Source organism: Sylvia atricapilla, chromosome 13 (assembly GCF_009819655.1).
Source record: "Sylvia atricapilla isolate bSylAtr1 chromosome 13, bSylAtr1.pri, whole genome shotgun sequence".
NCBI classification, from domain to species: Eukaryota; Metazoa; Chordata; class Aves; order Passeriformes; family Sylviidae; genus Sylvia; species Sylvia atricapilla.
The window spans coordinates 15,359,304-15,420,251 of record NC_089152.1 but is presented as its reverse complement, the minus strand read 5'-3'; the positions used below and the strand labels follow the sequence as shown (position 1 = coordinate 15,420,251).

General features: G+C 41.0%; 1 protein-coding gene across 1 annotated transcript; it reads right to left on the bottom strand.

Moving 5' to 3' along the window:
* Positions 1–278: 278 nt before the first annotated feature.
* KLF13 (KLF transcription factor 13) lies at positions 279–33,964 on the bottom strand. Its single transcript, XM_066328567.1, has 2 exons — positions 33,018–33,964; positions 279–5,867 (listed from the first exon to the last, which is right to left on the bottom strand). Exons 1-2 carry the CDS (start codon positions 33,556–33,558, stop codon positions 5,575–5,577), a joined length of 834 nt encoding a protein of 277 aa, XP_066184664.1. The 5' UTR covers positions 33,559–33,964; the 3' UTR covers positions 279–5,574.
* Positions 33,965–60,948: the final 26,984 nt, after the last annotated feature.

The following is a 60,948-nucleotide window of genomic DNA, read 5'->3' as shown; positions in this document are numbered from 1 at the left end:
TTAATCCCATAACCGTCTTTTTTTTAAATGCAACATATACCACCCTTGAGAAAGGAATTTCACTGTGCAACTACAAAACACCAGTTAAAGCACAGAATAGAAAACAAACATCACAAAAACTTTCTCTCAAACATTAAAAGAAATCCCATTTTAAACTATAGCACTGGAGGAAATTTAAAGACACCAAACAAGATATCAAGTCTCAAATCAACAGCAGAAATATTAACAATCAATGCTTTTTAGGTGATAAATAGAGAATGAAATTAAGAGAAAAAAAGTATTTCATAGTTATAAGTTTTATTTTGGAAAATGTAAACCTCACTAACCATGCATACAAGTTAAGACAATATTTTACAGCTCTTAATTTTCTCCTTTTTTCATTTTTTCCTTTTATACTTGCATAGGACATTATCACAATATATAATCTATGCAATACAAAATACATAAAAAGTTACAGCAGAGCAAGAATAGATGAACATATAACTGTACAACTGTAATACTTCAATGTAGTGATTTAAAGAGTTGAAAAGTGAGCCATGGAAGCTTTCATGTGCTGCTGATAGACCTGTACACGTGAGGATGACACTGGCAGCTTTACAGTTCACCACAGCTGGAAGTTTAGCTGTGAACACATGCACACTCCCCGGCACACGTGTCCCCTGTCCCCCACTCAGGCATGTGCTGCTGGAAAAGCACATGTGCACACACACGCATGTCCTCCAAATGTACAATACACAACTAAATGCACCTGCAACCAGAGATGAAACTCAACCACAAATCTCCAATAGGTTCAAAAATTCCAAATGCAATGGCATTTGGATCTAGGAATTTGGTTCAGGCCCATCACTAGTTATAATGAAATGGATACCTATTTTTGCTCTGTAGACATCCCTTCATTAGTCAGTGTGTAGTACAGACACACTGCTGTGTATTTATGTATACACACATACACTATACAATATACACATATATATCTATTTATATATATATGTGTGCATATGCTTATATAAACCCATATATATAAATATATATATTTATAAAAACCTATACCAGTGGATGGGCTTTTGCATTCTCTATTTTGGCTTATGGGATAAACAAGTATAATTTGGATATTTTCTTCTGCCTAAGGCTATAACTCTTATCCCCAAGAGTTACAAATACAGATGTTCATCATACCATTCACTGACATAGACTAGATGTTAGCACCCAATGCACAAACAGATGGTGTAATGGAGTAAAAGAGCACCTGAAAGTTAGTTTGTAGGCATGACCTGATGAGATTAGTAAATTTTACAGCAATGAAAAGGCAAAAACAACACTGCACTTCACAAAGCACAAATTCTGTAACTCATGACAAAGCACTGGAGATGAGCAGTTGTGAAACAGGTTTGCTCCTCACACAGCCTTTAATGCCTGGCTGCGTGAGACAAGGAGAGTGCTGAACATCTGGGTAGAAGGTAATGAGGGTTAAAGGTGTACAGAGGCTCTCATAGCTGCAATTTCTTGCAAGGGTTAATGCAGTAAAGAGGGTGGGATACAGACAGGAATTAGGCGTTACCATCGAACAGAGGCTTCTGATGACTTGCCCTAAAGATACACCTTTGCAGTTATGTAAACAGATACTAAGCATGTATTATAAAAGCAAGGAACAATTAATTTGCAGATACAAAAAATTCTCATAAAATCTAGCTGCCAGGAATTTACCAGGACTGCTTTCTAAGAAGCAGGATGAAAACTGAATTCACATTGCCATTAGGCCTTTGCACAGGGAGAGGTTAATGGAAGGGGTGAATGAGTTTCTAAGAGCATCTTTAATTTCACCTGGCAAGGTGATGATTTTCACTTGCATCTATTTCCCATAGCAAGGTAATTCAACTCAACACTTAGAGAAGTTAGAATCATGGCTGGAGAAAAACAAACTTTCAGGGCCTTCTTAATAATCATAAAGCTGTTGCTATCATCTGGGGGAAAAAAATCATGGCAATGTTGTCTTTTGTGAGAACACCTCAACAGATTGCATGGGGAAAGGAGGAGGCAGGAGAGATGCACACCCCTCCAGATGGAGAAACCTGCACCTTGCCAGAGCAGTATTTCCTGAGAGTGACATGTTTGTTGCTGGGCCAGGAGACTGTTTTAGATTACACTGCTGGGTGAAACAACAGAAGGGTAAAAATCTAAGGTTAGTTTGGATAAGCACACAGATTTCAATACATCATTTGAGCTGTTCTGACTTCTCATATCTGCAAAACTCAAGACGAACCATCATAAGAATGAGTCTAATAACCTTGCTGATCACCAGACGTTTCTAGCACTTCTAGCATTTTCATGCTAGAAAACCCCAAACACTCTTTTTTCATATGAAAATATTAGGAGAATATTTTGTTCACATTCAATTTTGGAAAATACTAGTGGTTTGGAATTTATAATTTTATCCTAAAATTATAATGTATTAAACTTTTAATGGAGATATTTGAAACTCTGTCTGGGATTTTGAAACACAGAAAATGACTGGCAGCCTGATACATGCTGAGGTATTTACAGCTAAGATGTAAAAACAACAACAACAAAAAAGTTTTAATGACAAATTTCAGAGTATTTCCTGAAAGTGTCATTATGTTGGCTTTATACAGTCCCATGGTGTTCTCATTAAATGAACTGACTGAACTGAAAATTTGACGTTGAACCAGTTTATTTTTTCTTGTTTAAACTTGAAGAATTGTTAGTAATATCTATGAAGAATACAGGTAAAATGTTAGTTCTGTTTGAGTTTAAGATTACATGGTTCTGTGTCCTTCAGAATAGGTTGTCCCATAACCTTTGTATCCTATAATCTCAGTACTAATAAAACCTGGTGCAAATATTCTTTCTCCAGGCTAGTAAAAGAACTTGTTTATAATGCAAAAACTGATTCATGCTGAATTATTAAATCCTAAACAAATGAAGTGGAGTGGTTCCTCCTTTCCTGAAGATTAAATTATGCTCTTGTTGGAAAAGGTGATTTTACAACAAAATTAATTTGGAACATGAAGCCTATAATGTTTGCCAATACTTAGTGCTCCTTTTGATTTTGGTGGTTACCTCTGTCCTCCACACCTCTCTTAAGGTATAATGTTAGTGAGAAATGTGTTTGACTTGTTTTGAAGTATGTGCACAAGACACAGCTGACCTGTAGAATTCCTTGAGCTAAATATCTGAAATGCCTCTCTACTAACTACAGCACAAGAGCATTTCTAGGAGTCACAGAAATTATTGGAATGTGAATTCCTGTTACCTGAATTCTATCAAGTTGTTAAAATTGTGCATCTCAGTACATGAGATCAAAAAAAAAAAAAAAGAAAAGAGGAAATCTGTTGAGGCCAACAGATCTGGTTTTCCCCCAACTCCAGAGGTTGGGCAACTCATCACATTAACTCTATTTGTCATCTTGCAAAAAACCCTTACTATGTTCTTTCATCTTCTGTGAAATGAAACAGTAGAATCATGCCTGTCACAACTTCCAATTCAACGAGGGAAATTAACAGAGGTGAAATCTCAAGCAAATGAACGTGAAAAAAAAATACTGAAACATCTGCACTTGTTTAGATTTATAGTTGTATCAATAAATACTTAGAATATTTATCTATACAACTAATAGAACATGTCGGATTAGGAATAATGTATATTATGGAAGTACCTATGAAACTACTTGGAAATCTATATTAGCTTCTCACAGTTAACATACAGTACAATAGAACCTTGCAAAACTGGATCAATGCAAAGCAGCAAGTAAAATACAGGTTCATTGGGAATCTGGAGGCATTCACTTAATATCAAATGACAGGTTTGGCGCAGAGAGTTTCTTTTCACCGTGCTACACTTAACTGCATTTATACCCTACAGTAAAAACAGCAAACATCCCAAAATTCCAGAATCAAAAGGACCTGAATTGATAATATGCACCATCAGACCCAGACAAACACAGGAAAATGTATTTGCTGCCAGTGAGGTTTTCAGTACATCACTATGCTCCTGGTCTTTTACTATATTTTCTACCATATAAAACATTAAAATCTACCTCCTTGTGCTCTATCTAGTGTTAAATATTTGAAAGTTATTGAAAACTAGTCAATATTTCCCTTTCTGTTATTAAGCAGTTATTCAGAAATAAGAGCACCTTGCTTTATGCCGGTATGTGTGTATTTTTGAGAAACTTGGAAGTAGTGCTGAGCTATAATGTCATCTTATTTTAAACTTAAAAATGCATGTTTTATTATTCCAGTCAGACGATACCGTATGATTTTCACTTCCTTTTATCAACGACCACAATTTTGATGTAACCGAATACAGAAACTGTCTTAGCCAATTTTTCTTAGTAAGATACAGCTGTACAGTAGGTAAGTACCTTGACAACAGTTTTGGTGGGCATTGGTTCAGTAATGCTACTTCTGTAGTTCATTAAAAAAACACAAAAAAACTCCAAAAAAAAAACAAACCCAAAAAAACCCCAACACAAAACAAAGAAAGAAGAAATAAAGGAAATCGTTCAAGTCAATGTGGTTTGATTTGAGTATTCTATTGGTCCCATACTGAACAAGCAGTGCAGACAGCTTAACAACTTGGAAAGAGTGACAAGAGAACGCCTCCGAGATTCCAGGCCACCTTGCCATAAAATGTTACCCAGTGTAAATTTGTTTCTTTGTGTTTTAGGTGACTCATTTAAGGCATCTTGTTGAAAAAGTTTTCTCAGAATTTTATCTAGCATGGAACAAACCAACAAACCAATTTATCAACCTCACAGAGATTTTTGCAATTGGAAGTTGGTTTTGGAGCATCTTCAGCATGAAGTGAGAAGACAGATTGCTACGGTAAGCAGAGGGCAGCTCGAAGAAAGACAAGACTCCTGTTTGGACACTCCCAACACAGGTGTATAATGAGGAAAGCGAGCAGTGGAAGAGTCCGGTATTACATTCCAGTATTGGGTTGGTTTCTGTATTGTTTGCTTGTTTTTTTATTTTTTCCCCAGTGTGTGAAAGAGCCTAACAAAAAGCTTCTGAGTGCAATTATATTTACAGAGTTAAGGCCGTGGTTAGGGTGTGTCTTCATTGTAATTATTGTGTAACATAAATATCCATCCCTGAGAAAGGAGAAGGGGGACACAAATCCAAGACAGTTGATTTTTAAGTGTATGTATGCTTATATTGTGCAATCCGGTTTTACAAACTACTTCGACACCTGAGGTGAATTAAGCGGATTTTTTTTTCCTTTTCTTTTTTAGATTTTTTTTCATTTTCTTATAAAGAATAATGGAGAGGATCCATAAATGGTTGCAAAATATATGAAATATTGAGACAGCAGGAGTCACTAACTGTAACATGTAAGTTTGTCTGTCCATGAGGTTAAAATAGCCACTTGCGTGGTTGGGTAAAGAAAATCTGACTAAAAATTGCAGTGGGAGGCAGCTATTTACTGATTTTTTAAAAAGAGAGGGTGGGAACTGAGGGAGGGGAAGCAACAGAGTTTTTAAAATGTGTGCAACACAAACAAAACTCCACGTTAGGCATTAGAGGCAAAGTGCTGACGTCCAGTGCAGGTAGTCTATGGGGAGCTGGCGGGGCTGATGGTGGGGCTCGAGGCGTCCGAGCGGCTGTAGTCACTGACAGAGCCTGTCCTGGAGCCGCTGCCGCTCCTCCTCTTCAGCATGCTGGGGTGGAAGTTGGCGTGGCGCCGGGCGTGCTTGGTCAGGTGGTCGCTGCGCATGAAGCGTTTCTCACACAGCGGGCAGCTGAACTTCTTCTCTCCGGTGTGAGTGCGGTAGTGCCGCGCCAGCTCATCCGAGCGAGCGAACTTCTTGTTACAGCCCTGCCAGTTGCATTCAAACGGCCGCTCACCTGCGGGGAGCAAACACGGCACGGTTAGAAGGGACAGCAGTGTCTCCCAAGGGCTGGTTTTTTTTGTATGCACAATATAGAATAAAAAGGTTGGAAGCAGGGTGAATGCCACTTGGCACTAAGTGGATGGAGGTGTTACCCTCTGCCAGAGGAGGCTGCTGTGGTATTCCAACCCATTAAAAAATGCTGTCAGTCAAACTAGTCATATACCTTATTTGATAACTGGGTCTTCAGGGATGCTGGGCTCCTGATCCTTTAATGGATATCTCATATCTCCTGTGGTCTGTTGAACTGAATAATATCTGTACTGAGCTTTATAGTATATTCAGTTTTTCCTCCAAGCTGTCCCTATATGTCTGACTAATTGCTGAAGTTCAGAAGCCATGATGAGATCTTCTTCTTCAGGTATTAAAAAAGTTATGGTAAAAATGAAAAATGGCAATTTTGAGGCGCTGGGTATGAGGCTTTCACCTTGTATTCTCCACAGCTGTGCCTGCATTTTCTGCATTTGCTCCAAAGTACCCCAGTTTCCCTTGTTCACTGCCTTAGGTCTCACTCAGAAGTGAGGCAGTGAGTGCTGTATTCCAGCGAGGGACTGGCGTCACCTTAGAGGTACCAGCCTATTTTGAACAGCTAACATAAACTCCATGAGCTGTGGTACTTGAGCCCGGAGCAATGAGCAGTGAGCTCACAGAAAGCGTGATCTGGTGAGCTGGTGCAGTTCTGAACAGATCTCAGATGTGGGATGGATGCCTGCCGCTGTTTTAGGGCTGTGGCAGATGTGCAGCCTGGGAGCTCTGCACAGGCTGCAGACAGAAGTAGCATTGTTGTTGGGTATCTGGAATCTGTTCCCAGCTTTGTCACTGATGTGCTGCATAGCTTGGGCACCTCATTTTATCTGCTTCCATCCTTAGTTTCTCCACTTCGTAAAAATGAAAACGTTAAATTATGAAATTTGGTGTCTGCTACTTCTGCTTATTGGTTTGATTCTTACTGTCACTGAGTCTGAACGTCACACATTCTTTAATTGTTATTAATTAAGAACATCTTATTCTTTTGTGAATACATAAACACAAAGACTTCTCATTTTTTGTACTTGTAATTTAAATAACTTCCTACTTGCACTAATCCTAATGTTTCTAATTCTGAATGGCCCATTCAAGAGGTCCAGAGAGCTATATAAATTCTGGGCTAAAATAAGAAATAAAAGTTCTCTCCATAGTACACTAAATAGGAAATAAAGAAAGAAATTAGCCTCCTGGAGAAATTCGATACACCTTAATTAAAACTGTCTGAGATAAAAATTGACCCCAGCAAGCCTTCAATCTAAGCAGCCAATAATCTGCTTTAAATTCACAGATTTGGCAACAACATTTATCTCCAGAATCTGCTTAGGAGGCTCCTGCTCAGAAAAATCATTTTATATGTTCCTTTTCTCTCTGTTTATGAGGCCTCCAAGATCCTTCAGCCAAATCTCAAACAGCTCAATGAACAGACAAACAAGTCTTTTTAAATAGGATTTTGTTCAAGAGTCTGGAGAAAGCAAGTGTCCCTGATGCATTCTTGATTATTTAGGAGAAAGACCTAAAGGCTTGTTAAAGACCTAACAAGACCTAAAGGCTTGTTAAAACCAATTGTTCTTAAGCACATTTGGTGGATTTCATTACACCTACAACCACAATGCATAATGCAGTGGTTGCATCTGTGCAGTACACACAGATATTGTCGTATGGAGAACCGTGACCACCCTGCCCCGGGACTGGCATAAGGCAGCAAAGATGAACAGATCTGTGGCTTCCTCCAACATAAAGCCTAAAAACTCAGGGTTCCACAAATGAATTTCAGAATAAAACCACAACCAACTGGATTTAAAGGATATAGTCCTGTTGCTTAAAATAACCCATGCAAATCCATTCAATGTCCTCTTTAGCCTTATCCTGCCTGCAAACTGTCAGGGACTGAACTCTTCATCTGCTGCTAGAAACAGGAAACAAATGTATTTTGGCTGTTTGTTATATATCCAGTCGTGTTCTTAGATGTGTTCCTGCATGTGGTGGGACATGCCTGTGGTGTGACAGCCCTGATGTGTGACCACATTCACTGGCCCTGTCCCCATGTTTTGGTCATACTACATATATACATCTAAGGGGGCTTTGGAACCCTTGGGAAAAAGGGCAGTGAGGCATGGTCTGAGGGGTAGATTTGGCCTAAAGAATCAAGAGTTTCTCATCCCTGAGCTATGGCATCAGTTTTTGCTAAGACAATGGCCTTTGGAGGTTTCTACTGCCTCAGTTAACGTCTCTGTTTATTTCCATTACAAGTGGTATCAGCAAATGTTCTCCACTTGAAGAACTGTCCCATGAAATGAGTGCTTTCAGATAAGGAAGGCAAAAGTTTTCATGCAATGTTTTGCATCTGCAGTTGACACCACCATGAAGCAAATGGCAAAATGGTGCCTTCTGTTCCAAACAGTTTAATGGCACCAGCTGCTCCTGTCCATGATTCTAGCATTTGGGAGCCAGCAGTAGGCACAACATTCCAGTTCCTAAAGAGAGAGGTGGTTCTGAAGCAGGATTGTGTAAGCTCAGTGTTATCCAGCACTAGCAGGTGATGAAGGTATTGCACAGCTTAGCTCCCCTTCTCCTCACTGCACATCAGGTCTGGATGTGAACATTCAGGTTCCCACTGAATTTGATTTGATATTAATGGTGGTGAGGATTTGCGTGCTGAGCCAAAAAATGTGGTATTTCTTCCACTGTATTTCTACCATCCCTGTCCTCCTCCTTCCTAGGGACTATTTTCCACCTCAGTCCTCTCTAGTCTTTTTTTTATATCTTCTTGTTACTTGTCTTCAAGTTTCTTGGCCAAATGATTTTCCACTGGCAGCTGGCATCACTCTAGTAGAGGTTCAGTTCTCTAGAGTACTTCCCAGCTTTGTTGAGGTTTAGCAATTCCTCTTCAAAGAAAAACTGTATTGTGAGGAAATGCTGGATGCCTTGTGTGGAGATATAAGAGTCATTATTGTTCATAAAAAATTAGTACACAGTCTGGAACAAAGTTGCCGGGGGGTATTAATTAAGGCAAGACCCAGCTGCTGCTCCAAAACCACACATGGAAATTCACAGTCTGTCATCATTCTCATCTCTCAAACAGAAGGGATGTGGTTTTCTGTGCAGGTAAGTTATATAAATGTCCTTTTACCAGCAGTAAAGCAATCAACAAAATGAGAGATTATATGAATTGATTGCCTAATCTCATTAGGGAACACGCAGCCACAGTACAAAGTTCCTGCATAAGCAGTAACCCACGGACATGTTGTACTCAACAGAGAGTTTTCACCATTGAAATGGCTGTAACACGACACAATAAGGATTCTTTCAGCTCCATTTCAGGCAATGTTGAAGTCAGAATTTTACCTTTATACACTAAGTGAAGAATTTGATCTTACAGATAACTGTAGAAGTGTTTTCAAGTATATTAGATATGGCAGGAAACACATCAAGCATGTGAATATGTATACTGAGAATCTTAAGGCTGTGCCTTGGCAGCAGCAGTATCTTTGTACATTATGAGCCTTACTAGCAGGTCTCCAAGAGTACTAAGTTTCCAAAAGATCAAGATGCTTGAAAATAATTTAATCAAAATGCAACTCTGTCATCTTTTTCTTTGGAGAGGCAGGCAAGAGATGCCTTTAAAAGATAAGGAATACTTTAAATTATTTTTTCACAATTTTAAATAGGTTTGGCTATCCATGTTCCAAATCCTACTAAATCGTAACCTTTCTAGCTTCTTTGCCAGGGCACGTGACATATAACATGTGTTTAAGTTACACAAACTGAAGGAAAAACATCACATTTGAGAATTAGATTCAGCTGATCTCAACTGAAAATTACACAAGCAAGAACATTTCTGGCTTTTTCCTGGACTCCGTCCAGTCCATAAAAAAAAGCAGGTAGTGTAAAGCTGCATTAAGAAACTTGCAGCACTCACCAAGTGAAAGTACGTGAGCTCTGCAGGTGCACAGAGTTCTGAATTCCTTTCAGGGGCACAGGCCTTGCTGCTCATATTGTCTGGCAGAGCAGCCTGCCAAAGGAAACCCAGAGTTGCCTGGGCTATAGAAACAGCATTAAAAAATGCACCTCTATCCTCTCTTGCTGGAAAGGATTCAGAGGCAACTAGAGCCAGTCTGTTCTTATGATATTACATAAAGGTCCTTTGTATTATTCTGTATTTTTCAATCATTATACAGTGAGGCAACTGTATACAGTTATGGGAAACAAAATCTACAGAGATGGTGGTGCCAGATCTGATGTCTACTGAGCTTGATTTGTACAATCCTTTTAGCGCACGTACAGTTTTAAGGACTCTTTTCATATATGGTGAGCCTCCTGTACACAACCTGGAGTAATCTGCTTCCTGCTTCACCAATTCTGTCAGATATCCAGCATCTGAATAGCAATTAAAAAAAAAAAAAAAAAAAAAAAAAAAAAAAAAAGATTGCAAGTACAGTATAGGCATAAGCATACTTTTAAAATAACCTACTAATGACTGAAATGTCTGAACAGTTTGAGACAATTGTGAACTTAACCATTTTCCAACTTAAAATGCAAAGATTAGACAATTTTATCTGAAGAATTTGAAGTGTCATGTCCACTGCCCTACAGATTAGAGTATTATCAAGTCAAACCACATACTGGGGGCTATTTTTTTCAATTTAATTCATGTAATAGCTCTGCACATTATGTTAGCATCTTCATGTCAAGGCCATGAAGTAACAAAGAAATTTGTATCCTGGGAATTCCATGAGTGTCTGCAAAACCAGAAGCATTAAACCAGAAACAATTTTCTGTGATCTTTAATCTGTTCTGCTGCTTCCCAGAACAGGGTTGAATGTTGTTATAAAAACAGACTAGAAGCCTGATGCCACTATGTGCTATTCTTATGTTTCTACATTTTCATATACATAATTAAGAATATATTTGGAAACGCAGATCAGCAGGCTGGGTGGGGAGGATGAGGGTCAGACAGTTAAATAGAGATGTGACTGAAGAGGCCTTCCTCCAGGAGAGGAAATGCTATCCTGGGAAAAACATTCAGCCAAGCAGACTGTGTTCCTTGAGACTGGGCTGTTACTTAAAAAAAAAAAAAGGGAAAGGTCATCCTTCAATAGTACTGATATGTATCTATGTTAGGGAAATGGTGGTTTCTTTATCAAGTATTTAAAGAAGGATCAAAAATTTCCAAAGCCTCACAATTTCAAATTCCTATAAAATGAAACCACTCAGATTTAAATTAATGATTTTGGAGGTGATATTTCCTAACCAAATAAGCCAAATGTAATTGGGGTTTTTGCATCTGTGTCTGTCCAACAGCTTTGGAGTATCTCGGCCACCCTCACACACATCTAACAGAGGTGGCAAATCCAGCAATATTAAGCTTCTCTAGTTCCAGGGAAATGAGGATGTTTTAGTAATGTTCTCAGTGAAAAGTTATAGGGTGAATTAGACTGTTACTAGACACCGGAAACCCAGTGTGGGAGTGTGATATGAATGTCCAAATCCAAGAAAAGCTCCAGTTAGAGTTCCCATGTTGCTGGACACTGGCACTTACAGTCCCCATGCCCCTAGGACACACAGCAACAGCAGCTAGGTTGCATTAGGACCTGCAGCCTGAAGCCTGCAAAGTCCTGCTAATTCCATTATCTGTCACGTGACCTTTTTTTAGGAACTGGAGTTCTCAGAATTCCAGCAGGCACAAACCCAGGCATCTACAAAGTTCATTCACTTTAAAGTGTGCACATCTTTATTTTGACCTTAACAAATCCACTCACTACATTTATAAATTACTGGATCTTATGTTTCCTGTGTGCATAGGAAACTACTACTGAGCAGGAGAGCAACAGCTACCATAACATCCATGACTGAAATCCTTGGTTTATTTTCTGTACCTTAACATTTTCATTGAGTTATTTAGACATGTATGAATGTTTCTTGAAAGGGGAATTTCCAAGTGGCAAGTTTATATTTGAAGTCAATGTGTGTTACTGTTTGCTGTGGAAGTGTTTGTATTACTCCATCTGGAAGCACAGATTACACCCCGTGATTTATCTGTTACAACCACAGCAACTAGAACAACTCAAATAGCAAATGACGAGCACACATGGTCAGATACTATAATGATAACAGCTAGAATGCCAGAGAAATATAAGTAGTGAAAAATTCCTACCCTAGCCTTAACCACAGACAGGTCTGTCTGAGAACCAAAATAGCTCATTTGGTATGTTCCATGCAGATATCTGGTCCTCTTAAAAAAATTAATACTCACTTTCACCGAAATGGAAACCATTTTTTAAAGCAGTTTGCTTTATTCTCGGCTTTTATTTCAAACTTGTTCAATAATGTCTTAGAAACACCATTTATAATAGTTTTAACTACTTAACTGTATTTTTATCAGCCACATTTGCTTCTCTTTTGTCAAAGCAGAATAATTCAAGCCTATTCCATGTTTTTTCCCCCAGGATCCTCCATCACAAAATCTTTCTATTGTCTAAAATATGTATTCCATGGCTTTACCAAGCTTTTTTCAAACAGGGGTGTCCAAGCTGAACTGCTCCAAGTACCTGTAGCTTAGTGTTTTTTTAAATATCCATGTTTTTTATCCTGCATTTTTGCACAGTGAATTAAGAATTTGAAATTTGAACCTGCTAGCTCTACCAAGTCATTTTCTACCTGCCATTTTAACTCCTGATTGACTCCTGTTTAGTTCTTGCTTCATCTCTGTTGCACACCACTGTATGTACAATAAATTAGCCTCTGTGGTCCACTTCCAGCTGAAACCTAGTTCCAGACCATTTCACACAAACAACCAGCAAGTAGCTAGAAGTTATGTTTCAGGATCTGGAAAATAAATCTTACAGCAAATTGGCTTTAAAATGAAATGGCCACGAATCTAATAAAAAAATATATAGCTATATCCTTTGCTAACGTTTTGAATGGAAAAGGGAAATAAAAGCTAGAACTATATGGACAACTTTTTCCTCCTCCTTTGAAAAATTTAAAAAACTTATTGAATTGCAGAAGAATTTTGCAAACAAAGAAACCCATAGTAATTTCATTTTCAGTTGACCAAAATATTTTACTTCTTATGGTATGGATTTTGTAAAACTACTTAAATCCCTTTAGCTTTGGTGACAGTTTTCAAGACAATGATGATGTTAATTCATGATGATGAAATGAATTAATGAAACACACTAACAATTTATTTCTGAAATAAAAAGAGAAATCTCAACAATTTGCTGACTACTTGTCAGTGAAAAACTGTTTACCAAAAAATGTAGTTCCTGTAGTCCTTGCTAGCAAAGAAATACAAAATTTTTCATATCGTTCATTAACATTTCTTGGCAGCTTTCTATCCATGAAGATTAAATGCTTGACATTTTTATTAAGTGACTAACTGGAGATCTGATCTTCGAAGGGAACAATTTCATTTGTGCTTTCAACTTCCACTAAACTCCCTGTGTTTATAAGCACAAGGGAATTCTAAAGATAGCCAAGGGTAAGGACCGTGAAAGTCTATCCTCCACAGAGAAATCTTGGAATAGATTTTAGATCTATGCTGAAAATGTGACGGAGAATATGCCCTGTGACATTGTACTATGACCCAAAAAGTCTTTGGTGATTCCCTACAGCATGTTAAGTACAAGAAACATTTTCCAGAGTTATGCTGAGCTGCTTTCACTTCCTTGTACTTTTGTCCTCTGGAGTAATTTTGCAAATTAGTGGTAAAGTGATGGAGCCTTCAAAACTCTGTGTCTGTTTTGAGTTCTCCCATCAAAGAGAACAAAGATGCACAAACATGCCACACACTGTCGTGGCAAAGAAACAACCAACCCAAAGCTCATACTAGGAAGATCAAGCATATTTTCCAAACACGTATTTTTATGATCTTCTCTGCACTGATATAGTATAATTTCAGAGATATATAGTGAATTTTGTTTGGTTTTCTTCTCTCTGGCTATGTTCACAGTGTTGTTCCTCTCTGCTAGACAGTACTCAAAAACACAGGTAATCCTGCTGGGCAATTGAAAAATTAAATTATTTCAAATTATTTCCCATCTACTGAAGATCATAAAAAAGCCATTAAAATCTCTTTAGGTTTTCCAGTTTCAAATTCATATCTGTAGACCTGAGCACTGAGGTACTACTTGTTTTACTGCAGCCCTGTATTAAGATACATAATGCTTGTCAAAGCCAATATTCAGCTTTCTCCTGTGCAGTTTGTCACTTCCTGGTTTCAGAAGAGTTCATGCTTTATCTCTTCCTTACACAGCCCCTCCCTGTCTTGTGTGTTCCATTCTCTTTTGAAACTACAAAAAATCAGCTGCACTAGGCCAGGGCTTTGTGAGGCTCTGAAGTCAATTATACACATTACATCAAAACACAGCTGGGGTGGATGGGAGTATTAAATATGCTAAAGAGTTTTTCTTTTGAAACACAACCAGAGACAAAATCACTAAGGTGAGTTTAGCATTCAAGATTCCTTCCTTTTATTATGGAGCCTAGATACATGGACACAAATCTTTGAAATCATCCTCTCTAGAAGTAACTGGAGTATTTAAAGCTACTTCAGCAAAGAAGCTGAATTAGCTGAATAATGCATTGAACCAACAGCACTTCCTTAACTTTCTGAATAATAAATTAACCATCCACTCATCACTTAGGTGTGAATGTGTGCATCTGATTGCTTGACTTGATGCATCAGAAGAATCCAATGGAATAGAAAAAAAGAAAAGACAGCAAAAAGGCAACTCTGAAAGTGAAGGCTGAGAAAGGGGGGACTGAGGGAACAGAGACATGTAATGCCTAAGCCACTCTATGGCTTAGGGATTCCTCACCACTGTTTTAATGCAGGGGTCACAAATCATCTACAATTACTAGCAAAATAATGGGAGTTCATTTAAAGAAAGGTGATGTGGGCATCTTTGGTTTTGATCCCCTCCCCAGCTTCCTGTCACAAAACTGCTAGGAGCCACAACAAAGAAGGGAAGAACCAACGTTCTTGTTGGTACCTAAAGCACTGAAATTTAGCAAAACAGCTCCAAATCCTTAGCAGAGTGTTTCTGGGGGACTTAGGGTTGATCATATACAAACATGGTAAACTTGTTCATTGATATTCTGGGTGTTCAGGTTAGACATGTTAGGTAAGGAGGAGATACACATATGTGTCTTCTCCTCACAAAAGTGTAACGAGTATGAAGAAGTTCCCCACATCTCACAGGGAAGATAGTTTTCTTTTCAAGGCTAGAAAAAACTTTGCAGCAGCAACTGCATTGCTGCTGTATCTTCCAGGAGGCCTTGTCAAAGTCTACATAAAAAGTCATTCTCTTGACCCTTTTCTGTCATATTTGCTGTAGTTTTGCAGCATGACTGTACTGATAGCATGGGCATTTTAAATGCACTACCAGTAGAGAAGCACCTGTTAGTCTGTAAAGCTGGGAACAATCAAAACTCCAGCCATCTCCTACAAAGGCAGGAATCCATCATCCAGAAAAATGGTAATTTACACAATTGCATGAGATGGGGCTTAGAACACATACATTTCAAAAATAAGGTATTAATCTCCTTATAGTCCTATATGCCTTTATCATTGTTACCTAAATGCTCTTTTTGGATTCTGTTTTAACTCTGGAGCCTAAAGTTCACTATTTCACTCTTTCTCAAAAGTTTTGACACATGACCAAAATGGAGACCTCTCATCTAAGAAAAAGGAGACATCTGAGTCATGAGGATATCCATGAGGCTGGAAATGTACCCAACTAGCAGTGACAACTTCCATATCTAGGTGAGTACAGACTGGGATGGACACTGTCTGCCCCACAGGAATAGCTCCTATTGATTGTGCTGCCATTAAGTGCAATGCCTTTGTTTACATGGACTTTGGCCACATTCAATTTTAAAAGGAGTATTTTTTTTTCCTTCTTGCTGGAATATATGAGTAAATAAAGCTTTTACACTCAATATCAATGACAAGCCTAACTTAAAAATTGAAAGGCAACAGCCTTAGTGACATTGAGTTTATGTTCTAATATAATGCAAACTAAATGTTGGGCCTTTTATCAAAGTGAAGTACCAGCAATCACTGCATGTAATTTCTGTTCACTAAGCCTAAAACTCTTACTGGGTGTCCTTATCTCTGAGGCATTAAATCCTAAACCAATGCTCAGTAAAACAGCTGAAATCCACTAATTTAAAAGAGCAGCAACTTCCACTTGATTTTCTCTCTCCTGTCACTTGCTCCAAGAATGGAGATCAATAGCTGACCCTCTGACTATGCACTTAAATGCCAGATAATTAAATTGTGTTATGCTGAAATGATGAAGTGATGAATTCTGGGGAGAGGAAGATGTATCTTAGCTATGTGTCATTTGCAAACCACACTGAAGTATGACACTCAGCAAAGAAGGGAACTCTGAAGTTTAGTATAGTAGCCCTTTAATTACTGTATTTCTCTAGTATTTTCTACTCAGCTCTATGAATGTAATAAAGAAGGATGATTATTTGAACATCTTTTGTGATTAAAAAGTAAAAAGCCACTGTGAATGAGCCTCGGAACACATCTAGGTATTACTGAATGACAAGACTAAATGATGATGATTTTTTTTTCCTTTTGCACTGGTCAATTACACTTTAAAATAAATATACTTGAAAAGAATACTGGGGTTGAAAATCCAAAAAATCTATGTCTTAATCAGCAAATCTGACCTATTGCATCATCCCAGCGAAGGAATTTCAGCCTAGTATTCCTGCCTTGAGCCAAAAATTTGTTGTTTAAGGGACTTTCTTCATTCCTTTCATACAAAGATTGTGGCTTCAGCATAGGTCAGAAAAGCTTGGCCTCTTAAAACAGACTAACTTTGATGATGGTATGTGGGGTTTAGTTCTTTTTTCTTGTCTTTTTAGTTCTTCTTCTGTCTTGTTGATGAGCCAATTCAAACATTTTAATGTGACAAGGGACTAGAGGAGGGCTCTCCAAATGAATGTAATAATAAGCACTGTTTTTATTGAATAAGGTCAGTTAAAAGTTGAAGGTAGTAATGTAGCCCTTGATGAATCCATATGCTGGACTGAGGCCTTGTTCAGTCACCTGAGCTCTCATGTTACTCCTGTTGCAGCACGCTAGCAGTGCTGATTTGTTGTCTGCTACAAGCTGATTTCAGCTGCACCATTCACCCTCTGTTAGAGCAAACAAGGTGATTAATGACAGCGTTATGCAGACAGAAACTGAAGCCAAGAAAACCAACTCCCCACACTCAGTTCTTTCTCCTCCAGGAGGGAAAAATGTCCGTCTGATAGCAGAAACAACGGATTCAAATGTATCTACAGGGAAGGTGCAGTTGAGGTACCAACAGAAGCACAATGTTTCCATTACAGACTCCTGCCTGGATCCTCCCTGTGCTACCTCAGAATTGCTCAGTCTGTTACCCAGCCCACTCTGCAAAGCCAGAACAGCTCCAGATCAGGCATCTGACTGTTAGCAGCTCCATAGACACTCCTTGGCATCCCAGCCTCCTTCAGCCCACACTCTCCAGTGGACAAAAATATTACATTCTCACTATAAGACACTTTTGCCTCCCCTTCCAACCTGGGAATTTCTCCTTGTGAAGCCCAGGATCATGTACCAATAGAGCTCACAGGCTCTCGAGCCATTCATTCTCAGTGGTGTGGTCATTGCACAGAGAAATTGTATATGCAGCAGAATTAACCAATAGGTACTCATAGGTCAATGGCAGGAACCAAAAATGGCACACAGTGACTTTTTAATGTCACAACTTTTTTCACGAGATCCTTTTGCATACATATCTCCATGGATAAAACTTAAACCTGAAGATGCTCATATTGCAGGAATGCTTGAAATTGAACTGAAACTTCATAAACCACCCCTGTCTGTACAATGACCACAGGAAAGACCTCTGCAGTGGTTTTAGACTGCTTTCAGTGAAAGTCTTCCTCACAAATTTCTAGTAGTGGTGGCTTTCAAAACAACTTGCATGGTAATGTTCATGATCTCTGGTTAGACAATGGAAACGTTTTAAGTGGGCAAGCAATTAAATAGGTAATGACCAATTATATTAATCTGATGTGAACTGTGGGTGAATTCATGCTGAAATTGGGAAACTCTGGCTCCATGAGCTCTGCCCAGCAGTTGCAAGAATAGCTGCAAAGAAGGAATCATATGACCTCATGAATCAGTCTTTTCTCTGTTGACATATCAATGATTTTTTTTATTATTCTATTCTACTAAAAACAGGATAATGCTTGTAAAAGCAAAGCTTATCAAATTAACCAAAGGTTGTCCTGCTATGCAAAATAACAGACGAAAGGATTATTCATCTAATCTGAGACCTGCACTTTATTTATCTGAGTTCTGGAAGACGCTGAATGTCAGTTGCCTCCAACTGAAGTGCACATACTTTGGCATGAATAGACCTTGCGGGTAAGTTCTGACATTTCGTGTGCACAGCAGCTCCCAGGATTTGGGGACAGGATGAGATTTCATTTTGCTAGAAGCCAAGCAAACAGAAGTTAGTGAAGTTGTCTTTGGCTGTAATTGTGAAATGTCTCCTTGTGAACTTTTGAACTGTTCAATCAACAACATCAGAGTAACACAGCATGCCTGGAACATGGGGCTTCAGCACTTGTAAGCACAGCTAAAGCTGTAAAGCTAAGTGAAAAATCTGATACAGAGAGTTTATTGCAACTGTATGGAAGAGAGAGGGAGTGGGATTTCCTGTTATTTTATTCTCATTCTGGATAGATTGTTTGCCAGAGAGTAAGGTGGTGTTGAAGTACTTTATGAGCAGCATCTGCCAATGGCCATACTGAGCATCCAGCTTCAGGGAACAGGCAGCTCTGGAAAGTAGTTTTATGGGCTGATAATCAGACACTAAATCTGTTGCTTGACACAAGGCAGCTACCATTCAAGGTAAGCATAAAACTATTGCATACACACCAAAATCTTCTGCCCAGATTGTTAAACCATCCTCCCTGTTTAAACCAGGCTTCAGGCTTTTGGTATACAATAGAGGAATTAGATTCTATTGTAACAGTTGTAATGTTCTACAGTGCCCATTTTTAAAACAGGTCAACTTTTTAGAAAAGATAGTTTGCAATTCATCATTCAACTCTTGCAAGTCTCATTTATATATCCTATTTTGTCAATACTGTCCCTGTTTATTTTGCATCTCCCTGTAGCCTCTTTACCACAGCTATATGAAAAAAGAGCACCAGTTACCTGCTCCTTTCCAGTTTCAGCTTTTTTCAGTCTTTTCTATGTGGTAATACTTTCAACTACAAATGTTTTAAGCACATCTGAGCCTGATTCTCATATCGAATCAGAAGGTAAGAGAAGGTTTCCAACACTTCTCTCATTAACAGCCAGGGTGTGACACAGCCTGAATGCAGCTCAGCTGCTGTGACCCCCGTTTGATGTTGGTTTTGAGGGCAGCTGGTGCAGGGTCTGAGGGAGTCGGCCCCACCAGCTGTGCCTGATGTGTGGGGTCACGGCGTAGGAGAGAGGCCACGGCCAGTGCTGGAATTGAATGAATGGAGCATTTGCTGGATTGTGGAGGATCTGAGTCACGAGCCAATGATCTGACTGACTCTGGATGTGAAACATAACTGAAAAGCCGAGATCTTGCGTAGAGCACAGACATATTTCAAAGACAGCTTTGTCAAGGGCATCTTGAGATATATAACATAACCTATGTAACTCAAAAATAGAGAGGTGTTTTCTAAGGACTCACAGAGAGAAATCAAGTGGATTCCCTTTTTCGTGACAAATACTACTTCCACTACTTTTCTATCTCAAAGCAGTACTAAAAGAAACATCCATGCTATTTTAAAAGTTACTGAATTATATGTATATACATCAAGGCCCCTTTAGCAGCTCGGTCTTCCCTTGCCTGCTGCAGCCATGTCCTCACTGCTTGCCTTTATAGGTCACTCTGCAAAGTGTTAAAACTCTGTAAACCCAGTTACACCTCACTGCAGAAAATGGTTTATACATATGAATCATGCCAGAAGGGCTGCCCAGCAGCCACCATTTTCTCTGTAAGTATTTAGAAACCTTATTGACATGTAAATCATTTCACCTTGTGAGAGATCAATGATTCTTTAGCAGAGATTCTTAATTCTATGTGTCCATATGTGTCAGATAAAAATTCAGTAGCTGTAAATGTAGACAAGTTGTAGTAGAAAGATCCCAATTACTTCCCCAAACAAATTCCTTGTGCCTCCAGCACATTTATTGCTGCTCTTCTACACTTGTACAATCATGTGTGCAGGTCTATTCTCTAACAGACCTGCTCTTCTGGGTGAGGAGAGGAAACCCACTGGCCTTTCTGGATTTTTGAGGTGGAGCACCTGTTCCTTGTGTTTGCAGGAAATTAGCTGACCACACTTAATATGCCTGACGCACAGGGGCTAATGAAGTACTCTAAAATACAGGATTTTATTGTGGCCAAATGTTTTCAGAAGATTCCAGGGATAGGGAAGTTCTATGAAATATAATAGGAATTGCACTATTACTATGAAATTCTAGAAGATATCAGTGTCACGTAAGTCTACAGGCTAGCTCCAAACCCCTATGCACAGGATATAATTTGAGAAAGATCACAAAAGTTCCCTGCTGTTCTTACTTCCATTTGGACTCTTGCTCAATCCAGTCTTAAATCTGAGAACCACAAAATTATTTGAACCTGATTTCCTGTCCATATTCCTAGATCCTGAGCACAACTCTGGCAACTGTGGGTCTTGGGCTGAGATTCAGGAATTGCAATATGCAGAACTGCAAGGTTCATAAACTTGAGTAATAGGGAGGTTCTGTTACAACAGACAGACTGTGAATAAACCCAAAGAAAACAGGAATTGCAGCTTCATGAGTTGTGGTGTTGTATCTTGACTTAGCTTTGAGGCATTGAGATGATCCAATTATTGCTGCTGCAGCTTGACAGTGCCAAACGGGACAGCTTATTATTCCTCCCAAAAGATGTGATCCACAAAGTGCTTTGAGCTTGATTTTCAGCCAATTGGTTGGCACTTGTTTCTACTTTCTTTTTAAAATCAGTTTTAACAGGTCAATTTTAGAATTTGTGAATAATGGACAAATAAGAGAAAAACTTAAGTCTTAGAAAAATTATTCATCCTTATACTGCACAAAACCATGTATGTGTTTAGCATTTTTTTCAGAACAGAAATACCTCAGCACTGTAAAGTTGTGTACGCCATGCTGTCTGCATGCTCATTGAGCTGTGTTTTATAATCTGAAGAGTAACACACTGACCTAGGAACTCAAGACTGTCTTTATATTTTTTAAAAATTCTATTTTAAAATATTAAATCCAAAGATGGTCTGATTTCCAAGTGAGAAACAGCTGTGCAGTGAAAGTTACTGTTGTTCTTACTGTGTTTGTCTGTGAAACCACAACAAATGTAGTCAAATGCAAAACGTGCCAGCACAGCCACTTCTTCATGAAGGGAATGCCACAGACCTTATATTGCACAGATGAGAATGGTACAGCCTCCTTAGAACTATTCGACTGAGGAAACAGTTATGTGATAATTTGGATTTCAGTTATCCAAATTCGCAAATGGGACTGGAACTCACAGTTCCTCCACAGCATTCAAAGAAGAAAAACTATCAAGCACACCCATCATATCAGCTCCTTGTCTTTCTGGAAGAAATTTATCTAAACATCTAAAAAAGCAATTTGCATGCCAACACCAGAAAGATGTAGCTTATCCCAAGTGAGTTTGAGTCTCTTGCAAACAACAGTGGTCATATCCAATTGACAGTGCATATGCATGATTTTTCCAAGGATACTCTACACACAGAACCAGAGTTGGCTCTTGGAAAGAAGCTTCAAGCAAACATTTGCCCAGAAGTTCAGCAGAGGTATGGAATGTTTTTCCACATGAATTAGTCTGTAATTCACCTGCAAATGCTAACCTTATGCACAAAATGATGACATGACCTCAACCTTTTTCAAGAATTCATTACACAAGCAAAGCACCAACCAGATAACATTCTCTCAGAATGTTTTTGTAACTTATTATATTTTTGATGATAAAAAATAAATTTTAGTAGTTTTTTCCCTCAAAGACAAAAATAAATCTAGTCATTTGTACAATCAAGGGGAAGTAGTCTATTGCATGTAGAAATTAAATTATGTTCCTGTAAACAACCTGTAAGAACTCCTTTTTTCACTGGGAGGTTTGGTGTTAGACTGAGAGGAGGGAAGTACTCAAATCCTTATGAACACAAACATAGTGAAAGTAGAGATTTTTTCATGTTACAGAGTCCTAAAACCTCAAAGAATTAACAGCAGCCTATTAAACAATCTCATTTGAAATTACAGGGAAGAGAAAAGGAAGTATTAAGCAAAAGACATAGGTTTAAAATAGCATATTATCACAGAGGTGGTTTTGTTTTGATAAGGTCAGTGATATTGTTTTCTCCAAAGGTCAGACTGCTCAAAAAAATCACATTCAGAAATGCAGAGAAAACAGATGAGTTCTACATGACTTTTCACCAGTCAGCAGTGTTAGCAAATGTCAGTAAAACGTGCAGCCCTTCACCATGTAGGCGCTTTTGGTATGAGTCGGGTGAGAGTTTATGCTTGGAGAGGAAAGCTGTATTTGCTTACTGGAAACATCAGCCAATTCCAAATACTGCAGCAGGGTAAGAAGCAGAATCACAAAATGTTCTGTTCTTTTTGTTGTCCTTTTTTGTTTGGTTGGTTTTTTTTAAAGGAACACCCCTTTGGGGACTGACTGAAACTTTTCTTAGAAGATTCTGGTGCTGAACATCTGTACTTTGACAAGCAGTGTTTAAAAGCTGTTTCTCATTACAGTTTTGTCTCTACACTACATAGTTAGAGCTTTGTAAATTATCACCTTAGTATAAGGTATCTGACAGTCATGTTTCTAAACATATTTCATCTGCACATGCCCCAGTAATAGAAGTCTGGGACAAGGTTCATGGTAAAACATTTGTGCCAGCTGTTGTACAATATTTGCTTACATCAGTGAGCACAGCAAAGATAACACTGTAATCTGCCCGACCACTTCATCCTCTGAAAGCTACCAATGACACTTATTAATTAAAATGGTTCCCCAGAAGCTAGAATGCTAAATTTGCACTCCAAGCTCCAACAGATGCTGGCTTAAATCAAGTGTGATTTTGTCAGTGAGGTGGTGCCCTTAATGATATTATCCTGCAGACTGAAAGGAGATGCCAGCACAACAAAACTCACTCAAGCTGAAGGAAAATGTGGAAAAATGGTGTAAATCTTTCAGCATGGTAATTACCTCGATCTCGTGCGATATCTGAACTCATTGCTGATGACATGTTAAGAAAGCTGCGGAGGACCGGAATGAAGCATGAGTAACATTGTGTTCCCACAGCTTGAGCTGCTCCCCTCTGAAGGTTACTGTTTCAGACCCCCCACAAACTCGGGCAGCCATCTGAAAACTTACCGTAGCGACAGCCTAAAGGATTCTGCAGCCCCGGTAGGAGCCGGAGGTTTGGGGCAGAGGGAGAATTCTCCCTCCACGTTCCACTATTTGAGCAACGCTGAGTTAATCCACCTCAAGTTGCAACAGCCCCATTCCCCTTTCAAAGCCTCAGCAGCGCATGGAGGAGCAGCAGAATCAGAGTTAGGGTTCACTAAAAGTTAACTAAAGTTACATTTAACTGTGCAAACCCACTTTTATGTGTATTATCAACGAAATGCTATATATATGTATATTATATTTGCAGGTGGTGGATTAGGAAGAGGTTTCTTTCCAAATGAAACACAAGATTTTGTGCTTAAAAAACCCCATGCATTTTCCTTATTAGAGACACTGAGAGTTGGGGCTTTTTAAGACAAGGGGTAGGTGATTAGCTAGTCTTACCTCATGTCATACAACTTAAAGTAAAACAGATTCTATTAAATTCACACCTAGACTCTACTAAAATTAGTCATTAGTAATTAGAATTACTTTTCCCATGACCAAATTCTACATCTTCTCTGTCATTTGTTTAAAAACAAACAAACAAACAAACAAAAAAATGCCCACCACTTTTTCATACATTTCTTATAGGTCTGTTTATGCTAGTAATACTATGCAGGGATGCCCATAAATTCCAAAGCATTTGCTTTTCTTGTTGCTCATACATTTCTATTTAAGCTAGAATTTGGTTCAAAATGTTGCCAGTCTGAGGAATTCTTAAATGCTAGTGAGTAGAATTCAGTAGCTTTCAATTATGAAAGTGGGAGGAAATAGAAGGTGTAAGTATGGTACAGCTTTGCACAAAGGAGAAAAATGTATCCATAAGAATCCTGTCAGAAAGTAATCCTTTGGTGTATCTAAGAAATTCAGTTTTGTTTTGGCCATGTTAGGAGAATTTAGAAGACATATTTACAGATTCATTCTGGATTCATTACACAGTAAGACTAAACATTCTATTGGCACTGCTTGTATAGACATATATACAGCAAATGGAAGTTTCCACTGACTTTGAGAAGCTTTCAGTGCTCTATGTAGAGTTTCACATGCATAAGAAAGCTGCATACAATTCACATAGGGCTTGGAAAATACATCAATCACCAGAGCAGTCAAAAACTGCCATGGCCCTCATGTATTAATGCTCATCTGCGGTCCTTCTGCTGGCATTTAAAAGAGATTGCAAATTAAAATTCAGTAAGCCCCTACACAGAAATAACAAAAATAAGTCCATGCTTCTGTGAGGTTTTAGCAGCATCTCTGTTCCATTTGTTATAGTAGAATAAGGCCTAAACTACTGGCTTAAGAATGCAGGAAAGCACTACATTTAACTGGTTTGCAAGAACGTAAAATTGTCTTTCAAGTCCCAGTCTAGTATGTAAATTTGTACCAACAATTTCATTTATTTACCCCAAAACTGCAAAATAAATATTTTCCTGATCTATTAAGAAACAGCTCATCATTTCACAAAAAAATTTACAGGAAACATTTGAAAATGTACTAATCTTTCTCAGCTGGCTCCATTCTGAGTTCCTCTAGTGGAAATACTGACAGCTGTTTACTTTAAAAAGCTCAATACATCCACTCTGGCTGCTGTACCTCACCTGATCTTACTCTGGACGAGTTAGCATTTCTGCTGCTCCCCTTTACCAGCTTTAAAAGCTACTGTTGAAGGCAGTAAGGACACAACCAGCGTGCCCATCCTGCCTGGGGGTTTGGTGTCAAGGGATATTCTACCTGGCTGCCGGACTGAGGAAGATGGAAAGATGTGAAACATGCAGCAGCAACACCGTTCTTTCATATGAATTTTTTAAGGTATCGTATTCCAAAAACTCATATAACTTATAACCAAATAATAGAGAGTACTCTGGTGGAAATATAGTGTGCAATAAATCTAGAATAGCTTATTGATCCATTGACTGCAACATCAGCAGCTACCCAGTCACCAGTATTTTGCCTGTATTTCCTGAAAGCACTCCAGAAAGACTGTAAGTGATTACAGCAAATCTTTTCCTTGCACTAGAGGTCATTTCAGGATATGCTTACTTTAATACCATTTGACTCGTGCCAAGTTCCTGGTTAGTAAATGCTTTTTATGTTAAGGCTGCAAAAAAGCTTCTGAGGTCGTTTTTCTACAAGTAACCACAACGGTGTCACTCTGAACTTTAAAATTTTTTTCTTTTATATTAAGTGGAGGCCCTGTAAGATTGCTGAATCTGCAAGACCTGAAAAATACAGGATATGTGTGTCTGACTTCAGTGCCTGCACTTAAATAACCCACATTGTCTGGCTATTGTTAAACCGAACACAGCAAGATAACGATCTCACTGCCCATGCAAATCTACCTCATAAAAGCCAAGTGGGTAACAAAGGGAAAAAAGTATACCTATAGAAATTCTACAGAAAGGACCCTTCAAAAGTTGTCCTGCATTTGAACAGCAGAGTATTTTTTTGGCTCTGTCAGCACCGACTTCCAGACAGCTGATCCAAGATTGGAAGGGGGTGGGGGGAAGTTGGAACGTGCTTAACTTAAAAAACAGAACTAGAAACCACATGTCCAATATAAACAAGTTCCAGGTTTCTGCTCTTGGACGTGCCATAACCATGTTCAGCCAGACAATAACACAATGGAACAGTTGTGTTTTAAATGGTTAAAGGTGCCTTCTTTTCAGATGGAATCCAATTGTGAGTTTGTTTCATAAGGAGTTTAGGAATTTAGCAAAAGGTTTGTTATGCAAAACTTCCGTCACATACACTTTCCAGTGTCTTGCAGAGAAATGCTACTGCAGAAAAATCTTCTGCAGATAATTCTGAACTCTGTTGTCCATAGGGCTGTGATTAACTTCTACTACAAACCAGCAATCAATTGCAACTGTCCATTCATTAAAAACCTCACTTGCCAGTTAACTCACAACTCTTTGTAAGACCTAGGTGTTGGCACTGAGAAGAAAAGTGCTGCTACCAGTGTCTAGGATGAGGAAAACAACTGAAGGGTCATCCATCCTCGCTACTTCCCATAGTAATAGGTTTCATTACACTGGATCTAAGTCCCACTTCCATGCTAAAAGAAAAATGGCTTGTGGAAAGAGGAGACTGTGATGTTTTCTGATTTTTCATTAGACACATAGTTGTAACAATGGCAAGTTCAGTTTTACTTTAAATACTTTTTAGCTACAAAACCTAAATTCTCTTGTTATCAGAAACTTCATTTCTGGTCCTCTGCATAATTGATATTTTCACAAGGACTGGAGAGAAAGAGGGGGGAAAGGGAAATAAAGGGAAGCCTTTCACAGAGAAACCTGTATAACCATCAGGAGAGGTAGTTCTACTTAATAGCTAATATTAATCAAGTGTGTGGTAAATACAGCTGTCATCCATGGTCTCTCCATGCAACTAATTTAGCCCTAACTCTTTGCACGTGAATTAACTGAATCTTATTATTCAGTCTTGAAGCAGTCATGTAAAAGAAGTGAGTAGGAGTAGTTCTATTTTTCTTCCTGACTTCAGCTCCTTTTGAAACACACTTTATAATTTTCTTACTCTTTAAAAAGTTTATGTCCTGTGTTTATTTCAAAGACTTTAACATTAAGAAACTTACAGCATATCTATTTTTGTTATCTTCAATGAACACAGATTGTTTGATCCAGGCTTAAAATCAATACTTTTAAATAAGAACTTTAGCCTTGATAATTGCATTGTAAGGTGAGGACTCAGGCAGGGCTTTGAGGGAAGTTGTTCAATGTTTTCTACTTTTGTTAACACATCGAAATTTTCTTAGAGGAAGCAAGAAAGGAGTTGAAGAGCTGTTTCAGAGGAAACACAAACAACGCTTTGAAAATCTGTATTGTCTTTAAAAATATAGCCTTATTAAAAGAGTTAAGATTATCAGTTTTCAGAAGAAAAGTAGAAGGCTTCTGAAGTTCTTTACACTGAGAGAGAAGGCTTATGCCTTAGGCTGGAAAGACAAGTTCTTTTCTGAGGCTGGTATTTGAATCTGTCCAGAAGCCACCATTTGGGCTCATCTCAGAAAAACAAAAAAACAACAACAAAAAAATAACACCTTAAAGAGAATGTTTTGATGCACTCAGCAAAGTAAGGAAGTTGAAGGCACTTCAGGGACACAGCAGCCTAGAGGCACCTTCAGCTTGTGGATAATCTGAGTGTATGGCAATGAGACTGAAGGAAGCATCCAGAGCCTGTGAGTTTTTCCTAACTTTTAACATGAGAAATCAAACCCAAAAGGCCCAACACACAGAGAGACAAATTCTGTCCTTTCACCTTTGGGAACTCTATGTTGGAGAAAGGCCTTTTCAATTTCCTCTGGCATCCTGTTCCGAGGAAGTGCAGCTCCCCGTAAGCCCTGGTATGCAGAGCAGCCAAACTGGCAGCTCAGGAGGATGGATTGAAGCACCAGCACCAGTCAGTTCATCCTGCTGTGCACAAGAGCTGTCTGCAGCCTGCTCTTTGCACTGCTCTTGAGTGGCACAGAAGGCCCAAAACTGGGTTTCCTCCCTTGTAATCTTTTCCTGCAAAGCCAAGGGTCTTCACCAAAACTGCCCACCTGCTACACACACATATATATGCCTTCAAGAGTCACTGTGTGCCTAGAGACAGCTAGGAAGCAAAAAGGAACCTCAGCCAGATCTAGTCCACGTTTTTTTTTTCTTTAACTACCTGTGTTTCTGGTAATTGCCAGGTGCTAAAATGGAAGATAAGTTTATTTCTATGATAGAAAAGCTTGCTTCTTACATTGGTTAATTGGTTTCTACACACATGGATACTATCTTGATTCAGAACTTAAGGGAAGCTGTGCTTTACTGATGTTTTCAACCAACATAGTGTGAGCAAATCAGACTTACTAGAACTGAAAGTGAAATCCAAACCCCTACTTAAAACAGATTATTTGTACTTTATATAAAGGCCTCTTTACCAGCCTGAACACAGGCCATATACTACTCCTATTTGTCCAGCCTAATTGTTATGCTCTTGTCATACTTGTCACAGTAAGGTTTGGTTGCTTTATTATCAGATTGTTTTCAAATAGCAATTATATTATTAAATTCTCCATCTTCACATACACCAGCTACAAAGTCATCAGAGACATTTTGCTTAGGGAAACAAGATATAAAAATTGATGGGTAAAAAAAGGGTACATAAGCTTTAAAAAGAACTTTTTTTTCATCCAGGTTCATTATTGTTTCCTCAAATATGTGACTAAAGAGATTTAATGTAAAGAAATGGAAATGAGTTGGTCTTTTCTAGATAGTTCAATTCAGCTAATGAATAAAGGTTAGACTAAAAAGAACAACAAAGATGCCAAATAATATATCTTCCACAACTGCAAGGCTAAGCAGGCAGAACAGAGCTGCCCAAGCTCTCTCTGCCAGCTAGAGATCAACAAAGGTCTTGAGCACTTTCTCTTGGATGAGTCCTAACCTGACATGTATGAGCAAGGATAACATAATTAGGCCTTTGCCTCTTCCTGTGCCTCAACAGCCACCAGAGATGGTTTAGCAACAGCGCAGAGAAGCTACTGGTAAGCCACATGGCCCCTAAGTTGGTTTTGCTGGAAGACTAAGACTCCAGGCTGAGACTGGTGCCCAGTGCTCCTTAGCTTCTGCTAATTGGTGCAGACTCATTTAATTCTGATGACTGACTGAAAAGCTGTTTCTGTGTTATGATGTGCTGCTTAGTGCCTAGAACCAGTAAGTTTAGGACAGTTCAATGGAGTTAAATGAAGGTTTATTTTCTGCTTTTTCTGCATTCATGATAACGATGTGCTAATGGAGATGGCTAAAAACTTGAGAAGTCACAATGATTTGGTGGGGAGCTGCAATACATAGGATTCTTGTGATTCCTGCCCAAAATCCCATCAGTTTTTCTCTACATGTAAGCATTTAATAAAATGCAATAAGCTGGGACCCTCTACAGGCTCTCAGAACACAGTGGTCAAGGACAAGGCTCTATAAGATTGCAGCCTGTTGATTGCTGTTAGGCTCTGTACTGTCTCCCTCCTACCACTAGTGCATCAAGAGACTAACTGGTTTCCAGTAACTCCAGAAAATGTCTAAACCTTTGTGCTGAAAACCTGCTTAGATGAAGGGGAACTCTGTCATGCAAATTATTTATTTATAAATTTATTTATTATGTGTGTATTATTTATATATTTTTATATTATTTGTTTATATTAATTAATTTATTTATATTCTTTCTTAATTTTTGCAAGTCCTTTGTGTTTAGGAATTTTCTCGGTGGAGAGGATTTTTAAAATCCATGTATCAGTGAAACCTTTTGTATCAGTGGGGTCAGTATAGTTTAGGACAAATGGAGGTGCTTCCTCTGTAGACCACAACACAGCTCTTGAGACCCACGGGAGCCTTAGTGGAAAAGTATTTGGACTTGACAACTACCCACTGACTACTAAATATAACCTTCTGGTAAACATTAAAACTTCAAGGGCTTTGTGGCTGATGATCATGTTGAACTCCAGGACATTCAGTGAGAGACTGGAGTGGAAAACATAAACATGAAAGGAAACATAGGGGGATGGGAACTTTGAAAGCTGGTGGAGAGAACAGAGTAGATTTTGGTGAGAAGTTTTCTTTTGCCTAGTTCAAGGGTTTTCAGTGTAATAAAGGTGAGGTACTCATAAGGCTGAGACAGGTTAACCAGTAGTGTACCAAAAAAACACACAAGAAACTGTGGATTGCTCCAGCACATTTTGTCCTAATAGGAGTACTGAAAAACACTGTACACTGAAGTAAAGGACAAAAAGCAGATGCTCTTGGCATTTCCATCCTGGTTCTTCTGCTTTAAATAGGAGAATTAGCATTCTCTGCACTACCTGTGTTTTTTACTTCATGTATTTAAGCTCTGATATCTCTCAGAAGGATTTCACACAGAGCACCAAACAGCTGGAGAATAATACCCGCTCTCAGTCCCTATCAATGTGGGCTGGATTTGATGCAATAGTAATTGGAAGGCTCTGTATCTCTTTGACATAAGCTCAAGGATCTGGTCTATCCTTCCTCAAACCATGCAGAGCAAAGCCTTTACTTTCTCAGCACAGCAGCAGACGAGGACAATCAAGTTTCTAAAGCATATCATAAACTGTTCTTTTCAAGTATCTCTTGCACGATCATCAGTTATCTTCTAGCCTGCAGTGCTGTTCTCAGCCTTCAGGTCACCCCTAAATACCAGCTCATCTGCTCATCCAGCACATGGAAGTTTTGCTCCATAGCAGAAGTTTTGACAGTGCTTAGCAAACAGGTTTGGGATTTATTTGGATAGCTGTTTAAAGCAGCTTCCATGTGTACCTGGGATACTTCCACTACTGCTCTGTGAGGTAGATAGTCATCACCCTATCAGACAGCTGGGCAGACCGATGTGTTACTTAACTAGTTCAGGAAGACTAGAAAGCAGAGGAGACCCAAAGTTCTCTTTCTAAAGCAGTAAAACACCATTATGTGTTTAGTAAAAAACAAATATTTACCAGTCCTGGAAGTGATCATTTTTTTCTGTTAGCTTAACTCTTACTATCTTACTAACTTTTTTCAAGGCTGTCACAATTTTTTTTGAAGATAGAAAAAAAAAAATCAAACACCTTAGAAAACATTCTGCCAGGGGAGTAAGAGGCATTTAGGCCTGTTCAAAACTCAATCCAAACAGAGACAGACCTGTTGCCAGTGAGGAGGGAAACTTGGCAGCTTTGCTTAAAGCTTCCCACACAGACACTGGAGACGAAAGAAAACAAAGAAGCTGTAGTCCCCGAGGGTCCTGCCACTCCCTGGGCAAAAACAGTCCCTTCCCTGCTTTTCCTTTAGCTCAGATCCACACACGTGCTTTCTTAGTGCTATTAGCTACAGCAATAACCAATTGAGCCCTACAGTCCTGGAAAAAAAAATACAGGAAATGAAGAGTTAAAAAAAAAAAAATAAAAAAAGGGAAAAGAGAAAAAAAGAGAACTTGGAGGCGAGCCAGCGTCCCCGAATGACTCCGCTCTGCCGGCAGCCTGGAGCGACACTCCCCGCCGGCCCTGCCCTCCCTCCTCTCCCCGCAGGGCGGGCATGCCAAGCCCTCCTCTCTTTATCAGGGGCTGGAGTTCCCCTTCTTGGTCTCTGGTTGGTTTGGAAGCCTAGAAACGTTGCTAAATTTATCTTTCGTTTCAGGACAATGGCAAATGCCAGCAATAAGAATGCAAAAGAAGTGGAAATTAATGGAGACAATTCCCTGCAAGCCAAGTGGAAACACCTTTTCTGTATAACTCCCAAGGCGGCAAAAAGCAGTTACACAGTGCAAAGCAGGACAGGCTGCCTGGGGTGCCAGGAACACGCTGTTCCTTTGGCTGCGTGCCACAGGGAATTGTCCATCCATATGTTCAAATTTGATGGGGCTTTCTTCTCTCTCACAGAGAGCAAAGCATACCGTCAAATTAGAATGGCTCTTATTTATCTCAGGAAGGCAACAGGAAAAGCTGAAGGCACACTGAAAGGAGGGCCAGCATGGGTGAGGCTGGCACCTCAGAGCTCAAACTGCTCAGGAGTTATGTCATGGTTAGTTCTGAGGATTTCTTTCTTACTGCATTTTAAGAGGACTGACCATACATCTTAGTAAATTAATTTGCCATCTGAAATTACTCAGTGGAACATCCTGCTCTGGTCTGTTCTAGTCGGTGTGGTGCTTTGACACATGTGCTACGATTGGTGCCTTCGGCAGAGATTGGCCTCAAATTTTGGTGTCCCCTGTCTGACTGGAAGCCATCCTGCTCCCCAGCACCAGGCAGAGGCGTGAGGTGTGGCAAGTCATGGGGCCCATCTCAAGATGGCCCTCCTCATACTTTCAGTGCAACTTTCTCAACGCTTGCAAGACTTCCACTTTTTCTGTGGGTGTGTCTCATAAATTACGGTAGCAACAAGAAAGTGCTCAGCCTTCACCAAGAAATAAGCACTCAACACTGATGAGCACAAGTTACTGGTTGCATTCAAATATCTTTTTCTTTTGAATTTGGTTTTACCCAGCTGTCAAAACCGTTTTAGCCACTGCCCGTATCCCCCTCTCTCCTCACTCATGGTGTCTCCTTGTGACTCGTGTTCAGCCTCTCATCTACCTTCTGCTTACTCTAGCTTTCACAAAGTGTCTGCTAAAGAAAGAAACAGATACACAACCATGTAGGTGCCTCTAGAACATTTAATTTTAAATTATCGAGAATATTGATACTTGCATGGGAAGTGATAAGCTGGTATAAAGAGAGGGACTGGAGCACGGAGTAGGAAAAATGGGGAGGTAAGAAGTACTGGAAAGGGAAGTAGAAGACACACAGAACAAGAAGGCCAGCAGCTAAAAATTACAGCTTGGTACAATCCACACATACGACCCACATACCATTCCCTGTGACATTAATAAAAAAGGGCAACATTAGCTTTGAATCTATGCCCAGTAAGGGTTTATTCCCAGAGGGGTTTTTTGTTGTTGTTGTTTGGTTTTCCCGAGCTTGAGTTCCGAGAGGTGAAACCATAACAGTGGCCAAATAAAAGTTTGTTTGGTTTTGTTTTTCATTTTAATTACCAAGCTGTAACAAATAAATCTCTGGCTGGATTGTAACTAACCTGTATGGGTCCTTAGATGAGCTTTAAGATGGGAAGATTTGCCATAAACTTTTTCACACCCCACATAGTGGCATTTGTGCTTTTTCTGGGGTGATCCAGGGTCAGTCCAGCTTCTTATGCGTTTGTTCTTTTGTCTGGGGCTTGGCTCAGTTACTGCAGCCAGGCTAGTAGGTGTGGCTGCTCTTTCTCCTCCACGCTTACCAGCTGAAGACAGACTTTCTTCCCCAAACTCCTTAGGAGCAATAGAAATGTGTATTTGTTCTGTTAAATCAAGCGTCTCTGTTTTTTCCGTCCTTAGAGCAGGTGAGTTTGGGACATGCTGGTTCAGATCTGCTAAAATGCTAGCTACCACAAGTAAGGATGATCCATTGTCTTTCCCGGTTTCTCTGACTTCCCGTCTATCTTCTCCATTGGGTGAAGGAAGTATTGCTGCATCAGGTTGGGGATCAGGCTCCCCTTTGGGACTATGGATAACAGCACGACTTGACATAGAAACAAGGCACTCTGCTGCAAAATGATCCACATATGCTGCTGTTGCCATCTTTCATAAGTTTAAAAAGAAATCCAAACAGACGAAGACAAAAAAATAAAAAAACAAACCCAACACAACAGCGCTCTTTCCCTTTTTAAAACGATTACACAAGCAGACTTTTCCCTCCCTTATTTCTTAGGATCGGTTTGTAGGAGTAAAGGCTGATTTAGCAGCCATCAAACCCACACTTTGTTCGTGACGATCACACCCAGCTTGTCACTAAATCGAAAAAAGCGTTGGCGGTCCAATGGAAGAGAAAAAGAACAGCAGATAGATCCTGGCACTGGCAGCTTGTTGCTCGGAGTATGGATTAATGCCGTTTTCTCAAGAAGGCGAGGAGCTGGCGATGCGGTCTCGCAGCCCTCCCATCGCGCTGTGACAGCGGACCCGGCGCTCCCCGTTATCGCTGCCCGGAGCCGCCCGGACCCCGCGGGGCGTGGCCTGGGGAACATCTGGCCGTGACGTCAGCGCGGGGCCGCAGCCCGCGCCAGCAGGTGGGCGGCGCGCGCGGGGGGCAGCGCCCGCCCGACCGGAGCAGGCGCGCCATTGGCTGGCGGCGCGCGCGGCCGGCACCCTCCGCCCCCGCCGCGGCCGCAGCGCGCAGGGCGGCGCGCGCGGACCCCTCCGCCGGGCGCGGCCGCGGAGCTCCCGGGCCTTGCGCTCCCTCCCCTGCACCCTCTGACGGACGGGAGCGGTTCCGTCGCGTCCGTGTCAGAGCCGCACCGAAAGGAACACTTTAACAGGCGCTGAACTTTGCAAGGTTAAAACGTTGTGAGGATGGAACTGATACGAGCGATACAAGGCTGCGCGGTTTGGTCCGCAGCCACGCAGGTGGAGCTCGGGTGTGGATTTTAATGGGTTGTGACAGGTTCAACTAACTGCCCAGGCAACACACTTGAAATCACCTTCCTGTCAAAACTCTAGCACTCCGCAGCCTCTGAATTATTTAAAAGTACAAATGCAAATAACTTGGGTTTCGTTAATATTCTCTGCTTGTAAAAGATATAGCTCGGTCAGTTTTATAGAGATTAATGCCTGAATCAACGAGAGTTGTATGTGTAACTTACCGAGTAGAAGAAACGCATCTGAACGGAAATCTGAAAGCACTTTGATACCTATTACCTTTTGCTGGAACATGTTTCTCCAGACTAATTCCTGTGAAATTCATGCTAAAGAGCAAAGATTTTTTTTTTTCTTTCTCTGAGTCAGAGATGATCAGAGGAGGGCTGCTTTGGAAGCCCTTCTTTCTGGAGGAAAAGTTTCGTAGAGTTTGAGGGGGCGTGAGAGGAAGTGAACATCTGTTCCAAAACCAAAATAATTTTGGTGTTAGGTTGAGCAAAAAGTAGGTTTCATACATGCGAAAATACCACATTCAGGAGTAAAGTCTGCTACCACTGTACTTTGTGAAAAAAAATGGAATTTATGCTGACATGCAGCACTGCCCCTCAGGGCTAGTTCCTGCCACAGTGCCCCCATGTCTGCTCTGAACAGGGTAGCCTGTAGCAAAGAGAGAAATAAGGCACAACCAGTGCAGGAGGATGTGGTTTAATGCTGAATCGAGACAGAACATTTTGATGCAGATGTACCGTACTATACCATTTCTTCTGCTGAGCAGATCTACAGGAAATGTTAACACGTTTCCAAATACAAACGTGGAGTTTGAGACTTACCCATTAGATGAAAAGGGAATTCTGTGGAAAACATCTTTATAAGAAATATTAGTTGTGCTCATGCTCATCCTCCTTGAGAGAGAACTGCTTAAGCAGACCTACCTGGCAGTTCTTTAGTAGTAGATTCAGAGAAGAAAACCCTGCAGCTCTTTCAGCTTGAGAAGAAATGGGTCGTTTTCAGGGAAATGAGGAAAGGGCAATACTTAGCCACAAGTTCCCAGCCTTAACTCCGAGATCAAGGACATTTATCAGAAAATGTACAGTAAAAGGGAGGCCTGGACTATCCTGGTTGCCAGTCACCAGCAGGTTTTGCCTCAACACTGATGGGGGTTCCAGAGGCTCCCTGGTATTCTCTGTGCCCTCAGCCCACCGCAACCGCCTCAGCGCTGCTGAGGCCCCTCTCCTACCGCCTCTCCTCGACGCTCTGTCAGCACGTCCCGCTTTGTTCTGGCCGTACTCTTTCCCGCTGTGTGGCAGTGGCTCTCCCGGGGTCAGAGGGGCCGCTGTGGCCGGTCCCGGGCCGGGGCAGAGCCCACAGGGAGCCCGGCGGATCCCGGCAATTCCCGCGCTCAGCGCGGCCCACACCGCCTGCCCCGCGTGAGGGGAGCTCCCCTCGGGAGAGACGAGAGCTGTGATTGGCTACCCTGGCCCCCTGGGGATGGGCCAGCCAATGGGGAAGGCCCTTACATGCGGTGCGAGGCGTCCCTCAGGCAGGTGCCGGCGTGGACAGCGAACGCGGCGGTGTCCGTGTCGCCGGAGGTGTCTGTGTCGCAGGAGGTGTCTGTGGGCGAGTCTGCCTTTGCTCATGTTTCGTGTTCATGGCGTGAGCGTGGGGGACACGGCTGACCACGTTCCTGGGATCTCTGGCCAGCGGAGAGCGGGCAGCGTCGTGTGCAGAGCCGGGCACGATGGCTGAGGCGGCTGTCAGCGGGTAATGGCTGGTACAGCTGGTGGCCGGCAGAGGGGTGGACTTTCTTTTTCAAATGGTCTGTTGGGTTGACGCCTTGTCCTGATAGCAGTTGTGTAGGAGTGCCTTTCATGTAAAACCAGTGGCTGTAACCGAGCTCCCCGTGGTCCATGGGCTCTCCCGTCGTTCTGCCCTTGTGCACTGGGAGCCTGTGTTAGTACAATGATATCTGGCAGATGTAGTCCAGTTAGGGTTCATGTCTTACTCTCTTTTAAATCATAGCTATGAACAAAAACGTGCCTCTGACTTTCTAATAGCTCACTGAAAGTGAAAAAAAAGGTCACATCTTGCTTGAGTACAGGCCTACACTTGCTCGGGACTTTTGGGTACAATTGGTGAGTACTGGATACAATTGATGAGTTGCTGTTGAGCAGTTGGTATGTTTGTGTGAGACTGCAAACTGAATTTGGAATAGGGAGTTCTGTCTATTTTTCTTCTGCCCCTCAGTTAGTATGAAAGTCACCATCGCTGCATGTTCAAGAGCAGGGTGTGAGGTAAGTGTATCTGTCACATGGACATAATTCCAGCTGCCCAGTGGGACCAGCTCTGGCTTCAACGCAGGACTGCAAAGCTCAAATGCAGCTGTATGAACTAAGAGTAGTAAATAACCTCCCTGCAAGTAGCGGGGGTGAGGGGGTCGGTCTGCTTTTCAAGGAATTCAGTCATTGCCTTAGATCCCTAGAATGAAAGCAATTTATGGAAAATCACTAGACAAAATACTGTGCCCATTTATCAACTCTTTCTTATAATGATATATATTTACTTGCCTATTAGTTAATTGTTAATTATTGCATGTTATTTTTTTAATTAACTGGAAAAGGGAATTTCTGTAAGTACACAGTAAATCTCGAATTCATGTCTGTTAAACATCTTATACCTGACTTGCTCTCACCAAAGGAGGTGCATTTTGAAACTGAGATTACAAAAAAAAAAAAAAAAAAAGTAATAAAAATAGATCCTACCTCCTTATTTAATTTTCTTTATTTGATTACATTGTTGATTTGTTCTTACCTGCAGGCATTTGTTCCCCAGACTGAGGTGAGAATTTTTCCCTCTGTTATGGCACTATTTTTCTATCCACTCAAGAAATACAGCCTGCTTTTTGACAGGTTTTTAATACTTATTGTTTACGTATTACATCATTTAGAGTTTTGTTTAGCTGCAAGTACACAGAGGCAGAATAATTTTACATGGAATCCACCCTGTTTTGCCTTTCCCAAAATAGCTCATTGTTATAATTTACAGGAATAAGAAACTCTAAAATGTTTTGTGAAATAAAAATAGTTTTATGGACTCTGTTAACAGGAACTTTAAACAGAATAGAACAAAGTCCTTCTACAAATACCAGGCTGATAGCATGGCCAAAATAAATAAATAAATGAGCTCTTGGAACATTTTTTATAACTGGTGTAAAAACTGTTATTCCAATTAAAAGTTTGCTGTAAACCAAACAATAGTAGAAGACTGCAACATGTCAAATTTGGCAATCTGAAGGAAGAATTTTATGAGTGGGAGATAATGAGGAATTTTATCTGAGAGAAATTTGTTTACTATTCTGAAGAACATTGTAAGATCTAAACATTGCAATTTTATAGTAGCAGATATTTCGTCAGCACTTTTCCTGCATGAGTTTGCTCAGTGATTTTTTCTCTTTTCATAACTTCTGCTTTAGATCCAGTGAGTGAGATACAAAAAGTGTAAGCCCCAGGAGTTCTGTGGACTTCAGGGAAGTAACATTATTTTGTATCATTCAGGAAGCTCTTTCTGAGAACAGGAAAAGGAAAAGGCCACAGAGCCGCTCTCCCCGTTTCAGTTCCTACAAAGAATCTGTAAGATGAAAAGATGTAGTTTCATTTTATTTTGTCTATGTAAATAGTTCATTTTCCAATAAAACAGAAGAAACAAGGAAAAAAGGAAACAGAGAATATGGCAGATGTCTCTGCCTGTTCTTGCAGTACCTGTAGCCACAATCCTATACTTTGAGAGAATCTATCAGTCTGTACTGATGTGGTTCTTCCTTAGTGCTTTCATGGTTTGAGGAGGAGGCTCTGGAAAGACAAGGGAATAAAAAGGGACAGAATTAAAAACCTATGGCCTGCAACTCTCTCAAAGATAAGCTTGCCTAACACTGTCTCTTTTGTTGTTATCAGGTTAATAATAGTGCAAAAGTGCAGAAGATAGAAGAGAGGGAGGCAGTGAACAGGTTCCTGCCAGAAGTGAGCCACACTCTCCCCCAAATGTTTGCAGTTTTGTTTTCACCAGGTGTCATGGTGTCTTAGTAAAACAGTGAGTATCAGATGTTTAGACTCATCTTTGGAATCCCTTTAGCTCATTTTAATTTGGACAAATCACTGTGTTACATCAAGTCATTGCTTGAATTCATATCAACATCACTAATAAGTCTCTAGTTGTTAAAGACTTACATGAAAAAAAAAGTAAAAATGCTCTAGTGGCTTATATTTGGCAGTACTTTTGCAAAAGGTGGAGGTAAGGCTTGAATATTAAGGAAGTCAGGAAGCCATTTTTACCGTGAGTCAGCAGTCAGCAACTTTGACATTTCAGAAACACAGCAAGAAGCTTTGGAGGGCAAAGAATCACTGTAAGCTCTAGTGACAGCAGTGTGCTCTGTCACTGAGCTCCCTGGACTGGCTGTGACAGGAATCCAGACTGCCAGAACATTCCCCCTTGTGCTATTGATTGCAACTAACGATTGCACACAAAATGGGAGAAGATATTGGCATGGCAGTGATAAAAGTATAATTGGGAAAATTAACTCTGAAAAAGTTCTCACATTGAAGAAGCATTTTGATACTTTCAGAAGATGGGACACAGAAGAGATTGTATTCTCTGGTGTGTACTACATCAGTTTGTGCTATTGTGTGTTCTGTGGAGAGGAGGGTTTAATATAAATGTAAACACATTCTTGCATTGAGCAGTGGTTGAAAGGTTTATTTTTTTGTCCAGCTGGTCATTTCTGCAGTAGGAGACTGAAGTGCCCAGTGTGGCAATGTAAGGGGCAGGGAAATGGAGTGTCCCCAACTGGGCACCCTCCCACTGCTCTGAGTGAATTGACATTTACTGGGTAATGATGGATATTTGTGGAAAATGCTGAAAGCTGAGGAACGAAAGGAAGCACATTTCTTGTTCAGTGATTAGTCCTTTTCTGTCATGAAGCATGAAATGATAGTTTAGATCTTAGAAGTAAGCAGCAATGATGTTATATGCAAACTGAATCAATTTTAATGGATTTCTTGGGAGGACATAATGACACCATCCACAGAATTATCAAAGCCACTGTGTGTGCAAATGATGCCTGAGAATTTCTAAGTGGCAACACTGATGGGGGGCTGTGGAGTGCCTTACATGCTTACAAGTTCCTGTGGCTTCCAGGCATTACCCCTTCCATACTGGAAAGCCCAGAGGCAGAAGTCAAGCACTCCTTTGTGACCAGCAAACTGAAATTTTGTTACCTGAAATTCAGTTTCTGCCTCAGCTGTCAGACATTGCATTGATTCCAGCAGATCACAGGAGACACTTGAAGTTGCTATGCTCCTGGCATTCCTTCTTACAGACAACCTCTGAGACAGCTGTGATCAAAGAAATATCATGTATGAGGCTGTAAAAGACTGTTTCTCCAGTTTCTTTCAGCCATGAAGCAGGAAATGAGGACTTCAAGGTGCTAGTGCTGTTTCTTGCAATAATGAAGGGCTGATCATTGTCGAAAGCTGCAGTTATCAGCTTCACTGAATACACCAAGCAGGCCTGTCCCATGGTGTGCCTGACCTCTGCAGCTGGGGCACCAGTGTCTTGGTTCATTTCCAGATACAGATCTGCTTTTCTGCTGTGGTCAGACCTCTGAAGTGGTGACCCACAAGTAAGCATTCAGGATTTTTGCTGCTAATTTCCTTTTTTATCTTCCTTTTACCTTTCTGATTTCTATAAGGTTGCTTTTCATCCACCATTACAGAAGAGTAATTCATTGAGAGCCAAACTGTAGGTCAGTGGTCTGTAACACAGACTATGAAAAAACTTACAGGTGAAGGAGTTATGTTTGATGGCCAGTGGTTCTGAGATAGGCAATCATAAGTCAGCAGCTGCACCAGGAAAGGGCCTTCTAACTGCTGATGTAAAAACTTAAGAATATTGGGAATTGCAAATTTCCTGCCATAAGAAAATTGTAGAACTTGAAAGGATTACATGAAGTTCTGTGTCTGCTGTATAATCGTGAGAAATATGGTCAGAAAAAGAGAATAACTTCTTTTAAATGCAACATCAAGTTGAATAAAAGTTACCAAAGAAAAGGAGAATGTTCAAGTTACGGTGCAGCAAACATGGGAAGGTAAAACATAAAATAATTACTTCCTCTATTTGCACTCTGTAACCAGACTTCTGTCAGGTTTTGCCAGTTATGAAGCAGAAAGTGATGAAGTTAGAAGCCATGTATTGAGCATGATCACTTCCACTGGATTTGCTCCACAGAATCATTACTTTGAGCTCGGTTTAACTTTGTTTAAGTGTTGGTTTTGGTCTTTTATGATTTACCCATTTATTATTTCTGTTTCTTGGCTTCTCTGTGATTTTTTGCAATGGATGAATATTGCATGTTGTCACTTTTGCTAACCTTCTTTTCATTCAAAAGCACAGAAAATGCCAACATGTCATCAGGAAGTGCTCAGATGAGTGAATTGATCCAGTAGCTTATTCAGTAAGAGTTGCATAACATTCATTCATGTTCATGCGTGCAAGTCAGCAATGACTCACAGGTGAAAACACCACTGCAAAGTATTGCAAAAAAAGCTGGATATTTTTGCAATATGCTTTCTGAAGCAGATATTATAATGTCAGAGGAGTTACATGTTAAGCCTACTGGAGTAGTGAATGCTCAAAAATCAGCATTTTATATTTTCAGAATCGTTAAAAAAAGATACGATGTTTTCGTACAATTGGTGAGTACTGGATACAGTTGATGAGTTGCTGTTGAGCAGTTGGTATGTTTGTGTGAGACTGCAAACTGAATTTGGAATAGGGAGTTCTGTCTATTTTTCTTCTGTCTCTCATTTGAGCCACTGCAAAGAATAAAATAAATTCTTCCAGACAGCATCATGAGGTGGTGAAATACTGTGTATTTCTGGGTAGCTGTGCATCCCAGTGGAACCACCATGAGTAAGAAAATGGCTGCTTTCCATGGCAAAACATTATTTGTAATCTGAATCTGGACATAAAGGTAAGAGATTCAAGAGCAGTGATTATGTGATGAGGCTGATGAGAGCTTAGCGAGGTAGCTACAAATTATATATAAAAACACCTCTGCTTAGCCTTTTTCTTTTAAGGAGAGTATAAGCCTACTGCTGATGGAGGAAAGATAGGACATGGAGGGAGAGAAATCTGTTTTGTTGCTGCTTGATTCAAAGGTCAGCTAAAGAGAGAGAGTAAGAGATTGAATGACACTGAACTAGGTTGCTCAAAGACTAGATTGCTCATGTTAGAGAGTTGTGAGGTTGCTGAAAAAGTCAGCAAGTCCATGTATGTGGTTATTGTGTCTATATGAGCCTGTAACTTACTATATGTAAGGTAAAAGTAACTGGTTTTCAGCAGGCTCATGTGACCTGTATATTTGCTTTCCCTGAAGATTGCTACGGAAAACAATAATAAATAGACTGCTAATCCAAAATTTCCACTTAACTGGGAGACTTTGACCCATTTCAAGAGTCTGAATGTAGATGGGTCTAGGAGATTCTACCTCTGCAAAATTTGTTCCCCAGGGTGGGAGTGCCCTGCAAAAAACAAATCCAGCAGAGTCTGCAGTGTGTCCAAGAGTGTTGCTCATGTCTGTGGCAGGAACACAGAGTTTTTATGTGTGTGTCCTTTTTTAAAAGATTTATCAGCACAGATTTCAGCTTCACTGGCCATTGTGCAGTAAAACTTCCTGTTATTCCTGTCTTTAGTCTGCATCTAGGTCACTAGCCCAGGTGTGTGGTCTATCCATCCATCCACGCAGCCTTCTGTGTAAGTTGTGCAAGTCAGCTCCCTGAGTTTCGTGGATAATAAGTGAATCTGTCTCTTACTGATTCATTAAAGAGAGTGAGGCACCCAAGCCTGAATTGCATTCCTCTGGAAACCATTACTCAAGTGCAGCTAGAGGCTGAATATGGGATAATGGCTGTTGACAAGGTTCAGTCAGCTTTAACTGGGTGTGAGTGGGTCCCTGTGTTGGGTTTGCCTGAGACAGGGTTAATTTTCTTCACAGCAGCTGTGCAGTGCTGTGCTTTGGATTTGTCACCAAGCAGTGCTGATATCACACAGATGTTTTAGCCACTGCTGAGCAGAGCCTGCCCACTGGCCAGGCTGTCTCCATTTTCACTCTGCCCCTGCAGTGAGGAGGCTGGGGGTGGGCAAGAGGCTGGGAGGGGACACAGCCAGGACAGCTGACCCCAGGTGACCGAAGGCACATTCCATACTCTACACCATCATACTCAGCAATGAGGCTGGGCTGAGTTTCCCAGGGGTTCCCATTCCTTGGAAACTGGCTGAGTATTGGTGTAGCTGGTGTTAAGTGATTGCATTTGTATCCCTTCTTTTCCTTTTGGTTTGGTTTGTTTCCCCTTTTCCTGATTAATTGCCTTTATCTTGACACATAAGTTTTCTGACTTTTGCCATTCTGCTTCTCTCTCTCATCCCACTGTGGGGAGAGGTAGGGAGCACCTTTAGTGGGACTTAGTTTCCTACTGCTGTATCCTCTCTATGAAAAACTCTTTTCCTTGTCCTGCCTTGTCTGGGCAGTGTCCTGATGTTCTGTTCTGTTTCACCTGTTCCCACCCACAGCTTCTGGTGACTCCTGCTCTGCTGTGGATTTTCTTGGCAGCAATGAGAGATCGGCGTGCATCGTTCTTTTTTTTTTTTTTTTTTTTTTTTTTTTCTGGAACCACTGTCAGTTCTTCTGCAGCCAAGAACTTTTATTGCTTCCTTTGCAAAGGAGATTTAGACAGCAGATAGTCCTGCTCCCAGAAACAGGGCCTGAGAAGCTAAGCCAGCCTTTCTCATCTGTGGGCACACACTGCTTCACTGCCTTATTACTGTAAACCCTGTGATTCATTGTGTCCTATGTATTTAATACACGTAGTCTCTTAAATGCAGTGTTTGTATGATTTCTTATGAACAGAAACTGTTTATGAAGCAGTGATTTGCTCTTCTCTCCTCCTCTTCTTGTTTACTGCCCATGTTTGCACTATATCCACTGTCAGCACAAGATCTGCATCTGTCCCACTGTGCTGGCCTCTTTCATGACAGTGTTATGACTTCATCTTTACAGTAACCCTGAGACCCACATACTGACACCTGAGTACCAGCCCTACAGATGCCTAAAATCCAGATACTTTGATGGAGATAGGATGAGTTATCCCATAATAATTCATAGATGCCCCAAATTAATCCATGTGGGAAGGTAATATAAACTAGAAAAAGGCCCTCACTCTCAAGTCCAGCCAAGTGACTGTCTTGTCGAACGAGAACTGGGATACCTTTGTGTTATGGTTGAGCATCTGATCCTTGCATTTTCAGAAATGCTCAGGCCCAGGTTTTGCTGACACCTTAAAAGCAAATACATTTTACCAGCACAGTTTATGCCAATAAATGGGTTACGTGCTTGACACACAATTCAGATGCTCAGTGTCATATGCAGACAGACCTTAGAGAGCTCTCTTGGGGTTTTTTCAGGAACACTAGGTGACAGTGACATCATTTAACATGACAGGATGTTCTCTCCTGAGTCAGTTCCGGATGCAGAAGATAGATCATATCTCAGCAGAGGACAGTTGCAGAAATATGTCATCAAATTACAAAAAAGGCTCAGCTTGTAGAGTGAAGTACAGAAATGATCACACATATGACTAAGTGCTGTGCAGAAACTTGGAGATATTTCCAGGAAATCCAGGCAAAGGAGGAAAGTTGGACATGTCATATTATGGCACAGAAGCATGAGCTCTACCAGCTGGTGCTCTGAGAGCTGACCCACAAGTTTCCCCATTGTCCAGTACATCCCTGCAAAGCCATATCAATGCTCTCCATTTCTGAGAGCCCTGGGCTCAAAGACATTTTGAAAACTGGCTCCTTTAGTGTAATTTTGGAGACCTTTGACATTGATTTTGTAAATTCTGGCAGTGGTTTCTTCTTTTAAGCTAAGAGTAGTTTAGTTTACTACCTGAAAAGTTGTTCTGAGGCAGGTCTATATGTGACATTGAGCTATATGAGAGTAATTATCTTTGAGCTCTGGAAATATTTCTTTCCTAGAACACATTACCTGAGTGCAGTGTGCAGTGCCCTTCATTCAGCACTGGTGAGGCTGCACTGCTGCTGAATATTGTATCCAGTTTTGGTCCCCTTGCTACAAGACTTTGAGGTGCTTGAGTGAATCCAGAGAAGGGCAACAGAGCTGGGAAAGGGTTTGGAGCACAAGTCTGATGAGGAGCAGCTGAGGCAGCTGAGGGTCTCCCACCTGGGGAGGAAGATGCTCAGAGGTGACCTTACTGCCCTCTGCAGCTCCCTGAAAGGAGGGTGTAGCCAGGTGTCAGCCTCCCAAATGACAAGTGAAAGGCCAAGAGGAAATGGCCTCAAGTTGCACTAGGGGAGGTTCAGACTGCATATTAGGAAAAATTTCTTTACTGAAAGGGTTATTAGACATTGGAACAGGCTGCCCAGGGAGGCGTTTAAGTCACCACCTCTAGAGGGATTTAAAAGATGTGTTGATGTGGCACTTAGGGACATGATTAAATGGTGGGCTTGACACTGCTGGCTTACAGATTGGACTGGATGTTCTTAAAGGTCTTTTCCAGCCTAGATGATTCTATGATTCTATGACTTGCACACTGATCCACATACTGTAGACATCTGAAGTCACCTAATGTCCTTCAGGAAAGGCTTACCATATCAGTAATTATCTCACTAGTGCAGACTTAAATAGGCTTTTTCAGGATCAGGAGTGATTTTTCACAGTAATGGTTTTCCCTAGGAGTTATCCTAAATCTCCAGCATGTGTCATTCAAGCTGATCATCCCATATTTGAGAAGGAGAATGGCCATCTTTCTGCAATGTCAGATTTACCAAATAGTTCAGTAAAGGTCATCCCTAAAACTTCTCCCTCTCATTCCTTTAATGCCTGGTTGTCCTGGGTTGTAGTATAGGATGTATTCTATCACCATCTTCATGAACGGATGAATCCAATTGTTGGAGCAGTGCTCTTCCCAGGCCCCCCTCCATCTGGGGTGCCTTCTGTTAATGGCCCATCAATGCCTTGCCCATGACTCACAGATAACTCCCTCCGGCAGTTATCTCTCTTTAATGGGCCCTCAAGGACCTCCTGTGGTCCCATTGGGAGATGCTCCGCCCATGGGGCGGAGCCAAGCATTCTCACCTGGTTATAAGCTGGGATTTGGGACAGTACAGGCAGCCCTCACCCACTGGATTCCCAGAGGATTGCAGTTACCAGACCTTTCTATGGGCTCCCTGCTTCAAGAAGACCACCTCACCTGGACTGCTTCCATCACCCTGATCAGGTTGTATTTTGGCTCTGTCAGTGGTCTTTTTATATAATTGCCTTTTTTTTTTTTTTTAATCTTTTTTTGTTTCCCTTTTCTTCTCATTAAATTGTATTTCTGAATTGGAGCCTCTCACTCATTTTATTTTCAAACCACAACACTGGTGAGGTTGTTACTGTAATTTTTGTAAATATTCAGAGTCCTTAGTGTACAATCCTGGTTTTTATATGACTGAAATCAAAGGTACCTCACTTGTAACACTTCAGACTTAGCATCAGCTGCTAAAGCATATGGTTTTGAATTAAAGGAAAGAAAATCTGGATCTCATTAGACTACAGAGGAACCAGTGCAGTCACCAAATAAATTTTGCTCAAGGAAAAACATAAAAATCCAGAGCCAAATTGCTGGAGTCTCCTTTGCATGATCCTGCTTCTTCTTGGTTTGTTGTTGTGGGGATTTTGTTATGGAAGCCAGGCTAATTCAATTCCATGTCCATTTTCTACTTAATACATTTTCATCTTCTTGTGTGAGTTCAAGGGATAAAAACAAGTAATGTCATAGAGGTCCTTTGAAAAGAGGTAAGTGTCTAGAGCACAGGTCCCTATCTGTGATAGGAAGCTGCAGCAGAGTTTTCCCCTTTTGAGGCATAAGTTATCCCATGCTGATTAGCCTAGGAAATAGTTTTTCTTCAATTCATCTACCTACAGAGTTATTTGTTTATTGTTGAGCTGCCTGTGGATATATCACAAACACGGTTTGCTGGTTACCACTATTCACACATTGTCCTAGGAAATTCTAGTTCTGCAGATGGCTTGCAGTCAGGTGACGGAAAATTTGCCATTTGTTTTTTGGTTAGTTTCCCAATTCATACAGCAGTTCCATTTCCTGAATATAACTGCCACAGGAGAGCACTGACAGCATGGATTTCCAGTACATCTTTTTATATTGCTTCAGAGTAATTACGTAATCCAGAATTTACTTTTGAGTAAATGTTGAAAAAATAAATGTGGACTTAGTTAGCTCTTCAGAGGACTTATCATTCACCAGAATCAAATGTATTCACTCAGATTTAAAGAGAACAAACATAGAAGGGCTCAAATAGCGCTGACTGGAGTGTGCTTAGAATACAGACTGATAGATTTCTAAGTGCATTGGTTGATTTACTCTTAGCCCAGATTATTTACTTGGAGAATGAAACTGACTCTTGTTTTGTGCATTCAGCTGTTTTCAAAATAAAAATGTAATGGAAAATGTCGTCTGGCTAGGTTTGCTAGGCAATGGGGTTGTGTTCTGTGCAGCTACGTGGTTCAATGCGTTCTGCAGTGGGAATATTCATTGCCTGCCTGAGAAGATTAATTTCCTTTTTGGTGGTTTGTGTATTAAAAAAAAAAAAAAAAAAAAAAAAAAAGCTTGTTCAGTAAGAAGATGACTTCAGTGACATTCAGCAGTCTACGTAACATACTGGTAGTCATTTGGATTTAGGACGAAGCTTTACCTGTGCACTTCAAGTGGACAATGAACTTAGGATCCCTGCTGGAGATGGAAGGAGCCAAGGGTTTTAATGGTCTGTATAACAATAACCACCTTAGCTTTTTGGTGCAATCTGTGAGTAGCTCTTCTCAAACCCTCTGTTGTCTTCCCCCTGCCAAACACCTGCAGCAGATGCCACAGCATCTCTACAGTTGGTCCTGCCTGTACCTGGGTGGAACAGATTTTCCCCTTAGTAACATTGCATTTCATTTCTGGGGTATACTGTGCTTCACTAATAATATACAGGCAATGCAACAGTTGCTTGTCTGATTTGTAGTGTTCCCCTCAGTGTAGTTACTCTGTCTTTAGTAGCCTCCTTATCTATCAGCTTCATGTTGTGAATGAGGTTCGTGAGTGCTGTGCGTGGCAGGTGCTGGGTAGTTGCGTGTGTTTGTCCTACAGCTGCCAGGGCTCTTCTGTCCAGCTGAGCACATCAGGGCTCCTCTGAACCATGACTGTGGTCAGCAACAGCCCAGAACAAGGGGCTGCTTGTCCCACAGTGGTGACAGCAAAACGCCACAGGGTAGGGCTGACTGTTTAACAGTTTTTCATGATTTTGCATAGCACAAGTGCTGAACAAAGCACAGTGAGTGAGGGGCATGATGTCATGCATTTTCCAAGAAACCTAGATATTAAAAAAGTCATAATAAATGTCTTCAGTGAGTGGGATGCTTTTTGGGGAACCAACGGGCCCTTTTTGATAACAGTGCATTTATTCCATAGTGCAGAAGTGCCATGCTGTGTCTCAGAATAAGAGAAATAACATCATTATATAATCTCACTTTGGACGTGTTTGTGTACTTTCTTCCATAACTGTCTGGTTTTTCAGCTATACTATGAAGGCTGAGGCTTGCAACAGAAATCTTGTACAGACAAAATAAGGATGCAGGCTTAATTACTTGTTGCAGTAATTAGCACAGTGCCATGACAGCACTTGTTTGTAAATTATAAATCTTCACTTAGGTGAATTTTATTTTCATTGTGTTTCAATGCTGTAACTTGCAATACCTCTCAGAAATAATCCCATACAGCCAGTTCAGATTGGAATGTGATGATGATAACATATGGAAATGCTTTGCTGATTATATGATGAAAATATAAAATAATACACTTGATGCCATAGTTTGGGTGAAAAGTGTTAATGTGTACATTACAGTACTGTGAGTCAGAGCACACACCCTCTAGTTGGAGCTCACAGAACCTACAGAAGTGAAGAAGATGCCTGTATATTTCAAAGTAGCTGCACAAAGATAGTGTTGTCTCTATAGCTCATCTCCAAACAACAGATTTTCTTTGGGCTAGGGGATTCACCAGGTGAGAAACCTGCAGATGAGGAAGCAACAAACACTATGAGGCAGTTAACAGCAGCTGACCCTTAGTGAAAGGGCAGGTGAGTTGTGGTTTCCTTTGGACAGGAAGGAGTCCACCAGGTGCTCACCTTAACTGGGGATCTGCTTTCCAGCTCTTCTGCCTGCCACCAGTGAGGCCTTTTTACCTCTCAGGTCTGGCTTTTATCCTTGAAGCTGTGCTCCAGCCAGTCTCCCTGGTTTGGAAAGAGCTGTATTCAGTAAGGGCTGCCTAACTGTGTCCTTAAGGTCCACCAAAACCAACAATTTTGTTCTGAAGTAGGACCTCAGAGTTTCTCACACGGGCAAGGAGCAGAGCTGGTGGTGCTTAAATAGAGAGCATCCAGAGAACAGAAATGTAAATGAATAAGAAAAGTGAAGGCAACTAAAATTCAAATAGAGAGAAAACACAAGGAAACCAAGGGGGAGGGAGAGGAGAAGGCTACATATGTAAAAGACAATAGCAGCAGCAGAGTCACTTTAAGATACTTAGTCCAAACACTATCCTAGGGTTGGAACCCTCTCTGAATTTCTCAAAGCTGTGTTCAGGAGATACATCATATATGTTATGGGCTATGCACCATCTTTTGTTGAGATTACTAGAAAGACTTTATGTAAGTAGTGAATGATGTAATTAAAAACACAAAAAGCATTCTTAATCTGAGTGAACCATGGGGCAAAGATACAGGGTTCCAAGGGGGCCTTTTCCAACCCTGGAGCTCACTGCTTGTAACCCAAAGGATTAGCTCTGCTGTACAAAGTGCCCATTGTATTCTGCATACACACTGTTCCTGTACATTTCCAGAGATGTAATGCACTGTAGGAAGTAAATGGCACAATTACAGACAAAGCCTATGGAGGATGTCTGAGAGAGGATTTGAGCAATAAATCATCACACTGTTAATTAGCACATTCCGTGTAGTAAATAAAGATGCTCTGATAATCAAGAGAGGGAAGGCTATGAAAGCTTGACTGTAAATTTTGCTTAAGTGAAGACTGCATTTACCTTGTAGGAATATTTCCTGTGAATAGTTTATGTAATTTTAAGAATAGGGAAGTCCAACAGTTTTGTATTAGGTGGGGAAACTGCTAGAAGAATCTCATCTCTCTCATTTCCTGCTAGAGTAGGCTCACCGTGTCACCTTTCTTTAGTTCTCCAATGTCTTTTTAACACTCCTCTTGCTCTTCCGCCATAACTCTATTTAAATGAGGTCTGATTAAGTATTTGCAGAAGTGTACCTTTCCAGCAAGCTGGTGCGAACTCCAGGACTGTGGGTCAGAGACAGATGAGGAACAATTAGTACAGTGGAGTTTAAGCATTCTCTTGCATCTGTTATATGGATTATCCATAAGTAACCTATCAACTAAGACTCCTTGTTTAATTCTTTGGTAACAGAGATTTCAGACTCTACAGAGAAGTTTTTCAAGGGTGTTTGTCCTCCAGGAAGCCTGGGACTTCTGGTGTTGGAAGTAGTAGCTGTGGGGTAGGGGAAAGTCCCATCAGCTACAGATCTTGCCATTAAAATAAGCAAGAGACAGATATTTCCCAGTTCAGCAGGTGCTAGGAGAGGCTGAGAGACAGGAGAAAAGGTAGTGGAAAACATTTGTCTCCTAAAGAGCTGGTGTAGAAGGAGCAGGAAGAAGAGGTTTAGTTTTCCATGGAGGCAAGTGAAGAAGGTTGGCTGTGTGAGTACTGGAGTGGAAGAAGGCTTGCTCCTTTCAGAGCAGGGCTCTTGGCTAAGAGAGGAGGGAGAGCATCTGGTGCTTGGCTTACCTGCAGTGAGAGGAGAGGTGAGTCAGAGGCTTGGAAAGGTGGAACAAATGTCTTTGATTTTTTTATCAACTTTCTGCCCGATACCTAATTTAGCTGGTAGCCATCAGTGAGGGGAAAAGGATGTATCTCAGGGCAGCAGAAGAGGACTTGTTTGTTGTGCTTGTTGCCATGACAACCCCTCACAGTATTTTAGGAAACCAACATTAAAACATTGAAATGAATGAAGAAGTGAGTCGTGTGGGACAAAACTTGCTATCTTTAGGTAAAAGCTTGCTGCATTCCTGTGCTAAATCATGTGGATTGTGTGCTCTTGAGCTGGTTTTGAATATGTTTTGAATATGAAATTCAATAGGGACAGCCCATTGAGTCCTTGCTTCTGTAATAAGACATACATGAATGCAGAGCCTTTGAGTCCAGGGTCCTCCATTCCTTGCCCTTGAGGAAGGCTGGGAGCACAACCTACATATTTTGGCCTTTTTTTTCCTTTTTGTATATAGGGTAATTAAAAAAAAAATCAAAGTAATTATTTACCTTCCCTTTTGACATAATATCTTGGGACTTCACTGAGATTAAACCCTCAAGTTGTCAGTTATTTTCAGAAATGGATTCTATTCTAGACTAATAGAGGGTTACAGGAAATGATTCTTATTTATTCTTTGTAGGATTCATACTTCAGAGAAACAATAAAAACAAGAACTGTGATTTCTGATCAGCTTTGTACCTATGGGTAGTGGTGCATTTTGTTCCCTGTGCTACAAGTGAGAACAAGCAGTTCTTAGCAGGATCTGACAAGTGGCACATGCAGTGAGACAAGAGAGGAGATGAGATGTTGTGAGAGGGGCTGCCAGTCAGTACTGCAGCTTTGTGCAATGCCTTCAGGCCACTTGGTCATGAGGAGTTGTGCTCTTGTCATCTGTGACATTCTTCACCAAGAGCAGGTGTGACTGCCAGCAGAGGGGCATTTCAGCAAGGAAAGGAGTGAAAAAAAAATTGTATGAAGTATTTGCATTCTATTCTGCCACCTCCTATTGCCAGTCGCAGAATGAATTTAGGAAATTTTGAAATCCTGTGAGTGCTGCTCAGCAAGCAACAATAGGCTCTGGGCTATATATGAATATCTGTATCTAGGTTTAAGGACACTCAGACAGTGAAAAGAAGTGGGCTGACTTTAGTAACTGGAAAGTGGATTAAATCATCCAGTGGATATCCATTATTCCCAGTTGTCTGCTGATAGAATGGAGCTTCAAACCACAGCTTGTTCCTCAGGGAGTGGTGACATGAGGTAGATGATACCTACACGAGTGTTTTCCCATTACTGGAGAATAAAATATAACCTAGAGGTGCTGCAAACTTCAGCTTTAAGGAATGTTATCTTTTATAGCATGTGCTAATGGGGATGTGAGACCTGAAGCTGAGGGTTTGTTTAAGGGGCAACTAAAAGCTTTGGCCAAAGTCCTGGAATTTTGATAAAAAAGGAGTACTCAGCTGGCAGCAAGTGGCCCGGCAGTGCTGTTGCAGAGGCCCAGGATGGCTGCTGGAGGCATGAGGGGTATTGCTGGAAATACAAACTGCTTAAAAATCCCCATCAGTACCTGGAGGAAGGCCAGTGTCTACTGAAATTGATGAATAAAGTAGGCAGTTACAATTGTAGTCAAGCTTGGATGAAGACTGTACTTGCCAAGGCCTTAAAGTACAGAAATCTTCTTAGGACAGCCTCACCCCTACCCCAAAGCCCATCAAAGGGCTTTGGAATATGTTTTCCCTGACTTCACTACTCCATGCAGTTTAGTCTAATGCTGGCATTGGAGAATTGTAGCAGGCATTCCTGGTTGTTTGAAATAAATGGTATCCATGGCTTAGAGAAGGAGTGCTTTTCAATCTCTGCCAGGTTTCTTTGTTTCTCATGGATCAGCACTAATGGTGCTCATCCTTGTGCAAGTGTGGGTTCTCCAAGAGTACTAGTCTATACATCCCCACCACTTCTGACTCAGTGCAGTGAAACTGTACACCAACCTCATTGTCTAATTGTTTATCCACTCCTGGTTTCTAAAGCTGAGACACTGAATAGAGGCAATTCTTCTAGCTCTGGCTTCATGCCTCATAGCAAACATATAATTCCTGCCATTTGCTTCAGTTTTACTTTTGGCTGAAATTTGAACTAACAGCTCAGGGTTCTTTCACATTACTTTTTCTCCCACGGGCTGGTCTCACTATGGGGGATCATCCTCACCGTTGGGTAATTTTTGTGTGCTGAGGGGTGGAAGTGGGTGAGTTGGTTGTAGGCGTGGTGCTGCATCTCATCTGTGCATGAGCACAATTTCCAGTGAGTGGAAATTGTTCCCTGCTAATAAGGGCTAAACTGGCAGTGTGAGGCTGCTGCTGATTTTAGGAGTAGAGGGGTACAGCATTCTGTGTGTCTTCCTTCTTCCATTCCAGACACTACAATGCAATGGTGGGTTTAGTGAATCTGACCCCTGAAAACCTGGGGGGGATTGCATGCTCATAGACTTTTGTTTGGCCAGAAGGTGCTTGGCATTTAAACTGTTGTAGGACTGGGGACGTGATCCTTCTCCACAATCTGAAATGTAGAGGCACAAATGAAAGAAGAGCTGCTCAACCCATGCCATGTTTTCTTTGTTACTGCCAAGAGCTAGATCTGCTGGTGAATCTCAGGCTTGCCATCTCACTCTGTGGTTTGAGGGTAAGCAAATCTTAACCTTTGAAGAGGTTGCATAATACTAGATAGAAAGGAATTTCTGGGAGTCTCCCTTGTTACATTTGCTGTTTATTTCTGGTTGGGAGTTTCAAGAAGAAATGTTCTGAGGCCATGTCACACATTTGCTTTATGACCAGTGTTTCTACAAAATCACCACGTGGAGTTCACTGATCATGGCAGATGTATTCCTTTCTGGATGCCTCACACCTAAGTGTTCTCTTCCCAAGGAGGAGGACTCTCAAGATTGTTCAGCACGTTGGAAGTGACAAGACAAACTAATAACTAGGGGAAAGAGATTTTGTCGATTTCTGGTCTTTTCCATTCCTCCTCAAGCCAAACCATTTATCCTCCAGCATAACATCATAATGAGACTTGGTGGTTTCCTCTGAGAATAGGTTTCAAAATTCCATGATCTTCATCAGAATTTTCCAGATAGATTCTAGCTGCTGTCTCTTTTGGGCCACATGTTTGTGTCTACCAGGGTGATGAAGCCAAACATGAGAATAAGCAATTATTTGTACTTCACTCCAAGATCATACCCATATTACTTGTAAATACATGTACAAGAAAGTTTTTGAAAGACAGCATATTTTGTTTTGCTAGTAGCCAGACTTTCTGGAGGGGTGGAGAGTAATGAGCTGGAAGTGGTTACCAGACTTATGAACTGCAGACTATATAGATCCTCAGGTGGCTTTCAATCTTTTTATCTCAGCAGTCAGGGATCAGTGCTGTGGAAGGCAGACACTAGCTGCAGTAACACTTGTTTTTCTGTTCTTGTGGTTACTCTTCAGGGTTAGGCAATGTTTATTTCCCAGCGTAACTGCTCAACAGCCTTCCTTTCAGAACTGTCAACACATGCTAATAGGTGTTTGAGGAACTGCTGCTACAGTGTAACCAAATGGTTACACTGTTGGTTTTTTAAATTCGGTTACTTGTAGGTTAAAGAACCTCAAGAATGTCACTGTAAAGTGTATACAAACTCAGCTGTGTAGTTAGTCTTTGTGTTTAAGCGTGCACTGTACTTACTACTTGAAACAGTCTACTGCACTGCTGTATTAAGGCTAAAGATTTGTGAATTAATAACTTTCATAGTTTCAGACCCAGTGAGCCTTCTTCCAGCCTCGCGTTTCCTTAAAAACACAAGGCTGGGGGGTGAGTGGGTGGGGTAGTATGTTGTGTCCCTGCAGAACAAAAGCATATCTTGTTCTAATACTTTCATGTTAAAGCTATCAGACTTGCTTGCATAAAGGCAGACTTAAAGCCAATCTCTGTCTTTCAAGGGCCACCAGACTCTGCACTCCACATAAACAGTGAAATGTTTGTGTCTGTCACTGTCTCCTACTACACTGGTTTTTCATTCACCTCATGATCAAATCCAAGTTTTCTCTCTGCATGAAGTGCTGCTTCAGTAAAACAGCACTGGCAAACCCACATTGACTTAAATGAGGGAAACAATTTCAGGTTTTGTGGTTTTTTTCAAAGCCCCTCATATGCTTGTTGCAGCCTGTATCAACGACCTCTTCCTGTGTCTTTGCCTCCTGGATGCCTCATCTATTTTTAAGTTTTATGTTCTCCCCTCATCTATTTTAACTCTGTTACTGTACCATTTAACCCCTGTGGGATATGGAGCTTGTGGGAAAGAAATGGCATATTACAAAAAAAAAAATACACTGGTTAATCTACATACTCCTCCAAGGGTTTCATGGCACAGCACATGTAGAAACCCTGATTAAGTATTATGCATTTGTTTGTCAGCTGCTGTAATATGAACTGATGAAGAAATACTTAGTAAGGGTGTCATACTGTGTCTGTCTGATGTCTCTGCCTGGACTAATGCCTAAGCAAAATATGTCGTCTAATGCCTATGATTCAGGGTTTACCCACAACTCTGAAGTGTTTTCCTAATAGGACATGTACTGGTTTGGACTTGTTATGGGAATTCTTTTCCCTCAGCAGTATCAGTCTGTGCAATGTCCCTGTGCTGTGCAAAAGTAAATAATGTTCAAGCCTTGGATGTCTTAAATGTATTTTGTGCTACAGATCCTCCAGGGATTCCTGTGAACTTGTGTTACCTTCTGCTTGTGTTATTTAAACTGCTTGAACTTGTGTTACCTTCTATTTCTCCTTGATTCAGTTTGTCCCAAGTCCTAAACAAGACTGGAGAAGTATTTAATAGGACTTAATTCAGACTTTGGAGGAACAAGACTGGAAAAAATGTTGCATTTAAGACAATTCAGATCTAATTTAAATTTAGCAACTATATAGATCTCTAGTGGCTTAACCTCTGCTATGCATAATCCTAATGACATATCTCATCTTTGGGAGCTGGAAATTAGTGTTCATGGCAAAAATGTCCTCCAAGCATTTAGAATAGATCCAAGTGACATTTTACTTTTCTTTAGGATTAAGTTTTGGGGCACAAGTATGAATTATGTTGATGTGAGGTTTCCTGTATTGCAAACAGCAATTCCTTCCTAGCCCATGCTCATTTAGCCAGGCAGTGTGTTAATGCAGACGGATGTTTCTTTATAACTTGTTCTGCCCAGTTACTTCCATGGGAGCGTGTTCCAGTTGCAGGTGGTAGCTGCTGGAGGTTGTGTTGTGCCCATCTTCAGTGCAGGCTCTGTCACTATCACTTGCTTGCTGCTTTGGTGTAGTTCAGGACAGAGCAGCCAACCCTCCTGAATGGGGTGTAAGCTGTTGCAATTCTAGTTTTAGATATTCAATTTCCATTATAAATTATCTTAACATTGGAAGACTTAACAGGCTGCTTGAGTCCAAAACTGCAAAAGTTAGATTTTCAAAAACTCTTGCATTCAGCAACATCTTAGTGATTCATGGGTTATGTTTTCAGGATAGTCAAAATTCCTTCTTAAGGAACGTTGTTAAAAGCATGTAAGTTTGCTCGTAGATGTATCTTGTCTGTTATGTTACTTGAATCTAGGAAATGTGCCACTGAAATAATAACGTCCCACTGAAGTTCATAGGTGCCATGTTGGCTTTTCTGAGTAAAGCCAGTAAGGCACCAGATCTCCTGTGTGGCCTTTGACAAGCCATTAATCTCAACTATTTCAAAACTTCCCAGTCCTGTTGGACTTTTTATTTTGGATGCCGAGTTGGAGGCTGCTAAATCAAGTACAAAACTTTCACAGCTTCCAGCTGGACCTGAGGTGGTCTGCACAGCCAGTGCTTGGCTTATCCGAAACTGCACAACCTAAAACTACAAAACATTGTGATGAATGTTGGGTTTTTCATCCCGACCTCCACAGCCTCCCCTACAACAGCAGGGTCACACCACCACCTCTAACCCTGCTGCCACATGATCCCAGGCCATGAGAACTGAGCCCTGTTAGGCAGACAGACTTTTGAGCTTGGTGCTACTGCAGTACAAGCTGCTACTTAGAGATACCAAAAAGCTGAAGAATATTGTGCACCTTCTGTAATACTGTAAGGAATTAAATTCTCTGCTAGATTATAGTTCCATGTCAGCCATTTCCAGTTTAACATTTTAACAGACTCCAAATAGCTCATGCAGCTCATTTATTCATTTATATTCAATATACACACCTCTTTTTTTCTCGCTAAATTGCCTCAGCTTTTTTCAGTTCTTTTTTCCTGTTGACGTCCCATTCAAAGTTCTGTTCCACTGTTCCTATTAGCTTTGTTATTGTGTGTTTGTTGAAAAATATTCCTATTCTTGTAGAAATGCTGAATGCTTTTTGCCAGTCATAACACCGCCTCTTTGTCCTGTTATTTTTCTTTTGTTTTCCTTCTCTTTTAGAGATTTCCCCCCTCTTTTTCTGTTACCATTGCATGTTCCTACACATGTGACTAAAGTTCAGTAATCAAAATATGTGTTATCCCCAAGTAGGAAGGTTAGTTTGTCTCTGTATTTGTTTGGGCTAAGTAGATTGTTTTGGTTTTTGACTTGATTGAGACTTCCTTTCTCAGCAGTCTGTCTGTTTGCTGTTAGGTTCACCCTGAATATATAATTTAACTGCATGTAAATTTCCACTCTGGGAACTGTGGTGCATTATTTTCAGTGTGCTGGAGATTAAACTTTGGTGATGCCTCTGAAAAGTATGCATGTAATTTCAAAACCAAAAGAATCATATTAGTTGAATTAGATGTTCCTCGTGAAACATCTTTATGAAAACAAGAGTAGTCTGTGGCTGGAAAGAATAACAGCATAACCTTTATGGCATATGTTTACATGCTTTGCACAATACCATGTTTTGATGAAGCGTTGTTCATAACTTGGCAAAGACCTCTTAAAGATTGTTGGCCAGAACAAGCCGTTTTTCACAAGAAGCAAAACATTTTTAAAAACTTCCAAATTAAATGTGTATTAATCCAGACAGACCACACTATAATTCTCTTCTTGTTTGCAGAGCTGTAAATAAATTAACTCCTGTACTTCCACCATCCCAGCGCCATGGGGTTTCACTTTGCATTGGTGCAAAGGTGCAGATTCATTCAAAAACTGGTGACAGAGCATTCCAGACCATGTGTGTGGCTGTATGACATAGAAAACTGGAAAATTAAAGATTAATTCCAGGTCTGGTTGACTAAATCTACAATAACTAGCCAGAAAATCACATGCCATAAATAAGCTTACCAAAACATATTGTCTGCCATAAACGTATTCTGGCAAGTAGGGGTAGGGGGTCAAACATCACATTAGCCTCTAGTTCTGAAATGTGCTTTAACACTTGGTGGATGAAGAAAAATCATGGTATTGGTGAATCTCATGTGATTGTGTTACCATGCAGCGTAGGTGGTCATCTGAACACTTAAAAGGCTGTGAGATGGCAATAATTAGAGTAGCAGTTGTAAACTGTATCTGTGCGTATCCTTATTGTAACTGCATGATGTAAACCACAAAAGGTAGCATTATTTAACTGTGTATGTGATCATTTCTTTTCTTCCTGCATACAAATTCCTATGTGAGAAATAATCCCAAACCCATAAAAAGTGAGAGTTTGTGTGTATCTCTGTGTGGCCAAGTAGGTGGAGGCACAGAGAAAGAGCTGTTGGTGTAGAATTGGATCTGTTCCCTTCAGCTGGTTCAAAACAGCCAAGTTCAGATTTCCATTTGTGACAAGCATGATGATAGCAGCAAGACAATGGAGTGAAAGGTAGTATAATTACTACAGAAAAGTTAGAATAGTTTTATTGCTGTTGTGATTACATTGATTTCTCAGAATGCTAGCAATAATCCTGTTAGGTATAAAATAGCCAAACAATCCTGATGGAAGAGACAGATTTCCACTGGTGGGCACATTCTGTTCTTATTTTGGCTTCTACACGATAGGGCTTGAGTGAGTAGCAAGAAAGAGTGTAGTCAGCAGCTTGTGTCAAAGTGCTCCGTCCAGGCCACAAAGTGCGGACTTAGGGACCTAAGACAAATGTTGCTGACTACATTATAAATGTAGTCATCTTGCAGAGTTCAAGTTGGCTTAATTCAGCCAGGCAGAGGGCCAAGCCAGTAATTTCTGTTTAAGCCCTAAAGATTGAATGCAGTGTACCAAGTTTTGTGGCTTGTTGAGAGTGAGGGAGAGGTGGAAATCAGCAATTAATGTAGTTTCCTGGTAAGTGAGGTGCACAGCCAAGTATAACTCTGTAGTCCCTTTCATGGAATATGGATTCCAGCTCTCAGTGACCTTCTGGTGAAACTATTGCTGAACTGCAGATTCAGACATTACAAATGTTCTGGATGCTTGCTGTTGTGCAGGTAGGGCCTGATAAGATCAAAGTCCTGTCTGGTAAGGTTTTTACCTCGGTTAGAGCACGTGTTTTGCATTCAGAAGATACAGGGTAATGTCTTTCTGATCTCAGCAGAAGTAGAGAGGCTTTGAAGGTCATTGTTTGGGTTATCTCAACCTTTTAAATTACAGTGAGAATCACATAAGAGGAGCAGGCTCTCTTTAGCTACTTTCTTCCTGACAAAGTCGTCCCCCCATGAAATGGAAATTTCCACTCCTGATGCGTGTAACTTACTGCAAGTGGTATTCTGTCAGTCAGGACAAACGCTAAGCAAGTTTAGGCAGAAGTACTGGTGTAGGAAAGATTAAACCTCAGACACTTTTGCTTCTTGGTCTTCAGATACGTTCTCTTTTACATTTCCTGCTGCTAAAAACGAGGGAGTATGCGAGATGTGGCTGATTTTGATATCCGGCATATCCTTGTTTACTAGGCTCAATCTCAAGGATCGCCTGGAATGCGATGCTAAAGCCACAGGGCGGGAGGACCCAGAGGAGGAGCAGTCAGGGTCCGGTGGACACCCAGGGAGGGCAGGGGGACGCGGGGCCCCGCTGCTCCGGAGCGGGCGGCGGCGCGGGCGGGCCCGGCCGGCATTGCCCGTTTAAACGGCGGCCGCCGTGTCCTCGCGTGCCCCGGCGGGCCCGCCCGCGCCGCGCTATTTATAGACAGGCGGGGGCTGGGCCGCCCCGACACGCGAGCGCCGGGCCCGGTCTGCGGGTGTGTGCCCCCTTCCCTCTGCGGGGGGGGGCAGCGCCGTGGGTGCCCCCTTCCCTCTGCGAGGGGGGCAGCGCCGTGGGTGCCCCCTTCCCTCTGCGAGGGGGGCAGCGCCGTGGGTGCCCCCTTTCCCCGGGGGGAGCCAGTGCCGTGGGTGCCCCCTTTCCCCGGGGGTACAGCGTGTGCGCCTTGTCCCTGCGGGGGAACGGGTGGGGGCTCCCTGCCGCTGCGCAGCCCCGAGGCTTGTGCAGCTCCCGCTGGGCAGGGCAGGGGGAGCGAACAGCACTGCTCTGCAGGACAGGCAACAAAGACTTCGGACCTGTCCCTTGTCCCCTGAGGAGGGAACACTGTCTTCTTCCTTTCTCCCGGGGGTTTGGCACAGGAATCTCCACCTGTTCTAACTGCAAATGCTGGATTTCCCCCTTCTTTCTGGTCAATGGGAAACATGCAAGAAAAAGGCCGACGTGTGCTCACTGAGCAGTCCACCCACGCTCTGAGCTGTGGAGAAAGGAATGGAATGCTTTTCTTTTGCAGAGGGATATCATTTACTACACACAAACCGTACTTTGTAAAACCAGTGAAGACCTTTTGTCTCATTGCAGAGGCTGTGTAACTGTGTAATGTATTTGTATATCCCCTGTTATCAAAGAGAAAAAGAGGCTATGCTGAATGAAACATAGGAATTGCCATACTGGATTAGAGCCATCTGCTTCAGTATCCTGTGTGAACCCAGACAGAAAAAAAGCACTGTCGAGGAAGGGAATGTGCATAATTTTTTTTTTTTTTTTTTTTTTTTTTTTTTTTTTTTTTTTTTTTTACTTCAAAAATACTGCAGTATTTTGCTACATGTTACAAAAATTACTTCGATAGTACTTCAATTTAGCATGCAGCTTGGAATCTTAATTTCTATTTGCTTTTTATTTCTATACAATGATAAATACTCCTGTTAGCCATTAAAAAATGGCATTATTTCACTCCAAGTCCATTGGACTATGGCAACAGTTTCCCTTTCCCCAAGTTATTTCTGTATTGCCACTGTTTTTAACAAAGGATAAATCTAGTCAGAAACACTCCATCTCTGTCAGTAGTAGAGGAGATGGGGGAGCAGGTGTCCCCATCTGATGCTTTCAATGTTTGCACCTTCCCTACGAGTCTTCACCTGAAAAGCAGCAGGTTGTTACCACTTTATGGTACAGCTTCCCTCCGCCTTTACCTTGGAGCACAACTGGATGCACTCAGCACCCAGCCCTTTGGCAGGAGTGGTATCTCTCTGATCAGCAGCTGCCCGAGTGTGACAGGCATTGAAAATAAGGGCAATTGCTTTAATGCCTCTGCCAGCAAAGCCGTGTGAGAGCAAATGAGCATGAGTCACTGAGTTGGAGTGGGTTA

Bases quoted from the DNA above. Each gene is read 5' to 3' on its own strand.
- KLF13 (XM_066328567.1), bottom strand. From the start codon at position 33,558: ATGGCAACAGCAGCATATGTGGATCATTTTGCAGCAGAGTGCCTTGTT. The intron at 5,868-33,017 runs GTTAGTTACAAT...TGCTCCCCGCAG, and splicing joins TCATCTAAGGACCCATACAG to GTGAGCGGCCGTTTGAATGC.